The sequence below is a fragment of the Microtus oregoni genome, unplaced genomic scaffold (genome assembly GCF_018167655.1).
Source record: "Microtus oregoni isolate MIOR12 unplaced genomic scaffold, Mior012 000000F_ref0000247, whole genome shotgun sequence".
Lineage (NCBI taxonomy): Eukaryota > Metazoa > Chordata > Mammalia > Rodentia > Cricetidae > Microtus > Microtus oregoni.
Window position 1 is genome coordinate 93,162,272 of NW_024543059.1, and position 71,304 is coordinate 93,233,575.

Sequence of the window (71,304 nt, forward strand, 5' to 3'; positions counted from 1 at the left end):
AAGAGGTCTTCTAGATATGGTCAAAGGAAATTTTCTCTCTAAGAGGCACCTGGAGGGCCATTCCGGCTCACACTGGAATGCTCACAGACTATGGCCTTGACCTCACCATCCCTATCCAGCTGGGTTTGTCTAAAGGTTGGACCAGGAGCCACTGGAAGTAGTTTCCTTCCCACAAACTGTAAAGGCCGGCATGTGTGACAGCTGCCCTATTTCTCACCAGCATTGTATTCCAGGTGTGCTAGAGCCAGCTGTTAGTTGTTAGAAAGAAGCTACACAAAGACTTGACCCAGAGGCTCAGGCATAGTCAGGAATCCTGGACTTGAACTTGTTACCAAATTCCCCTCTATGCTCGAGCTTCAAGCACCACTTCCATACCCACCGCAACTCACTCTTTTCTTCCATTGCCTAATTTCATTCACTCAGTCAGCACTCTTCCCCAACACAGACATAACCAGGAGGTGTTTGGATGACACTGAGGCTCAAAGAGATGAAGAAAACGGCCAAGAGACAGACACAACGCTGCACACCTGTAATCTCAGTATGCAAGAAGCTAAGACCGGCAGGACAATATCAAGTTCAAGGTCAGTCAGAGGGAGAGGTACTTAGTGAATTAAAGATCAGCCTGGCCTAAACAGTGAGACTCTGCCAAACACACACACACACACACACACACACACACACAAACACACACACACACACACAAACTGCATCTATTTAGTCAGACATCACATAGCCAAAATTTGCGCACTGGGGTGTTGGAGCTGCAACCATCACTCCAGGCTGCTTCGCTGATGAAAGAGAAAAGAATCACACTGCCACATTTCTCTTCAAAAGAAACAAACATCTCCGTGGAAAAGAAACAGGAAGACGTGAAGCTTGCCAACAAAAGCAGCAAGAGAGCTCCCTCCAGATGCAAGGAAAGTTGTAGAGCAACTTGAAAATGGTTACAAAACAACCCAGGGCAAAGCAAAGGAACTGGGCCAATAGGAGAACAGCAAGAGAAACATAAAGAAGCCCTGGAAGTGAGAGCTGCAGGGTCTGGACAGAGGGGAAAGCTAAGAACAGGACACTGTTGAACAAACAATTAGAGCTTTGGAAAATGCAACTGAGGGATTTTCCCAGAACTTAACACAAGAGGTTAAAAATAATTATGAAAGTCCAATTACATGAGCCACATACAGACTCCATTCTCCGAAATCCTGTCCCCAGAGCCTTTATATTAATCTGGCAAAAAAAAAAAAAGCCACCCTTGACTGACCCACAGTGAACAATCTCCACAGCCCACTCTCAGGCAACAGCTGATTGACTGAGGTCAATCACAGCCCTTCCCTGAGATTTCTGACCTGGAGTTCATAAATAGGTCTTGGTAGCTGTGCTGGCTAGTTTTATATCAATTTGACACAAGCTAGAGCCATTTTAGAAGGAGAATCTCAATTAGGAAAATGCCCCCACCAGACTGGCCTGTGGGAAAGCCTGTGGTACATTTTCTTAATCAATGATTAGTGTGAGAGGGCCTAGCTCTTGGTGGGTGATGACACTCCTGGGCTAGTGGTCCTGATGCTGTAAGAAAGCAAGTTGAGCAAGCCCTGGGGAGCAAGCCAGTAAGCAGCGCTCTTCTGTGGCTTGTGCTCCAGTTCCTGCCTCTGGGTTCCTTCCTGACTTCCTTCAATGATGGATTGTGATGTGGAACCAGAAGCTGAAATAAACCCTTTTCTCCCCAAGTTTCTCTGGGTCAAGATGTCTTATCACAGCAGTAGAAACCCTGACTAAGACACTAGCCCTCTGGTGAGTGAGTCATGAGCTATCCAACCCCCATTTCCTACCATATGACAATGTCACTGAATGGCATGACTTCTAGAGAAAAGGAGATGAGAGTGTAGCCAGCCTGTGAGGCTCTCTTTCTCCACCTCTCTTCTTCCAGGCTGTATGTGACTCACTCCCAACTTCCCCCTTTAAAATTATAACAATTCTGAATTCTATTATTTTTCTTCCAATAGAATGAATGAAATGCCAAAACTGACATTTTCTTTAACTATTTGCGGGTTTTCTTTGGAGAAATGTTTTTTGGATATTTATCCATTGGGTTTATGTGCTTTGAATGTGCGATATTTCCAGACCCAGTTTCTAGCCTCCTAATCCTAATTCTCTTCCCCCACTTTAACAACTAAAAGCTTCCCCATCTTAACATACAGTTAAGCAAAGGACCTCAATATCACTAGCTATGCCTTCTCAAGACAGTCTCCTACTCTATAGTGGCCACCTAACTCCATCACTGCCTGCTAGCTAGATCTCAAAACCATTCACTGGGTTTAACAGAGAAGAAATTCTCCACAGCCCTGAGAGGGTGGCAGGCCACACACTCTTTTTAGCTGTAGAGTATACATTGGAACAAATTCTCTGGAGGAGAATTTTGAAATACATTTCAATAATATCAAAAAATATTCTGCTTTGGGGGCAACAATTATACTACACGGATAAAGGAGAGGAAAAATCAAGGATAAGTACAACTGCTTCTTTAAACACCGATGTGAAATGGGGCTTGGTGATGCACTCTTGGAATCTCAGCACATGGGAGGCTGGAGAAAGAGGATGAGAGCTTTAGGCCAGCTTAGCTATACAGTGAAACCCTGACTCAAATAAGCAGATAGGTAGAGATAGATAGATGGATAGATAGATAGATAGATAGATAGATAGACAGACAGACAGACAGATGGGCCTAGAGATGGAGCACCAAGAGGTCAAGCACTTTCAGATCACAGCAAAGGTCTGATTCTTTCTGTACACTGAAGATCTGCACCCGTGAAGACAGTATAAAACCCAGAACCTGGACCAGTGATATCTGGGAAGGACGCAGTCAGCCAAGCATCCCATAATGTTGTTCCTTCCTTTTCTGTCAAGGAATTCTCTCCCTCCCCACCAGAATTCCCACCACCACCACCCAACCAACCAAAAACACAGAAATGTCTGCAATAATGACATACTTTAAAATAATATTTAGAACTGAAGAAACTCAAAGGATAAAGAAAGTCCTTGCCATATAGATATGAGGACCTCACTTTAAATCCTCAAACCCATGTAAAAGCGAGGCATGGTGGTAAATGCCCTATAACCCTAGAACAAGTGGGGAGAGACAGGAGAAACTTGGGGTTCCCTGGCCAGTCAGACTAGCCAAAATAATGAGCCTCAGTTTCCTTGAGAGACTCTGTCTCAAAATAACAACAACAACAACAATAATAATATGGAAAAGCAATTATGGAAGATACCCTCTGCCTCCTAACCGATCTGTCTGCATAGATGAGCCCACATGCATGGCCCACACGCAAACACAAAGAAAAAAGGAAATGATTAATAAGATGGAGAATTAAGGTAATACTAAAGAAGAAAAGACATAAGACATATACACAATATCTAAGTTCATCAAAAGCATGTGTAAAGTATGCTGAGTGTGTAAAGGTAGATATACTCATCCCCTGCCTTCATCCTCAAAGCAGTCAGGGCTCTCCCCTTCTGAGAACCAGGAGGGTGAGGTTGGGAAGCGGCAGCTTGTCAGTCATTAGGGAACTTCTCTCCACTTAGTACGGAGTTCTAAGGGTGTGCATCAGACTCTCCATAACTACATCGACCCCTCCAACATCAACAACTTAAGAGGAGAGACTTTCGTAGCTCATGGTTTCATAGTCTTCAGTCCAGGGTCTTTGGTCCTGTTGGTTCTGAGCTTGTGGTGAGACCCACAGGTGTAGTGGAGCAGTAGGCTACAACCACGGCAAACAGAGCAGAGCCGCAAGAACAGAGTAGGGACCAGGTTAGCATGTCTCCTTATTTTTTTCCAGAAGCCACTTTTCCCAATTAGATCCCTCCTCCTAAAGTGCGTGGGACCTCCCAAATACAACAGACCCAGCCATCACCAGATGAGCCTCTGGAAACCTCTCGCTTTCACCCACAACCCTCTAGTGATATCTCAGGTTCTTTGTATTATTCTTTTTCTGATACTACAGCCTCATACCTATATTCTAATGGCTGTTTTCTCTTCCACAATGATATCACCTCCACACTTATTACAGTTTAATATTTATCACCATATAGATCACATAGTGGAGGACCTCACTATATTTCAAATCTACACAAAAAATAAGTAGACACTAAATATGAATAGCCTTTAGTATGAATTTGTTAATTGGAACATTGCCCACCTTTTTGTAGTTTTGAAAATGGAATTGCCAGCAGTTACTTAGCATCACGAGGATGCACTCCAACTTATTTAATACGTAACTGAATCTTGTTCTTCACCATTTAGATAATTTGCCAATGTTTTGGGCAATGCTGCAGTGAACATGTTGGTATTCAGGTCTCTTGCCAACTGGACCTTGCACGATTCTATAGACATGGACCAAAAAGGGTCCTGCTTCCCCTTCTGATAGAAGGGAGACATTTCCAGAAACAGTTACAGTATGAGTCATAATGTAAGTGTCCAGAGGTGCTGAGAGATGCATCTCAACCCAGGAAGGGAGCAGGCTTCCTGGAGAAGGAGGCATGTCAGTATCTGCCAGTATCAAGCAGAGCTTGAGAGAGGGAGTTTATCTGCTTGGCAACCACAGAAAGCTACACAGGAGTGAGCTACTCCCATGGCTCCTGAGAGCTATGAAAACAGGGCTTTGCATAGAGTCAGAGAGTCTGGGTTCCCAGTCTTTGACTGACTGGCTTGGAACAAGGCAGCTCCCCCATCGGGAGGGCAAGAACTTCAAATCCCTGCCCTCTCCCTCATCCTCCCCCCCCACCCGCCAGGAGAAGGGCAGAGGGGCTATTTCCCCAACTGTCCTGGCCAGGACAGCAAGGCACACACCCACAGGCTCCCAGCCCTTCAGGCTTTCAATGGCTGCTGCCAAACTCTGCTGCTGCTCCTGGAGTCAAAGGAATGTTGAGCAATCTTTGGAATTTTTTCTGCAGAGAAACAAGTACTTTTGAATTCCAAATTCCATTCAGGCCTCCTGAGCCGGCACATTGTCTGCAGGAGTCTGCAAAGTCCCAATCTTCCTTAGCGAGAGCGTGGAGAGTACTGGGGGACTTTTCCCTGTTTATATTCTTCTCCCGCTGGCAGGGCTGTAAGACACCATTGCGATGAGGTCATGGGGCCCTGCCCCTCTGCATCTACGGGTGGCTGAGCTGCCAGAACCTTGCTGTCCTGTCCCAATGGCTCAGTGTATTCAAGGATATGCTGGGGGATGGACAGGGTCAGGAGGGCTGAAGAGCGGTCCTCAAATTGCTGCAGCCCCAACCTAGGCTGCACTCTCAGGACATCCCTTCCTCATACCTGACCCTTACTTGTGGCCCTGAGTGACCTAAGGGCTCCAGGTCACACTGTCCAGTTTCCTGGGTACGAATGTGGGGACCCGACTTGGCATCTGGGAAGTTTTAGAATTAATCAATGCCTTGCAAGTAGTTTTCAGTTCAAATGCACCTCCTCAGAGAAGCCCTTTCTGATGTCCCTCCACTAAGACAAGTTCTCCTGGTGCGTGCCCTTGTCCTCCTAAGCATTTCTTTGTTACTAACAACTGTCTGTGAATTTGCCTAATGTGTTTTCCTCTTCGAGTCTTACTTCCAGACAGTGTTAGCTTCCGTAGTTCCTATCCACTTACAGCCAGGTAAGTAGACGATCAGTCTCCGGAGAGGTGGCTCAGTAGTTATGAGCCTTTGCTGCTCTTCCAAAGGATCCCAAATCATTCTAAGTATCTACATCAGGTGGTTCACAAATGCCTGTAACCCCAGTTCCAGAGGATCTGACACTTTCCTCTAGAGTGCTCATGCACATGCGTGTGTACACACACAGCAAACACACAGATATATACGCATAAGTAAACGCGAATCTTAAAAACTATCATAGTGCTGTCTGGTATATAAAGTGTAGGCTTCCCATCCACTCTGGTCATATTGCAAGCCCTAGCCAAAGTGAGCTAACTCAAGGAAAGTGAGCTTTGCACTCACTGGTCCTGTTAACTGCCCCTGTTATGCTGGTTCTGGATGAGTCCTGATCCCAAATGTACAGCCTTCCATTTGTCCTAGGTTTGAGCAACTCCTGAACGTTTCAAAGCCCACTATACCCATTCTTCTGTCCATACCTCAAGGCTAAAAGAAGTGTTTCCACAGAAGAAACTCCTGTCCCAAAGGCATGGGCCTTGGGTGCATGGTTTTGAGTACCAGGGCAGGAGGAGAAGATGGGAGATGGATACCAGGTGGAAGGTGAAGTCTTGGGGAAAGGGGGACAGTAGGGCAGCATAGAGAGCCTGGCCAGGCCTCTGATACAAGGACACAACCTCTTTAGAAGGCACTGGAAACAAGGCAGAGTGTGTATGCTCTGAGGACTGGATCAGAAACTTGCACTTCATAAACCAGATGTCTTTATGTTTGTATTGTCTAGGCTACTTTTCCTTTTTTTTTTCCTTCAGGGAAGTGGCGGAGGGGGAGGGGAGTTGGAATAGTGCAATTGGCCTCAACCGTGCAAAGGGGACCTAGGAAATGGGTTTGTAACTAAGTGTGTATCTGGCCTCCAGGTGGGAAGACCTTAAAGAGGAAGACACTGAGGGACAGAAGAGCCATTGTTCATTGCCTCCGAACCCTGCCAAGTACCTGTTGAGATCACAACTTTCAGTAGAAAACCTGGGGCTTTTGCCATTGGGAGAAGTAGGTTGCCTAGCCATTGGGAGAAGTAGGTTGCCTAAGCCACTTCCCAGACTACTTGTGAGACTGCTACATTCACACAGGGATCTAGGAGATGCATCAGACAATACAGAGATTAAATCAGGAAGTCCCAAATGTGCTAAGTACTGTGAGAAAATCAGGGAATGAGGGTTTCTCCGTTGAGGCAGACAGTAATAGTGACTGCAGTGGCAAAGGCCCAATTTCAGGGAACAGGAAACTGAATCAAATTGGCACTGGGGAACATGTACCCCATACCAAGGAGACCTGTCATAAGTGTTGAGGAAGAGAAAATAGCAGCAAAGTGTTTGGTTGAAAGGGTCACCCAGCCCCTGGCATCCATATACCTAAAGAGTCTGAAGGTTCTGGTGGAAGTTCCATCCTAAGTCACCTCCCCTGGAAGGAGCCTCAGTCCAGACCCCACACCGAGAAAGCCCACCAAATGATGACCCCTCCCCAGAGATGCTCCAGACCAGTCCCATAGGGTCTTTAAATTATACCCCAGAGAACAAACATATGGTTTTTGTGTCTTCCATCCCTTTCTCCTCTTTGGGGGGTTGGAAGGCCACTCATGAACGTTGGTATCCATTAAACCTGGGCTTTTTCTAATTCGGTTTTGATTTGGTCTGATTTGGATTTTTGCGTCGGCAGAGAGGCTTATTGGGGTGCAGAAACTTTTCACAAATGTGGGATGGCGGGGTTGGGAGATGTCCTGGAGATGAGCAGTGGGCATGTGGGCAGTCTTCCCAAATGCTGAAAAGACTTTCCAGAAGGAAGTCGGGAGCCCCAGAGGGTTGCATCCCCCTGGGTTCTATATTCAGAAAGGACAGACAGGCAATGGGGAATGCGGAAAGCTTCTATGACAGCTTCAGTGAGGGATCACAGGTTAGGTCTGCCTGGGAGGAGGAACAGCAAGCACTGAGGTGGGGGGGTCCTAGATAGAGGAAAATAAGCAGGATTTGTTGTTTTTTAAGACGCAGTTTTTCTATGTAACCCTGGCTGTCCTGGAATGAGCTCTGTAGAGGAGGATGGCTTTGAACTAGGAGATCTACCTGCCTCTGCCAGTGTTGGAATTAAAGGCATGCGCCACCACACTTGGAAGGCAAGATTTGCTGATGGCTTTGATGTGGGATGTGAGACAAAGAGGACTCCATGGCTTTGGGTTTTACTGCTAGAAGGATGGAGATGACTTAGATCATGAGTGTCGTTAGTTACTGACCACCAACCTTAGGACGATTCCCCGGCCAACACCTCTGCCCGCTTATCTCATTCACTCCTCATAACCCCAAGAGACTGGAGTTGGACCCCTCGATCCACGAAAGACACTGATCTGAACTATGGCCGCTAACATATGAGTGTGGTGCTCAGATGCTCTGGGTGGGTTTGACCCACGAAGCAGAGGTACACATCTGACTTCAAGGGTCCAGACGCTGGTTCCTTTGTCTCCCATGACTGTGCCTGGCTCGTGCCCCAACACTGCACACTGGGCCCTCCCCAACAATCAATCTCTCTCAAGTTACAAAGTTTTCCCAAGGCCCCTCGTCTCCCTGTGTGTGTACTGGGACTTCTCTCAGCTTATTCTCGGGCTATTTGAAAAGGAATAGCGGAGTAATCAGGACCAAAATATTTGGAGATTGCCTCAAAGGCCTTGGGCAGATGGATGAGCCATGACTCAAGGATGACAGGTGGGAGGTAATGCAGGGAGGCGCAGCAGCTGTCCGGTTTTTACTGGCCTTTGTATAAGCACAGCCGGCTCTGAGACAGGTTTCTCCAAAGGCAGCAAGCTGAAGCTGCTGCTGCCCAGTCCTCAGGACTGCTTTCCCTTTGACGTCACCAAGTCCTACCTGCAGGCAAAGCACACAACTTGGAAACTGATCTAATTAGATAGGGGTACAATGCTTGTTTTGTGTGTGTGTGTGTGTGTGTGTGTGTGTGTGTGTGTGTGTATAAAAGGCATACAGGAAAATGGAAAACGTAGACATCCATTCTGTGACTTCAGAAACTGAGTACTGTCACTCCAACCCAAAGATGTAATGCACATCCTTTGAAGAGTGAAAAAGAAGACTGTGACCTGTGGAAGCAGATCTCTGCCCAGCCAGAGCCTGTCCCTGGGCTCCATGTTTAGCAGCAGGCTGCTAAGAATTGGTGTAGCAATGAGCCCAGATTAGTGACCTGTGCCTAGCCGAATGTGCAACAGAGTTGGGGATATAGTCCTGTTCCCTACCTAAGTCCAGGGCTTTGAGCATTTATGAGCACCACCCTGTGCTAGGTGCTCTCAACCACTACTTGCTTCGATTTACATAACTGTCAGGTCCAGGCAAAGCTGAGGTTCAGAGAGGTGGGGCCTGTCTGGACTTCCCAGTGCTAACAGGCCTCAGATTTGCGATGCAGGTGGAGCTGTGGAGCCTGCCAGAGCAGGTGTCTGGGTTTTGACAGGCACATACTCTCCCTGCCTGACATACTGCTAAGTATCCCCAAGACTGCAGTGCACCCCCTCTATATTCCCTCTTAAGTCATGTTGCCTTCTCTACCTGTCTGAGTGCTGCGTTTGCTCAGATGGCAAGGATGGGGAGCCAGTGTGGAGATCAGGGGACGTGGGCATGTATCGAGTCCCGTGGAGGCCAGAGATGGAGCTGTGACAGGGAGGGTCTGTGGTACAGACAGCCTCTGTTGCTCTGGAAAACACAGGAACAGTGTCCTACGAAAACACTGCTGTTTGCAAATCAACACCACAAGCTGGGGAAACAGCACATCTTTGTCTGTCCTGGCCGCTGCTCATGTGGCTTCTTTGCCTCCATCCCATCCCCCTATCCTAGCTAGGGTCCTTTTCTTCTTTGTCATTGTAGCCTTGGAACAGAATAAAAGGGTGGCTGGGAGAGCTGAAGCCCCAGCTTATGGCACTGGTATAGGTCATGGGAAGAAGATATGCTTCAGACGGCAGGGACCCTCCTCAGCCTACTGGCCTAGGCCTCTGCTGCTAGGCCAGCAAATGCTCAGAGCTCTCCAGCAACAAAGTCACACCTCCGTGTCATGTCTGCCCAGAATCCCGGTTCTCAGAAAACCTCTCTAATAGAGAACCTAAATCCAGAAAGATTAGATGACTTGACCAAAGTCACACAGCTGGTGATTAGCTAAACTAGTTTCCCGTGTTCTTGGAAAAGACGTTTTTCTAGTCAGTCTCTCAGTTTCTGTCTCTGTTTCTCTGTCTCTGTCTGTCTGTCTTTTTCTCCGTGTGTGTGTGTGTGTGTGTGTGTGTGTGTGTGTGTTTGTGTGTGTGTGTGAAGGAGAGAGAGATAGAGGCTGAGGCTGAAGCTAGAACTTGTGCATACTAGGTAAGCACTCTACCACCAAAGCCGCATGCGCAGCCCTTTCTTCTGTATGTGGGTCCCTCCCAGACCCCAGCCCACCCAGGCAAAGCCAGACAGGGCTGGGCTGAGCTTTCTCCACACATGTGGTGCTTATCACGCAAGCATTGCCTTGGAGGGTTTCGCAATAAGCCTTGTGTTTTGGTCACCGCAGTGGGCTTAGAGCTAAAAGAGAGCAGGGGACCTTTTCATGCTTTTCTCAAATTGCTGCCCAGGTCACCTCGCCCATGCTCAAAGTTGAGGTTCACCAAGTGCCCTGCTCAGTGCAGGAGGAAATGCATGAAGGACTTGAGGATGGCCCAGATGTTTTGTCTCTGAAGATGGAAAGGCAAGGAGATGTTTGTAGGACCCAGCTCCAGGAAAAGGACTTATAAAACAGGGAGGTGGCCAAATCATTCACATTGGTCTTGGAACAGGCCCTGAAACACACAGAACTGAAGGCTAACCATGCTCCCCAGAGGCTCCGGAGCATGGTCCAGCCTAGAGCTGGCAGTGGAAGGGCCAGGCCAAAGAGGTAATGGGTGCCCCTGATTGGCTGCTGGCTTTGAGAAAGGCGACTGGGGATTTCCTGGGATGCCCTTCTAGAATTAACTTACCCCTCCTCCTCTCCATTCAGCCACTTAGTCAGCCCAGTCTCCCCATTATATCCAGCCTCCCATACGCCCAGTGAGGTTTGAGGAGCCTGGTGTGGAGCAAGGGAGGCAGACCCTGAAAACAAAAGTCAGGGTCTGTCTTCAAAATGCCCATAAAAAGGAGAGGGAAAAGAAGCACATACAGATCAGACTGTAGCTGAGGGGAGGGGAACAGTCATTCACTGGGTTAAGCATCAGATTCTGAGTTTTTATTTCCTGTCTTTCCTGCACCATCCCCCACCCCACATGAAGTCCAGTGGAGACAGGGATCACAGCCAGCAGCAGCGACCAGGGAATAACCGCCTAGTAAATCAGGAGTCTGAAGCTTCTGCAGCATCGCAAGGACAGTCCTGGATTTATAGCTCTTACAGGACACATCACTTTCAGGGAATTCACTCTGCTCTGGGGGCACTCACACTGCTGACATTGGCTCCAGGACACCAACGACATTAGGCTGTAAGAGACTTGACAGGCTAATAATTCTCAGTGGCTACTAGCACTCACGGTTTCAGGCAAGATGGCACACGGGCAGGAAAAGACAGTGTGAGCTGGCTACGTGAGACAGTGTCGTGCTGGAGGTGCAGAAAGGACTGGGGCTGCTGCCCACTGACATTTTCCAAAGCAGATTCCTTGGTTCTCACTTCTGAACCTTCACATTTTCCTAACAGCTGGAACTTCCCCACCTCCTCTCACCAGAAGCTCCACCCTTATTTTGAAACCAGATTCTAAAGAACCAGTTGCAGGTTTGACTAAGTCTAGTGGGCCCTGCCTGAAGATGTGCAGTGTGGGCGGTCCAACGGTCGGTCTGCACTAACAGCATAACTCTCTGGTCAATTCTTATGTTCAAAAATGCTCTTACACCCAGCAAACCCTTCTGAGTACCTGTATTGGACTCATTTCTGGGATACATCATCAGGAGATGGGGTGCCAGAGTGGTTAGTTCTATCGCCACCTTGCTCTCCCCACCACAGTGGACTGCCTCCCTACAGAGCCAAAATAAAACCTTCCTCCCTGAAGTTGATCCCTTCAGGAATTTTATCACTGCCACAAGAAGAGTAACTACTCTCAGCCTGGAATCCCCCGGGAAGAGTCTCAGTGAGAGCTTGCTGCCCCGTGGGCAGTCTGTGGGAGATTGTCCTGACTGCTTTAGTTGATGTGGAAGACACAGTGTATTAGGGTTTCTATTGCTGTGAGAAAAACACTATGCCCAAAAGTGAATGGGGGGAAGAAAGGGTTTATTTCCTCTTATAACACTCAGATCACACTCCATCAGGCAGGAACCTGGAGACAGGAACTGAAGCAGAAGCCATAAGTGTGTGCTGATTACTGGCTTGCTCCCCATGACTTGTTCAGGCTGTTTTCTAAAAAAAAAAAAAACCCGGCCCACTAACCCAGGGGTGGCAACACTCATGGTGATCTGGGCCCTTCTATATTGACCCATAAGTCAGGAAAATGCCCCCTAGACTTGCCTATAGACAATCTGAGGCGTTTTCTCAGCTGGAAAATATCAAACTAGAGGTTCTTCTAGTTTATGTCAAATAACAAACAAACAAAACCCAAAACAAACAACCAGGGCACACAGGGTCCCTGAAAGTAGGGACCTCATTGCCTGATTTGGGGTCCTAGACTATGTGAGAGCAGAGAAAGCCAGCTGAGCACAAAGCATGCGTGCACCCACCTTTCTCTGCTCTTAGACGTGGATGTAGTGTGACGAGCTGCTTGGAGCTCATGCCTTGACTTGCCCTGGACAATATACTGCAATCTGGAATCGTGCACTCTAAACTCCTCCCTTACACTGATTTTTGTCAGGGTATTTTATCACAGCCACAGAATGGAAGTCTCAGCCTCTGGCCTTACAGCTCCACACCCGCCGGGGTGAACTGAAGACAGCCTCCAGTGGGTGTTCCAGGAGCACAGGAGGAGTCTTTACTTTCCACACTGAGCTGGGGTTAATTTTGTTGTTGCTGCTGTTGTTGATAGAAGCTGTAGTCATAATTTCTGAAAATGGAAACAAGGAATGTAGCTAATACATGGATCATCTCATATAGTTACTGCCCCACTCTCTGCCCTGTAACAAGAATTGTTTTAGTAATGCTCCTTAACAAATTCCTGACTACAGTATAAAGTTAAGAATGGGGAGCTTTTATGTATGGGGAAAAGTACTCCAATTTCTCCAAGAATCCAGACTTCCTAAGGATTGGGACAAGCGAAGAAAATAAAATAAAAGAGGGAATTTCAGAAAGAGGAAATGGCTTCAGTTAGATGTGGAAGGCTGAGAAAGTGAAAGTCAATGTAAGGACACATGGCATGACTCTTGTCACATGCTGTCCTTATGTCTTCCCCACAGCGGACCTCGCACCTTTCCCACTCACTCAGATGCAGGCTCCTCAGTGCAGCCATTCCAAATCAATTAAAGCTATGTGGGAGGGGGTGGTCTGCCCCTCTGTCTAGGCTTGAGAAGGATAAGAATGGGTCAGGCTGGAGCAAATTTGTGCTTTGGAGAATGGGTCACAGGACCTATTTCCATCATTTTCACTTAGAGAGTATTAAGTCTAATGGAAAAAAGTCCTTGCCCAAGGTCCATGAGGCTAATGACAGTGGTGTTGGACTCAGGCCTCTTGTCCCTGGGGCAATAGGTTTACAGTTTACAAATGGTTTGTGTGATGTGGGGCTGGCCACACAGGGCTACATCTTTACAGGACATCTTTTGAGTGCTCTGAGTTCACTCTATACCCTAAGACTCTCTCATTCTTGCCTATATTCCCTTGCTTCATGGATTGGAAGCCTGTGGGGGTGGTGAGTGGGGATACTAGAGAGGGAGGCACACCTAAGTTCATAGGGACTTTGGAGCAGATATAACTGACTTCTTTCTACTTTCTTCAGGATCTAAACCAAGGGAATAAACCCAATGACAGATCCTTTCTCCTCTAGCATCCAGGTACAGGAAGCCATCATAAGTTTTTGAGGATGACCGTGTTATAATATAAAAAGTGATATTTATAAAACATAATTATGAAAGATTGGTATATCCCAAGTCCTGTCATTAGAAAATATCTCCTGGTAGAACATCTTTGAATAAGTACGGAGCTGTGTGGAATGGGCACCCTCTTAGCCTGATAGTCAAGGGATAGACTGCCTACAAATGACAAGCAGGGCACTTGGAGGGGATCTTCCCCACGGCTGGATTGAGATGAAGAAAAGAAGGAGGTTTTACTAAAGATCCAAAAGGTCAAAGGCCAGGAGGGCCCTGGGGAGGGGGGCAGGAACACAGACAGGGAACTAGACGCAGCTGCAAGCACCCCTTGTCAGGCTTCTCAGGTCCCTGCTGGGGTGGACTTATTGCTTCTTTTGGTCTCTGTTTTCCTAAAAGAGAGGTTAATAAAGCAAGGTAGAGAAGAAGGGAAGCTGGGACCTTTTGAAGACAGGCTCTGGGGCTCACAGGAGGGAGAAGTGGGGGGCAAACTCTGTACAGACGAGCAGATGGCAGTAAGAGGGTTCAGAGGGACAGTGAGATGGCTCAGTGGGTAAAGACACATGCTGCCAACCAAGCCCGACGAACGAGAGTTTAATCTCCAGAACCCATATGGTGGAAGGATACAGTGAACTCCTACGAGCGGGCCTCTGACCCTCTGCACACTGAATTAATATAATATTTTGAAAAGAGAGTACAAAGAATAATTCAGTTTCCAAGAGCCATCTCAGGGTATGGGATCATCCCTTAGCTGACAAGGGACAGAATTGAGTGTAGACATGCTGGACACTCCCACTGAATCTCTACACCACCAAAATGGGAGCCTCACCCATCCCTTCCTCAGCTCACAGTTCTACGTTCTGCAGACTAGACAGAGAAGCTGTGGCCTAGCCCACATGGAATGGAATTTCCCCAGAGGGGCTATGGACCATCCCCCCCAAGTCAGAAACCAGTCTTGTAGAACATGGTGGGGGTGGGGCAGAAAAAGAGGACCTGATCACAGAGGGTCCACAGAGTGAGAAAAGAGAGGGTGAACCCAAGAAATGAGCTACTGTTCCTCTTTGGGCTACTGCTGACATCCTTTTTTCCAACCCCAGTAGTCACTTCTCAGAGCTCCCCATTTCTGCGGCAGCTGATGGTTGCTCAACCTTTGCCCCCTGGTTTCCGGCCTAGATACCTACATGGTTCTCCTTCTACCTCCAAGACACCAGTTCCTCTTCAGGTCTTGTTTATTCACTTCTCTTTGTACAGCAGACCATGTGCCATGCCTAACATGTGTTCTCTCTCTCTCTCTCTCTCTCTCTCTCTCTCTCTCTCTCTCCTTTTTTCTCCCAGTTTTTTGAGACAGAGTTTCTTTGTGTAGCCTTGGCTGTCCTGGAACCAGCTCTATAGACCAGGCTTTCCACAAACTCACAGAGACCTGCCTGGCTGTCTAACATGCTCTCATGGGCTCCTTCTCCGTGGGCATCCCCATGCTCTCCAAAAGCACTCTCACTCCTCACAGACGTGGATCACTTGCTTATGATAGTTTCCAACCTTAACTCCTTTGGCCCTAATCAATCCTTAATTCTAGGACACCCCCACCCCTTAAAATAGCCTGCCAAGTGGGTCTCCTAGACACCTTACTTAAACCCCAAATGTAACAAACTCTTCATGGAGGGAAAGAGAACCATGTTGGGAGGCCATACTACAATAGCTGGCCCTGCAGACCAAGCTGTTCTAGGTGCTGGTTTCTTGCTGGTTTCTCACGTCCACTCTTCAGCATCAGGCTGCCAGAGGCTATCAGGCCCTCTGTCTGACTGCTCTACCTCTCTCCTGGGGTTATGCATGATTCAGAGAGCATCAGAAAGGGACTGAGTTATTGACATTGGACCTGGAAGACTGAGATACATAGGTATGAAATCAATTGGTCATTTTCTTTCTTTTTTTTTCTATTTTCTTTTCTAGGCAAGAATGTAAATGAACTGGACACGGCTACTGGCAGAATCAAAAAACTGGGGGAATGTACACAAAACTATCACTCTATGTCAAGGAAAATTTTCTCGTGTTGACAACAGTATGCATTCCCAGGCAGAATTTCCAGTGGCTGACAGAGTACAGTCACTATATGAGTACCCACTGGGGATTTGGTGGAACATGTTTATATCAGTACAGGGCCTCTTCCCTGAGAATCCTCAGAAAGAAAGATGATATAGGAAAAGCAAAGGGATAAGGCTGGGGACTCTGTTCAGGAAGCACTCCCTGAGTCCCTGCCCAAGGTTCAAACTTCAGCGAAACAACAGTCCAGTACTTAGGCTGCTTTCTGTCATGGTATTTGTCAATATTCAGCTGCGTGGCAGCTTCCACAGCAAGGATCTTGGGGATACGGTCCTTGTGGACACTTCATCTCGGCCTGGTGACTTACAGGGCCTCCCTGTTAGGGATTCCACTGACAAGTGGAGGCACTAGTACAAGTACTGGTCTGTGTCCACGCAGTCTTTCATGTACTCTGTGTCCAGCTAATATGGCCCCCACCACTCTTGTCTGTGCCTCTTCATCTTTGCAAAGTACTGACAAAGCCCGCTGGTAATTCCATATCGCTCAGGTCCCATTTTCCCTCATTTAGCTTGAACTCCATCTATTCCTCTTCAGACTATTTGATCTTCACTTATGAATGCCTAGGTCCTACTGCTGTCATGAAAAGGCTGCCCAGATCTTTTGAGATATGAAGACTGTGGTGAGAATTCTTTCAAGACATATAATGACCCAAGAATTCCCATTCTTGTAATCAGAGCACTGGGGAAGAACTTCCTGAAAGAAGTACCATGGGAAAACAAAATGGACTCTCATGGCCTTTCTGTAGATGTTCTGGCAGTTTCACATCCAAGCTTTTGCAGTATCATAATGTTGCCTGGAACATGCAATCACTGAATGAAAATACCAAAACGTGCTAGCTCTCCATCTTGACATTCCTGCTACGATCTCTGACAGAGAAAGTCCAAGTGGGCAAGCAGTGGTCTGTTTTTTAAACCATCCATTTCTTGGGGTTACTTTGTGCTGGAACTCACAAGAAGACAAGAAGAGCCTCTGAGGATGGATGGGGAGAAGGATCAGGCTCTCATTCATTCCTGCAATATGAATTTCAGTACTTGTCTCTGTCAGGAACTATTTTAGGGGTTCAGGATGCAAAGGAGAAGGCAGACAAGGTCCTGTTTCAAGAGCACTAGGCACTGACCAGGTCATTAGAAGTAGACAAGTTCTCTAAGAAGGAAATACAATATTGAAGAGTAACAAAGGACTAAGGCCTAAAGGCCTAATCTGAGCTAAGAACAGAAGAGAGTAAAAGGTTGCTCCAGGCAAAGAAATTGTGTATGGAGAGACCCAAGGCCAGAACAAACTGGCAACTCTCATTGACCTGCAAGAAACTTGGAATGGCTGTAGAGAGAGGAATGGCAGTTCATAAACAGGAGAGAAGGGGAGAAAAGGTTGGGCTATGCAGGGCAATCAAGGACCCCATAAGAGTTTGGGATTTGGGAATCCAAACCAATGAGAGTCATGAGAAAATACAAATTAAAAAAACAAACATTTAGCCATTATGTGATAATCAGACAAGAAGCATCAGAAGGAACACTGACAGGTAGAAGCTCTGGGTGACCTTGGTGGGATGGTTCCAAGGCTGGATCTTCTGAGGCCTTCTGTGGACATCAAATGACCTGGAGGATTTGCACTACAGCTCTTTGCATTGCATGTTAGTCCTACGTAGGAGGGTGCAGGAGCAAAGGAGACCAGCGGAGTCAAGAACTATTCACTTGTATAACCCAGTGGGTGGTGGAAAATGGTTTGTAGGAAGTTCACCTATGGCTCTAATTGTGTGGAGATACCTGTAAGGCCTCAGACAAAGATTTCAAATCCCAGGAGGTTGCCAGGTCAAACAAGGATGCTCAAATAAATATGAATTTTAGACAAACAACAAGCGGTGTTTAGTATAAATCATTCTTTAAAAGTACATGGGGGTATGCCTGTGTTCTTAAAACCACTCACTGCTAATTGGAAACTCAGATTTAGCCAGACATCCTAAGTGTTTGTCTTCCAAGACTGACAGCCCAACAGGTAACTGACTATGCAGCTCTGAAGCTCAGGAAAGAGGAGCACAGGAGACAAGGTCAGCACGGAGGGCATGTGACATTTCAGACATATGGGGGCAGCTGTCAGTTAATGTTAGGAAGATACACAATATCTGCCACAGTAAGCATCACATTGACTCCAGTGTTCAGTGTTTGAGAGAGGAGGAAAACATCACAAAAGCTAAGGTAGAAGAAAGGAATGACTCACCATTGAAAAAAAATCATACATCCAAGAACCAGAGTATTCCCCAGATGGAGAAGGTCATTAGTGGTACTGGGGACTACAGTTCACTTGTATTGTGCTGGAGAGGAAAACATCACAGCTAGTTGTAGGGCCAGTGGTGGGTGTTCGTGATGTCTTCCTAAGAAAGAGCAGGTGGTAACAAGGAGAAGAGGTTGGATAGAAGAATGGCTTGATTTGATATTAGAGCTGTAAACTAGTAAATGTCACTGGGAGAGAGGAAGTTGTTAGAAAGTAAGGGAAATGGGGGGGGGGAAGAAGAGTTAGATATAGAAGGAAAATGATAAGGTCAGACAGGGCACGCAGCTTCCTTTAAGCCAGGAGGTCAAATGCAGAGGAAGGGTCCAGCAGGTTGGTTTATGGGACAATTGGAGGAGTTTCTATTTATTCTTCTATTTATTATTTGTTTTGTGATAGTGGGGATTGAATACAGGGCTTTACACATTCTAAGCTAGTGCTCTGCCACTAAGCTGCACCCACCTTTTATTTTTTTTTAGGAACTGGTCTCTATGCAAAGGCCAAGCTGTCCTGCTAGTGGCATGAACCACCACGGCTGGCCCACTTTATTGTTGGAAGGAGAGACTTTATCATCTGCTGAGAATCCAGATGCTGAAGGCTTAAGAACAAGAAATGGGATTTGCAAAGGCAATTGCTCAAGGAGTGGAACAGATGTCCCGAAGAAGGCAGAGCGGCTCTCCTGAGGCCCGGATCAAAGAGACCATGATGGCAACAACTGTCTCCAGGAGAAAGCCACGTGGTCATGTGGCCACCATTCCAAGGAAGAAGACCTTGCATATCCATGATTGGAATTGAGCCAGAGGGTGTAACAAAGAACTTGTGCTGTAGAGGAGGCTCTGAGCTACGAGAGAGGAAAGTGAACAAGGGTGGGATTCAGACGGCGAGGAAGAAGGCAATGACATTGAGCCAGGAAGTTGAGGGTGAGAAGGATGTCAGGGTGAGTGACTTCAGAGCTGAGCTAGTTCTGGGTAGTGAGGAGGTCTAGAAAGTGTCATGGGAAAGAGTAGACAAGATGCAGTGGGCAGAGATGGAGGCACCAAGTACCTAAAAGGCTAGACTGTGGGCTGGGCCACTGAGGTCATGCATGATGACAGCAGAGCCTCCCTGTGTCCTCTGTGCAATCCCACCTCTCCTGACATCACCTCTCTGTTGTTCGCTGTTAGAGTTGCCATGGTGGTGGGTGGGGGAAAAAAGAGGAGGTGGTGGCTAAAGCTGGGTGTGGTCTGTGAAACATTTTCACGGGAAAAAGATGTCATTTGTGTAAGTTTCTAATTCTTTTGAACACTCAGAGGCAAGGAGGTATCCATAGCTTATTATCAAGAAGCACTAAAACTAAGAATTGCTTCTAAAACTCATTTCTCTCCTTGCTGTGTTGTCAAAGTCTAAGAACTACTACTCTAGTAGCAACTCAGAATGCCGTGTCTCTCTTCCCATGCCTTGGCATCTGCCCTTTCATCCCTTCAGCCACTCAGATTGGACAGCGCAGTCTCACTTCCCACATCTAGTTACTACGAATTCTGCTTCTGTCTTTCTATTTCCTAACTTCTCTGCTAATCCCCCACTGGCCTCTTTGTCACTCTCAGAGGCATAGGCAAAGGAGGTACCCCCACTAATGATTCACCCCCAGATGACCTCCCACACCACTGCCAGTTTAGCTTTCCTCAAATCCTTGTCTGCTCCAACAAATCCATTCTTACAATTCCTCAGAGGAGCTAACAAAGAGCAGACCCCTTGATGTGGTATAAAGACTTCCGCTGACCTGAGGAGGGGTATTCCCTGCCTCCACCTTCCATTCCCTCTTCTAGGCACTATGCACCAGGTACTGTAGTAGGTCATATTCCCACTGCCTCTGGGCCTTTGCCCCTGCTGTCCCCTCACTCTGGGGTGCCCTCTTCCTGTTGTTCTTTGGGATCTGGGTAGCTGTGAGGTCCTTATTCTGTTGCTCTTCCCCACTCAGTAACTTGTCCTGAGGCCTGGCAGAGATGACATTTGCTGATCTAAATTAAAAGACTGCTCCTGATAAGTGGCAGGTGCTCTGAGACCCATGAGTCAACACAGCTAGTCTGGGACATGTCTCAGACCAGACACATACTCAAGCGTCATGTCCAGACCCCCAGATACCAGCCAGCTGATGTTAACTCCACTAGGGTTCCCAAGCCACTGCTTAACCAAGTCTTCTTAGCCTGCCTTGGCGTCGCTCCCTCTGTGCAGGGCCAGCAGGAGGAAAAGAACACTTAAAGCAAGCAGGGGCAGGGTGAAGAACTGCCGGTCTGCTGGAGTGACTCACGTGACAGACAGCAGGAGGTCCCCTGAGATGCACTGCAGAGTCTGAGCAAAGGCAGGCTCCCTATCTGGAAACAGAGACCCTTGGGACTTAGGGGTTTTAGGTTCAACAGTATGGGTTTGTCAGCAGTTGAGTGATCACCTTAAGAATTGCCACTGGGCAATTCTCTAAGCGTGATCTCCAAGACAGCAGCTTCTGAGGCAATGTAAGGAGAAAAATCTGCACACACACACACACACACACACACACACACACACCCCTTCTCCACCCCATTTGTGTGTGTGTTTGGGGATGGGGGGGGGTGAGTATGTGAAAGGTAAAGGCATTAAAATAAAAAGCTAGAATGTATCCTAAATTCCGAGACTGAGGAAAATCCCACTAAGACTTCATTCTTCCTATCAGGAAATGGGGAATTCCCAGAAGCTCAAGGAGCAAACTAATTGAGAAGATTCCAAGGGGAGGGTTTCATTAGCAAGGGCCCTCCCCTCCTGAGGCAAGTCCCTGCTATTCCCCTGGAAGTTGAACTGACTGACTGCTGGGACACAGAATGCCCTTTGAAGGCCGGTAGGTCATTCAGTGCTTCTCAGTTCTTAGTGGGGAGTCCCCGCAGCCTTGCTCAGCTCCCTACACACCAGCCTCCTCTTCCTGGCTCACTCGGGGCCTTCCATCTCCGTTTTCAGCCCATCTTCCCTGGCTATTTTCCTTTCATTTCCCTCACCTAAACTAGGAAAAAGTTTGAAGGGAGGGCCAGGGCCCTATTTTGCTTTCTCTGGACTGGTTGTGTCCCCAGAGTGACAGGGAGAGTCAGGAACACCTGGCCCACACTCTCTGCGACCACCATGGGCTCTGCCTTGGGACTAGTCCCTGAACTGTTCAAGCCCACGCATGCTCCTCTGTACTCCGGGGCTGACCCTGCACAGCTCTGCTGGCTTGGCAGATATTACTTATACACTCAAATATCTATAAAGCACTTTGCCAGGGCTGAAGATGTACTCGTGGGAAACACGCATGCCCGGAGAGATGCCCACCTTGGTGGGGAACACAAGAAGCAAACAAGGAATTAAAGGAATATGTAATAGATAAAGAACATAGCTTTTCTGCCATACAAAGAGAGTATAACAAGGTGAGAAGCCAGGAATGAAACAGCCCTATCTTAGCAGGTTCAGGAAAAATTTATAGGAGGTGACTTGAACAGAGACCTAAAAATGGCCATGGAGTGAAGGTGACAACTTGGGGAAAGCTTTCCCAACAGAGGATGCTCTCAGACAAGGGAGGCTGTGAGGGTGAAAGGAGGGGCTACAGGAGGCTGGGGAGATGAGGTCAGAGAACCCCTGAGGCCTTTTTATCTATCCAGGGAGCTTGTGTTTTAGTCTAAGGATCAGTCTTGAGCAGGGAAGTAACCATCTGTTTTACACTTTTGAGAGATTTCTCCGTGTGGAGATTGCCTGCGGAAGTGGAGTCAGAACAGCTAGGAAGCTGTGGTCATTACCCATCACCACCAATGGCCATCACTCCAAACTCTGACATCCAAGAGCCTGGCACAAACCCTGGGCCTACATCCTCACCTCTCTTCTTCCAATCCCATCACAGACTATGGCTCTTATCCTCAAGGAAGCTGTCCTGGGGCCTACCCTAAGGAGGGATTTCACACTGGAGCTCTCAGTCATGGTCCATGTTCCACTTGTCAAGAACTGTGACACTATTCTGTATTAGCCAGGGCTCCTGTGAAGGCACAGCATGCAAACTCCTGTGAAGGGAGGGGCCCAAGGACCGTGCTCTGAATGGCCCTCCTCTCCCATTCTATCCCCTCTCTGAACTCTGCACAGGTACCCTCTCCTCTCTCACATGGCAATGCTTCCTCCCACCTCCAGCGCAGGCACACACCCCCCTATCAGTTAAGTCGCTTTGTTCAACAGTTGAGTGGGGATCCACTCAGGGCACTCCTCTGACATCTGCTCAGTGAAGGTGAAGAGACCACAGACTTCCAGGGGGAAGACAGAAAAACGTCTCAGAAAACTTTATGATCTGGTGTTTTGAAGTTGTAGATGAATACAGGACAAGGGAGAAAGGGCCAACTCTGGCCAGGACCCTGAATTATTATAACCCCAGATGCTCCTCAGCCTGGACCCCAGGGTCCACTGACCCCCTGCTCTTCCCAGCTACCAGTCCCTCAGATGTCACTAGGAATTTAGTGGGTCTCCAACTTAACTCTTCTTGCTCTCTTTCTTTATCTTTTCTAGTACTGTTTGTTTTCGGGGGTGGGGTGGGAGGAGTACTAGAGAGTCAACATAGGACCTTATCCATGCTAAGTAAATTCTCTACCACTGAGCTGTATTCTCACCTCATTAACTAATCTCTTAATTCCCAAGCCTGCTCCTCTAATCCTTAGTCTACACTATTGCCCATGATGGTAAACTCTATGTGGCCCTGGCTGTTCTCACGTTCCTGGGCACCCCTGGTAATCAGTGTTGCTCATAAACATCCCCTTAAAGTGGTATTAAACCTCTACCTTTCTGGGCCAGGCCCTTAGCCCTATCATAATGACCACAGACAGCCAGCATCTCTTCACCAATGTGTCTCTGATAGCTCTCCAGTCACAAACACGATCATTCAGAGAAAGTTGAGTTACAAAAAGCAGGATGCTTGGAAGAGCTGGGCACAGTGAAATGGGGAGGTTCTCACCTCAGAGACCTGGACCCTTGTCCTGGACTGGCCCTTGGATACTTCCAAGTTTGTGCTCACCATGTCCTGCCCCAGGACATGCTTTCTCCATAAACGGCCTGCTTGATCAAAAACCAAGAAGCCATGACAGTGCCTCCTCACCACCCACCCCAACAAGCACCAGTCCTCTTCACTGGAAAGTGCCCGGGTCTTTCCTCTCTGCCTCGGCTCCCCCACATCGCTGGATTAAAGCACATTGCCTCCACATCCACCATGTCCCTTCTGAGGCACTTCCAGTCCTCTACCTGTCTGTGCTCTATGCTCCAGTTACTCCAGAATTTTCAAGGTGCAAACCTACTCATTTCAAGTCGCTGCTACCAGTTCTTCACTGGCTTCTTGTGACTCTTAGGAGAGATTACTAACCACAAAGGCCCACTAGGTAACCCAATTTCTCACCACCCAGTTTACACCTTCTCCTCCAGACTGTAACAGTCCTTCAGTTCCTAGAATGCATTGTGCTTCCTACTTTCTGTTTCCTCCAGTCAACACCCTTGTCGCCTCCTCCCCACCCCAGCTCCCTTGCCTCCCCAAGCTCTACCCATGCCCCAAGAGCTCAGCTGAGGTATTCCTCCTCCAGTCATCCTTCTTGATCTCTCTGGGCTAGGGAAGGTATTCCTCCCATGACAGCACCCCAAGTCACCCTGAGATACTTGCTCCCTTGCAGTGTGTGCGTGTCAGCTCCTCAGGCTGACAGCTCTAAGAGTGTTTGCCTAGCGTGAATTAAGCAGGAACTTCAGAGTAAGGCGTAGGGCTGGCACACACAAGCTCAATGGCTTCCCCCTTCCCCAGAAATAAAGCCTCAAATTTATGATCCTCCTGTCTCAACCTCCTCAGTACAGAGATGGCAGGCATATTTCATCACGTCTGACCAATAAATATTTTTCCAGTAGATGGATGGGTGAACCCTGTGAGCATCTGGAAAGGAAGAGGCATTCCAGAGTAGGAAGCAATGCAGAAAGGGGGTCCGATAAAGGCTAGAGCGTGGGGATGGCCATGTGTCACATTCAGAGTGCAAGAGGCCAGTCTATTGGGGCAAACGTCACAAGGAGAGTAGAGAGTAATGAGAGTAATGAGAGTAAAACATGAGAGCTTTATCACAGAGGCATTACAGAGCATCAAAGCCAGGATGGGGCACAAGCATAGCCATGTGTAAGGACATCAGGCTACAGCAGCTTACAGTCTGACTTGTGTGAGGAGAGAGGAGAAACTTGGAGGGTATCCCCACTCTAAGGGTCAGCAGAGGGCCTGTTCCGAACTCCTTCAACCAGACCTTTCGCCAGCTGGAAACTCCTGGCCCTTGTAGGGGTGGAAGGAAGGCAAGCTCCTCTTGCCAGCACTTGCTCCTCAACTGGACAGAGACAGATTGCCCTTCCTGATGACTCACCCTGGAAGGCTCAGCTCCCAGCAGAATGGCATTGTTGACAGGAAGAGGGGCCAGACTTTCCCTCCTCCAGCCTACTTGCTGGACCCCAAAACAGCAACACAAGACGACATAGTGTGTAGAGTAGGGAACACACCTACACCATGCCAGCTGTCTACATGCTTGGACCCACCGTGCCACGCGTCAGCTGGCTTAACAGTTGTCAGTGACTCAGGCAGCCGTAGAAACTCTCAAGAAGTATGATGCAAGGACATGAAGGCGAGAGGTAGTGCCACTTCTCCTCTATTCTCAGGCGAGGGAACAAGGCAGACACACCGGGCAACAGGGGTTGTGAGAGCCATGTTTGGAAGGGTGCGAGAGCCAGTATGTGGCTCTTAACTGGGGACAGCATCTGGAGAGGCTTCTTTAGAACTGAGACATGAAAAAAAAGGAAAAGGGAGATAGACTGCCAGAAGAGTTTGGGCCAGGCCCAGGTCAAAAAAGCTGCCACTCTGATGTGGGAACTGCAAGAATTACCTCGACAGGCTGGCTACAGCTCCAACAGTCGTTAAAATCCAGAATGTGTTCTCTATAGAAGAGCTATGTCACATGGGTGGCCTTCCTGGGCTAGGCCAGCCTGGAAGTCTGCTGGAGCAGGAAATGTAAAATGAAAAGAGAAGGCTATAGACCTGAGAGACAAGGAAGAAGGGGGCTTGGAGCATTTGCAGGGCTCAGCATCCGCATGCATCTTCTCAATCTAGGAGAGATTAGCAAATGCTGAGACAAAGGACAACAACAATAAATGGCAGGAAGGTGGCAGTTAGCTGGCTTTGGCAAGCCTAGGACTTAAAGACAGAGGTGAGACGTGGAAATGAATCCTTATCTAGGTTGATGGCTGAGACACTGGGAAAAGAAAGATCCTAGGAGAAGGGCTTAGCGTCAAGAGGAAGGAAAAAGCACTTCCTCCCACAGTCACCTCCGTGTACCCTCATGCACAAGATCCCAAGGAGCTGGGCTTCCTTCCTGTCCACGGTCTTCCTCCTTGCTCCCTTCTCCCAAGTGTTCCTCCGGGCTCTGTTGCACCACGGCCGCTGGTGCAGAGCTGAGCTGAGGGCACAAATGAGAAGCAGACTAGTTTGTCCTCTGCCTGGAATCCTCTTTTGGCAATAGCCTCAGAGCTGGCTTCATCTGGTCTTAGCTTACATGTTACACCCTCCAAGAGGCCGTCTCTGACTTCTTTGATTTAGCTGGTCCTGGCGTCACTATTGTTTTATTTCCACATAGCACTTACTGCTACCTGGTATTTTTCTCTCTCTGTTTTGTCAAACTTGAGAATTGTGAGGAGAAAGACCAAAGATTGTTCAACGGAAGCAAGCTCAGTTTAGGGGTGTACCCGGGACTGATCAGTACAGAAAAAAAAAGTCCCTGCTTGTCCTGTACAGGTTAGGATTTCAGTTTGTAGTTGAAGAATAAGTTCCTGTTTGCTCTGTGTTAAGTTCTTGCAAGTTATGATTTCTATTTGTAATTAAGAATAAATTCCTGTCTCTTAGATTTGATATAAACTGCAAAACATGTTTTTAAACCTACACTAAATTAGTGATCCATTCACACGGTGCAAACCTTACCCTCGTTCCTTCCCTTTCATTGTATTTTTCTAACAATGTTGGCCAGCCAGCTCTTTCATCCCTGCGAACACTTAATCTCTCTTATAAAAGGGACCTCGAGAAGCTGTCAGGGGCTGCTCTATCCCGGCTTAGAGAGAGGCAGTCAGACTGGCCAGTCCTGGGTACACCCCAAAATGTAGCTTGCTTCACTTGGACAACCGTGCTTTGGTCTTTCTCCTCATGATTCTCAGGTTTAACAGTTTTCACATTTGGTTTTGTGTGTGTCTTCATGCATCATGGACACTGCTCGAGAACAGGGGCCTTGCCCGTGTCATACACAGTTGTAGCGGCTGTATTCCCAGCACACAGAACAACGCCTGGTTCCAAGCAGGCGCTCAGATGTTGAGCTTATTTGTGAGTAATAACTGCTAGCATTTTTGAGTACTCCTCGCATGTCAAGCACTTTGTTCATGTGTGACCTCAAGAGTCAGCAAACTGGGGGTTTCAAGGCAAATATGTTTCTCTGAAAGTTTTTACAAATAAACCTTAATGGAGCAAACCCCTTTGTGCCTGTGCTGTCTGCAGTTGCTTCTGCGATATGATGATAAAACTGAGTAGTTGTTACAAGGGCAGCATGGCCAAAAAGCTAAAAACGTTTACAGCAGCCTGGCACTTTGCAGAAAAGGCCTGCTGGCCCTGTGTAAACTCACTCAATCCCCTTCAGCACCCCTGAGGGCTGGCTGTTATTGATGCCATTTTACAAATAAGGTGACCGAGGCACAGAGAGCATGGAACAGAACACAGAGCTAGTAAGTGTGCAGGTGGGAACTGAACCAGGCAGTTTTGACTATGCTCCTTGCTAGCTACAGTGCTTCATAAGTTTTCTAGGAATGGAGAGAGGAGAAGGGAATTAAGCTTATCCTAGAATTCTGGAAGTAGATATAAAAAGAAGGAAATGGAGGGGAAAAAACTATGGCAACAGAGTTCTTAGGACTACACGCGATCAGAATATTATTTATTGTTCTGGGCTTTTGTTGTTATTTGGGTTTTGTTGGTTTGTTTGTTCACAGGACTTTGTTATCTAACCAAGGCTGGCCTCAAACTCCCATCTCCCCTGCCTCAGACTCTCTAGAGACAGGATGGCTGGTGGCTCCCTCCACACCTGAGTTTGGGCCACTGCTTTGCTTCATTAGGGTTTTAGCTAGTGTGTCTGTTTTAACAAGTACTAGGGATCGAACCCAGGGATTTACGCAGGCTATTCAAAAGTGCTCTACCACTGAGCTGCATCCCCCAGCTACTGGAGCATTTTTGTGAGGCTTGACCCTACTCTGAGACCTAAACCTCTCAGAGTCTGTCGACTGGAGCAGAAGTCCCTAAACATAAATAGAAGTACCCTCTTCCTCTCACTGGGAAGATGAAGTGCCAAGTATCCTCCACTTAGGACTTGGGATGCCAACGTTTTTCTTAAACCCTCAACGCCTGGTCTGGCCTGCCTACATAACAAACAAGGCTCTAGTGGTCTCTGGTGTGCAGTTGATGTACTATTTTTAAAAATTGTTTTGGTAGCTACACACACACACACACACACACACACACACACACAGGCTTCTAGAAGCCTCACTGTTTGAACATGTTTGAGAACTTTTCATTCCTCTGATGTTGAAATGTGGATGCAGTTCAACTCTGTGGTTAAAGAAACCCAGAATTAGAGAATCGGTGGATAAATTGCAGTCTTAGAAACACAGCCCCACACAGAAAGTCTCTCAGAACTGCTGAAGGTTTCTCATGATCTTAAAAAATGCAAGGAAAAAGGCTAGGAGAGGATGAGGAGGGAGCCGAGCCTGGGATGGCCATTGAGGTGGAGAGTTCTGGAAGGTTTAGGAGAACAGGAAGCAGGGGGAAGCACCTTCCCCGGTTTCTGGCTTTAAAGGCTGCTTTAAGATTTACCAAGCACTTACACAGTCCATGAAACATTTCCTCATGACAAGGTCCTGAAGGAGAATTATTCCTATCCTCTTCAACAATGTTACACAATTGGGTGAAAGTCACAGTTAGGGGCAGCAGATAGACTCCTTGGTCCGTTGGAGCAATCTCTGAGGACTCTCTCAGGGGCCTGACCCAGGGACATCAGGTGGGAGCTTAGCTCCCTTTCATTCTCTGCTGTGTCTTAGTGCCCCAAACCTGGCCCAGAGTAGGTCCTCAGTAGGCACATATGCAGGAAAACGAAATGCTATCTTCTGCTCGAGAAATGTCCCTAGCCTGGTGGAGGAGTGGAACAAACACAGACACAAGACTAAAATCAGCTAAGCCAGAAGAAGCTACAAATGCCTCAGGACCCCGACAAAGGCGCTGCCATGGCAGCTGAGAGCCTTCCATTGGGTTGTCTCCACATATGGGGAAGGAGGCACGGGAGCACATGCGTGGCCAGCCTCGGCCACCTCCATGTTTCTTCTAGCCATCTGTCTTATGCTCAGTCACACAGAACCCTGTTCCTGATGCCCCTTGTCTCTGTTGCTCACTCTCCCAGCCTTTTTCTTTTTCCTTGGTTTACTCAGTACTAGAAACTTCCATTGTAGGGCAGTGATGGTGCACACCTTAGATCCCAGCACTCGGGAGGCAGAGGCAGGTGGCTCTCTCCTGGTCTACATAGTGAGTTCCAGGACAGCAGGGCTGTTTCACAGGGAAACCATAGCTCAGAAAAAAAAAAAAAAAGATGAGACACTTCCATTGCAAGCTGTCCCTTATCCACACCCCCTTAACGATGGAGTGCAGTAATTAACTGCTTGCTTGCCTAAATGCCTGTAGTCACACAGGACTGTAACTTTCTTGACAGTAGACTGGCTATCTTTATATTTGTGAGATTCCAACAATTAACCTTAAGTAAATTTCAGCCAAGACATAGTAAACATTTAGTGAGGTTATGGCCAATGGGCAAATATCCAACTTAATGAGGTCCAAGGGTATTGCAATAGAAGAAAGGGCTGCAGCTGAGGGTTGGGAGCACCCTAAAAGTGCCATCCCTGGAGGGTTGGGAGCACCCTAAAAGTGCCATCCCTGGAGGGTTGGGAGCACCCTAAAAGTGCCATCCCTGGAGGGTTGGGAGCACCCTAAAAGTGCCATCCCTGGAGGGTTGGGAGCACCCTAAAAGTGCCATCCCTGGAGGGTTGGGAGCACCCTAAAAATGCAAGCCCTGGCGAGAGTGTGAAGCCACCAGCAGCACTAGCAAGGTGTGCTTGGAAGTGCTGACTAATAGGGTGACTGTCACCTGAGGGCTCTCAGGGAGCAGGGGCACATAAGAGAGAGAGGGGAGGATGGCTCCCCAGGTCTCTAGCGCCTTTGGAGGAGGTTGGCCATGCTACCCAGGTTCAGCTTAAAAACTGGGTCACAGACAGTGTGAGCTTCTGGCACATAGGTTTGGTATTCTGCCATAATTTACGACTTCACCCAAGTGGTAGCGGGCCTGTGACAAGCACGTGGCCCTACAGGCCGCAGTGAGATGGCCAGAGCTCTACGCTGAAGCCAGGGAAGAGGAAAGGTCATCTCCAGCATTTGGAAATGACTTGAGTTCTTGGGCTCCATCCACTCGTCTACTTGACAAAACCTCACTAAGCATCAGATACCTAAATTTTATGGGAGCTAAGAGCTGCCTGGGGGGATAGAGAGATTGCTCAGTCAGTGAAGCACCAAGTGTCATTCCTCAGTCACACCTCCCCATAGTTTCTGAGCCAGAATCTAAGGACAGTGTCCTATTCTCAAAAATATTTACTAAATGAATGGCTGGATCTGATCCTGCCCATGACTTCCTGGCAGTCTGCATGTACAGTCAGATTTCACATGGATGGTCTGTGGGTGCAATGAATAGTGCTGATATGGCCTCTTACCCACTTTCTCTAGCTCACCCACTAGCACCAATTATTCCAGGGTGCTGGCATTACTTAGAGCCCACCACACGGCCACTGCCATCTCTGACTTCTGTGCGCACACTACTGTCTCTCTAGGAAATCTTACTTCCTACTTCCATGCCTGGATCACATTTGCCTTCCAGGGACCTCCTCCTCAAAAAGCATTTCTCTCCCTCTCTCCACTCAAGCACCTCTCACTGTGTGAGAACAATGTAGTACAAGGTGGCCTCCTCGACTGGGAGCTCTCTGGAAGTTAGGATGGCTCTGGATTTTTCTCCTAGTGTGTAGGGCCTTGCAATGCTTACTCAAGAAATACTTGCTAAGTGAATGCTGTGGATGACACAGGGAGACCGACCACCAAGGGGTTCCAAAAGTTCACTCTGGCAGTCACAGTTCTCTCTTGCAAAAAGGAGTGCTGCCCTTTGGACCACAAAGTACCCAAGCTGACATGAGTCTATAATAGAGAAGCTCCCCAAACTCAGCTCTGGGAGGGTCTCCTCTTTGAAACTGGAGTTTTATGTTTAATCTATAATTTTATTTTTAAAACTCTAGGAAGAACAGGAATATGATTTCTATTGTTGTGTTCTAAAAATACATTCTCTAATCTCTCATTTGCTTCATAATAAGCTAGTTTTGGCATGATACTCTCCTTACAAAAGTGAACTCACAATTTAATGAAATAGCACTTTATGAGCTTTAAGGGAAGCAGATATCTAACCTCAGCTGGGGCGAAGGGAAGCGAACAGGTCCTCAAGAGGCCGTCCCAGCTCTAGAGAAGGCCCAGAGCCAGGCAGGGCTTGGGGCCTCAGAACTCCTAGAGTTTTGGTATTTCAAGAAAGTTGGCACCAGAGGCCAGGTGTCAAGCATCCTCAGCCAATCAAGAAATACTGAGTGACTCCATCGTGGAGAGTAATACATGTGCACCCCTCGTTTGCTTCCGCGGTGCCCACTTTTAGACTACAACATCGCCATGATTTCAAGGAAAACCTGTAGCTAGCAATCACTGGGACCCAAGTCTTCAACAGGAGCTCTGTTGTACATTGTTTTGACTTTCTATCACACTCTGAGACAAGCTATGCAGGTTCTACCTAATGAATGAGGAACCTGAAGGTCGAAAGGGTTTCCCACATTATCCCTGGCCTCACATCTAGGAAACAGCAGATCTGGGATCTTCGAGTAGATAGCTCTGGTTTCAGAGAACACTAGGACATGGCTTCTAAGGTTACAGAACATTTTTGGGTAAATTTCCAATTTTACCTAATCATTAATCATATGAGATTCAGATTATGATGATCCTCATTTCACACATTAAAAAACCAAACCAACACAAAACAAAACCTCTGAGGCTTGGAAGGTTTAACTCATCAACTGTCCCTAAGAGTAAGTAGATAAAGTTAAGATTTAAGCTGAAGCCAAATCCTCAGTTCCTGCTGCTACAGTTTAGAAGGGACTAGATTATCTACCCTGGGACCCCCAGCTACTTCTAAATCAGAGTGCTATGATGAATTCCAGAAGAAATTTAATTCCAAGAGTATAGTTCTCACCTAGCAGTCCCAAAGGCCTGCAGACTATGCAGAGGGTTCTGCCTGGACTTTGCCTCAGGCCTCTGTCCTGGGAGAAGAAGAGACTGCTCTAGGGTGAACGGCCTGCTGCTCTAGTGGCCAGTGGCCCAGAGCTGAATGCCAGCATGGAAGGGAGGAGTGAGAACTGTTTGGGACTCCAGCAATCAGGAAGGAGGCTTTCTGATGAATGGACAAAATGGTGGTTTCGGGACTTGTGGGTCCAGTGTGGTTAGGAGAAATGAGAAGGTTCTCAAGAAACGCAGCGTTCTGCTCCTGTCAGCAACTCTCCACCAAGGAGTGGGACAGAAACCTTTCCACTGATCTTGATTGCAGGAGTAAGGCCCTGGGTCCCCACATGAGAGCCGGAGGTGGCACTGTTGACTATGCCCTGCCCATATGTCAGTCCCCAGTACTCCCTGGTGCTGCCACTCTAGAGTCCTCCTTTAAGGGGAGCCCGGGGTGACCCTGTTTGGACAGCAGCTGTTGTACCCTTTTAGCCTTTTCAACCTGTGAGTAATGACAGCTCTGCCTTACTGGACTTACTACAGCCCCAGGGATACTGGGCATTGTGCAGATAGCTCAGCTGCTCCTCACAGCAGCTCCCTAAGGAAGGTGCTATTGGTTGTCCTCACTGTATAAATGGGGGTACTGGGCCAGAGAAAGGACATGCACAGTCAGGATCGTGCACAGAGCTAACACAGGGTGAGATTTTAACCCAGGCACACTGACGGCATAGCTAATGGTCTCCCCTGTCATATCCACATCTGAGCAATGCCATGGCATTTCCTTTCCTCCCCAGGGAGAGATGCCCAGGACCAGTAAACAGAAAGGAGTTTTTTGATTTTTGTTTGTTTGTTTGTTTGTTTTGTTTTCAGCTGGCTGAAGGCCCAAGGGCTGGCTGGCCAGGGAAACCACAGAGATGAGCAGGTTAGAATGGGGATCTCCTAGCCCTCATATGGGCCAATCCTAGGAAGGTGTCTTCTGTCTCTCATTTCCCCAGCTAATCTCAGCCCAGCTTCACATTGGGGAATCCTCTTCTTGATTCTCCTACTTAACAAACCATCCTAGGAGAGCCAAGGCAAGGAAATCATATAAACAGATAAAACAGATGTGTGTCTCTGGCTATATCTAGACTTCAACTCTTCCAATTCTCAATCTCTGCTCTGTTACGGGTTTCTGGTTATACTGGGTAACTCTGGACACTGGGACATTTTTCCACCGCCTTTTGTGAAACTGCCCCCTTGACAGTCTGTCCTGAGTAGCCTGTAAGCAGGAAGGGCATACAATTCACCTGGCCATGAACAAGCACAGACCAGCTCTCAGCCGGCACTCAGAAATGTTTACTGCATTAGCAGACAACAAGTTCCTTATGTCCTCATTCCAGGTAGTTCTCCGCTTCATTTGCTCCGAAGCCACACAAGGCCAAAGGTATGAAGCAAGCTCGGTGAATGACACCAGAAAACAGGCCTTCCTCTTGATGATCCTCTTTTTCCAAAGAAGGTTAGAAACTTTCGAGAAGGTTCCTCTGTTGGAGTTTTTGACTTTAAGTTATGAGGAGGGCACTGGATAAGCCAAAATTGAATGGTGGTTAAACGGTGTCTTAATTTTTGGGTTAGAGTCACCAGCTCTAAGGAGTTCTGGAGACAAAGCCAGGGGTAGGAACCTGGAGCCTGGAGAACAGCTGGGCTGCTGAGAAGACAGGCCTTATAGCAGAGGCTGGCAAGTCTCCTGAAGCATGAGCCTGGACGCCAGCATGACTCTCACCGTTCCAGTAATGATAGGGACAAAGGACAGTTGGTTTCTTTCCAGTGGGGAGAGGTGGGCTAGGCAAATATTGGTAGCCTCCCCAGATATTAACTACTGGCTCTTGGCAATTTTCAAATCCAAAGTCTACACTGTAGCTCTAAACAACAGAAAGTTGGAAGCTACCATTCCCATTTAAGTGACGAGAAACTTGGTCCCAAGGGTCCCTCCATTATGACTGCTCTGCCACCCTTCCTGCTAACCTCTCCTATGAAAATAGGAGATGCCATTTAAAGGGCAGCTGGTAGCACAATAGTCCATGTGGGAACCACCACTTTCCTAACCTGGTTAACCTGGTGTGTGTGTGTGTGTGTGTGTGTGTGTGTGTGTGTGTGTGTGTAGGGGGGTGCCTAGCACACTCCGACCTTCATGTAGTACTTTGCCAAGAACACTGAGACACAGAACAGCATTGCATAACCCTAGGCTCTAATACCTACTCTGGTCCACTTCCATGGGCACATTTTTGTAGAAAAGAGGAGAGAGAAGAGAGATGCAGAGATTGGGGGTGGGTGGGGGTGAGTGGGAAATACCCTCTATGACAGAGTCAATTCGCTAGGAAGATTTCCAGAGGAAACTGCCTGACAAATAGTTTAGAACCATCTACAAACGAGGTTTCCTCCCATTTCCTCCCATCCATCTCCATCTCTCTTTTCATTCACCCTCCCTTCCCTTGACTCATTTCTCTAGCAAGGAGGGTCTCTCCCAAATTCCCTCTGCCCTACCCCAGAGTCATCTGAGTGCTGCCTCCCTGGTGATGCTGCATTTTGGAAATCATAGAACCCCAAATTTCAGATAGTGCCAAATTCCTCTGTCCCTCCCCGAGGACCTGGCTCCGGACATGACTGCCCCAGGAGTCAGCAAGGAAGAGTGCAGATGATCAGATCATCCCAGACTCTACCCCCAGCGGCCCCATCCCAGACTACAGTAATTCTTGTGTGACTCTGGAAGAGGCAGCTTCGCTTGTCTGGGTCTCCACTTCCTCATCTAAAAAGGATTTCAATTCTGCGATTCCATCACTTCCCTTGCATGCGTGGGCTTCCGCTGGCCCATCTGGACCCACAGGACAGACTCCTAAGGGTTCGATCCTGAAACTTGGGCAAGACTCCCAGCAGTCAGGCAGAGGAAAAGGTACTAGAACCAGTCCCTTTGGGTGGTCAGAGAAGACCACTTGGAGCAGCCACTTCAAACACATTGTTAGCTCTTTCTTGACTACACTTGACTTGCTTGTGCACGGAGGCAAAGCTTGTCTGGCCACCAGAAGCACAACATCTTATTTTAAAGCAAGACAAATAAGGTAGCCGCAAATCCTCCTGTGGAAGTACAGTCCATCCCTCGACAAGTCCACAGGAACAGAGATCTTAGCATTGTCTTTGAGCAAACGAGCGAAGAAGAACAGAAAGGAGATGAGATTTGCCTAAAGTTACAGAGAAGGTGAGTGTAGAGGTGGGAGACAATTCTGCACTGAGATTTCCAAGTCCACAACACCACTGCTGTGTCATTGTTAGAGAATAAAAAATAATACAATGGAAGCTGGTGAGATGGTCGGTGGTTAAAGATATCTGCTGCCAGGCTTAATGACCACAGTTCAATCCCTGGGACCTGCATGGTGGAAAGAGAGACCCAACTTCCACTAGCTGTCCTCCGGCTCTCACACAAATGTACACATGCATGCACACGCGCGCACACCACATAATCTCTTTCAGTTCACACCTCGATGAATGGGAAATCAATGGCTCCATTTTACAGATATTGAGGCCAAAAAAAAAAATGTGTATCTATAGCCACATGGCCAAGAACTGGGCAGAGATGTCAAGGGCAAATAGCTTTTAAGTGTTGGGGTCAGGTTCAAACCCTACTATGTGAAGGGTTTCGGTAGAGTAGGGAGGGGGATTCCACACCTTGTACTAACATGGTGGATAACTGAGCTTGACCTTATGCTGATGAAGAAGAGGCACACACTCTTCCAGAGTCAGCTTAGCTCTAACTCCAAGCTTCATGAGCCTGAGCAGAACCTAGTTCATAAGGGAGGATGTGACCAGTAAAAACCGACCCGACCCTCAACAACTCTGCAGGCTTATCATGCTTATACGACTTCCTCTAGCTTCTTGTCAATCTTAAGAACTGAGGTTAAATCTTTATTATTCCTTAATTATTATTATTATTAAGACCTCTTAAAAGAACGTTCCCTCAATCCTTGACCATATCTCCTATGGCTGAATGCTGCCGCTGCATTCCTCCATGAGGTCCTGAGTACCAGTCCCTACCTCAGCCCTTCAGCTTCCAATGGCTCACAAACCCATGAGAAGGAGTAGGGACCACATCATCATGTTCATTGTTACACCTCCAGGGTCCAGCATGTGGCCTGGTTTGCAGTAGCAGTGAACATTTGTCAAATGACTTGCTCCTTCATTCCATCTGCCCAGTTAACTGAATTCCTATTATGTGCTAGGACTGTCAGTTCAGAGGTAAGTGAAATGGAGTGCCACCTAGAGGAAGTCTCCATCTCAGGGTGCAGGATAAATGTAACCATGAGTATCACCTGAAATACCGTAGTGCTTCTCAACCTTCTTTAAAACAGTTGTGGTGACCCCAATCTATAAAACTATTCCATTGCTACTTCATAATATAATTTTGCTATTGTTATGAATCATAATGTAGATATCTGATATGCAAGATATCCTATGTGACCTGAGCCCCCCCCCCAGGGACTAGCGACCCACAGGTTGAGAACCACTGGTTTAAAGTAATATAGAGAATGAATGGATGAATGCCAACTTATGGGGAATGAATGGGTTGAGTCCAGTGAACACAGGAAAAATAATTATCCATCAGCCAGGGGCATCCCAGAAAGCTTTGCTGGAGAGGATGAGATGTTATTATAACCTTAAAAGATGAGGCATTCACCTTAAGATTGATGGGGCAAAGAAGCCTTCATGTCAGTGGAACCAGCCTGAGCAAAGGCATATGAGAATAAAATCATTGCTCGAAGCTAGAGGAATATGTAGGCCAAGTGACAAAAGATGCCTCTTTGAGACCAGGCCACTCATCAGAGATAGGGGTAGATAGGGAGGGATTGAAACACACTGAGTCATAATGAATAGAAGGAAAAAGATCCTGATGTTGGCAGTATAATTTATAGACTCTTCTTGATTCATTTAGATTTATTATCATGTACAGACAAAATGTGAATGTCTCCATAATGCATGTCCAAAAGCTTTGAGGGAAATCTGGAGCCCAGGTACACTAGCCTTTCCACCTCAGCTGGGTTTGGCAGCCCAGGAGCAGGGTACCAGCCAGTCTTTGCATCATTCATGGGTCAAGCATCTGAAGAGCCTCCTGGCACAGAGTATAGCACCACCCAGGTGTCACAGGACTAGGGCCCTCCTCCCTGGCCAGGTAGCTGGATTGCCAGGCTGTTCCCTGCTTCCCACTTCTCCCCACAACCAGGGGGCAGGAGGTTTAGCAGATTTCTTGAAGGGTGCATAGGGAGGAGCAAGCCAACCTGCCAACCTGCTGCCTTGAAGGTGTTGAATCAAACTGCAGCAGAGAGGCCCCGGCTTTGGTTGGTCCATGCCCGTTCAGGTCCTTCTCAATGCACCCTGTCCATTTCCTGCTCAGATTTGAGGATTTTCGGGTCTGGAGGGAAAGTCCCTAGGGGCCAACATTAGAAAGAAGGCAATCACATGAGATTGACAAGAGTGGTGAGCACAGAAGGAAAGGCTGGGTTTTATCCAGAGAAGGGAGGGGGAGGGCGAGGGCGGTGGAGCCCTGGTTACTTTGCTGAAGGCTGCGGAGCTAGCACAGCCACAGAGACTGGGAAGAGAGCTAGCTAGCGGGGACGACCAGGCGGCACGCTTGGGGGAAGGGAGGCGGCAGCCCAGTGGGCCTCCGGGGTGTATGTGTCAGTGCCTGTGAGTGTGAGCGTGTGTGATTGTGTGTGTTTGTGTGTGTGTGTGTCTGGCAGAGGGCCAGGGTGATTTCCCATAAACCACATGCCCCGTCAGTCCTCCCGCTTAAAAGGCTGTGCCGAGAGCTGGCCAGCGAAGCTCGGCCAGAGGAAAGTGAAAGTTTGCCTCGGTGCTCTCCGTGTCGCTGCCGATTTCTGCATCCCGGGACAGCGGCGTGGCCCTCGGCCGGGGCGCAGGCTCTCTAGCCGGCAGCAAGCGACGGAGTGAGCGAACTAGGGCGGCCAAGACGCCGGGCCGGAACCCATCTGCCCGTATGACCGCGTGGGGCGCCGCGGGGCGCTGCCCTTCATCGGTAAGCTGCAACCACGGCGCGGGGCCCGGGCAGGGCTAGGGAGGGAGCTCTGCAGCAGCGGGCGGCGCGGTGCGGCCCCACGAGCGTACAGCCCCCTCAGCTCAGGCATCTCGGCCCTGGGCTCCGGCTTCCTAACCGCTTCTGCGCTAGGGCTGAGGCCCGCTGTAGTTCAGCAGCTGCTCCTGGGGCTACAGCGCTTTGAGGGGTAAAGGAAAGGCTGTTCACCCCATTGAACGGAGGAGAAAATTGAGCCACCCACAGGCAGGAGAGAGAGGTTCGCAGCAATCGGCACAGGCCCAGGATCTGCCAGGATGATCAACCGGTCTCCAGGTACCGAGTGACAGACCCGTGTGTGGCATCATCCCCAGTCGGCATCTTCCTTTGACTGTTGCACATGTTTCTAGGCCCTAGTTGGGAGTGGGCCTTCTGGGTAGGGAAAATTTAGGGCCACTCAGCTTTAGAATGTCAGGACCTATGTTGAGCAACCTGTTGTCCGAAGAAAAGAGATGGGCATGCTGCTACTTGCTCCAGCCTATGGGCAGGAGCTGTTAGGAACTTAGGTGGCTTTTTGAGGAAAAATGGGACTCCAGGGATGGCCTGAAGCTAACCCTAAACCTTCTTTACTTGGAGAATTTGGTTCAATGGGATGGGGCTATTCTGGGCTCAGCTGCTGACTGAGGAGAGTGGGATGAGAGTTCCCAGCTGCAGAGCTGCTGGTGGGCTGCTAGAAATTCCGCCCCAAAGTGGCAACAGATGATGCTCTGGCTCCTAGGGAGTGCAGGGTGGCACTTTCAGTGGACAGCAAGTGGGCTCGCTTCTGAAGAGAATGAGAGGAAAAGCCTCGAGGGCAGGAGAGAGTTGCAGGTGTTTGAGAGAGAAGAGGAGATCCACTAGGAGAGAGGACCCAGCTGAGAGGTAGGAGATGGGGTGAGGAGGAGGAGGAGAGAAGGAACAGAAACAACAAGCAAAAAGAAGGGCCACCAAGTGGAAACAAGGGGAAAGAAGGCCACTTAGACCAGATCAGTCAGAGGGGCCTTTTTTGCCAGGTTTCTCCGGGACCTTACTGATTGGGAAATGAACGAGTGTGATGTCTTGAAGCATTCTGAGACTGCAGCAGTTTCTTTCCAGGGCTGCTCCCATAGTCAGAGGCTGAAGCAGTGGGTGGGAGGAAGAAGCAAGCCAGGAAGAGCCTGTCCAGCCAGATGTAAGCTAGAGTATTAACCCCTGGGTGCCCATCTGTAACCTTGCCTATGGTAGCACAGCAGTTGCAGATCTAGGATGGGGCCCCCTTTGGTCATCTTTGAAGTTAGCTTCTCAAATGGTAGCTGTGCGTCACTCCTGTGCATTCTTGAAACGTCACCAAAACCCAGGCATCCCCGGGGTAATATCTTCACCTTGCTATCTTCAAACACCAATGACCTGAAGTGCCAGGAATGAGGTTTTCTTAAACATCTCCATGCCCAGGTCCTGTCCTTCACACCACATACACCATGAGCTGGTAGGCTGAGTGGCAACTAGCTTGGGTCAGTTACCTTCTGTACAGTCATTTCCTTTACCCGGTCCTAAGTGTGAAGTTCTGAAGATCTGGGATGCCACTCAGAGCTAACTTTCGATTGCCCAACAGTGCCCAGCACAGCATCACCCCATGGCTGTCTGAACCTTCTTCTACACTCTGCCTCTGAGGACAGGCCAGGACCCTAACAGACCCTGTGCTTAATGGCATTGGGCAACCCTGTGCCTCTTCTCTTGAGCCCCACCTCTGTCTGCCACCCTTTAAAACCTCACTGAAGTCCCTCTTCCCTCATCAGTACTCAGCCAATGCTCCTCCCCCCCCCACCCCGTACACACTGGTAAGGCTGCAGACTTTTAGATGTAAATATTGTTGTTATGGACCGTTTCACAGCCTCCCAGGGTTTTTTTTTCAATGTGCTCCTATTTGCAGCATTTGTCTCATCATCTGGACTATTGGGGCAGAGCCCAGATCTAGGAGGGTGCCAGCCATCACTCCACCCTGCCAGCATTTCCCTGAATTCAGGGACATCAGCTGCCAGGATGCTCAGGAGCTCCTAGGAGGCAGTCTCAGACCAGGGAAAGGAAGCCCAAAAGCCCCTCTGCCTCAGGCTGGAATCTCCTGGGATGCCCTATTGAGCCGTAGTCATGAAAGGATCTTGGGGAGGAGGAAGAAAGGAGAAAGTAAGGACCAAGTCAGGTATCAGGAGCCAGACCCATTTCTCTAGGAATGAGCAGCTGCTGGGCCAGGTGGGTATTGATAAAAAGGGGAGAATTTCCTTGCTGTGGCAAGAGTCTGCTGACTAGATGAACTGTCTGATGGGTCTCAGATAGGCAGATGTCAGCTGTGAAACACACCATTGTCTTTGATTAGTCAGTTGGACTCTTCTCGAAATGCAAGTCCAAAGCTCCAGGAGGTCTCCCACTTGGGTTGAGTTCCCAGTGAAATGGAATTTGGTCCCGGAGTCCCCGCCCCCCCCCCCCCCCCCCCCCCGTGTAGGGCCAGACCTGTGGAACCAGGTAGGAAGAAAGGCAGGATGCTTGTAGTCTGAAAGCTGCTGTCTGACCACAAACTTGAACCCAGCTTACAAAGGATTTGCCTCAGCGTTAAAGTTGAAAGGACAGGAAACTCTACCCTTGAGGAGTTTCCCGTCCACGAGAGCTTACACAGATTGGCACAACCCTAATATTATCATTAGAAGTTCTCTGTGGGCTAGAGAGATGGCTCAACATCTAAGAATACTTGTTGATCTTTCAGTGGACCCAAGTTAACTCCCAGCACATACATGGTTCTGGCTCACAATCTTCTATACCTTCAGGTCCAGGGAATTCCAAGAAGCATGCATAAGGTAGGCATACATGCATGCGGGTAAAATATTCATAAACACAGAACAGGACTAAATAAGTCTTTTTAACTTTTTTTAAGTTCTGTGAGCTGGATGGTGGCATATGCCTTCATCCCAGCACTTGGGATGCAGAGGCAGGGGGATCTCTGTGAGTTCGAGGCCAGCCTGGTCTACCGACTTGTACGTCTCCATGCCCAGGTCCTGTCCTCCACACCATATACACCATGAGCTGGTAGCCTGAGAGACAACTAGCTTGAGTCAGTTACCTGGACAGCCAAGGTTACACAGACAAACCCTGTCTCTACACCCCACAAAGCTCTGTGTTGTTGGGTTGGCCTGGGTTAACCTGGAAAGACTTCTCGGAGAAGATGGCATTTGGTTTATTATCAAGGGAAGAGCAAGGTGGCACCCTGACTGATGAGAAATCTAATTTGGAGAGTGCTACATCCTGGGGTGTGAGGCTTTATGGGAATAGGGCTTTGTTTTCTGTCCTTAGTGGGCCATGGGGATAGCTGGGGAGAGGAAGCACTGGAGAGACATGATTCCCTTCTGTCATAGACATGGCTGGGCCCCAGGCTGCTGCTGGTCTGTCTCCTGGTCGGCAGGAGCATTGCCAAGGAGGTGTCGGAACACTGTAGCCACATGATTGGGAATGGGCACCTGCAGGTCCTGCAGCAACTGGTGAGTATGAGGCCACCCCTTCTCCTCACAGAGGAAACTGAGGTAGCAGCCCAAAGGCACAGTCAGAAAGAGGGCTTGCAGGAAACAGAGCTGCCTGGATCATGGCTGTCCTGATACTTTTCTCACTGATCTTCTCAAGCGTGGTGGGGGGACCTTAGGTTTCCCCCTTGACTCTGAAGCCTTGTCTGGGTTCCCTATAGGTAATGGGTAGGGCGGGCTTCTAATTGGTTGCCTGAGTTAATGGTAGCCCAGGAGTGTCCACTATGGATTCTAAAAGACTTCGTGACCCTGCTCTGACTCAGAGAATGCCTCCTTTGGGAAGCCAGCCCGGTCTGCCTGCTGGGTCCAGATGGTTTATCCAGCTCCTGGATAGCCAGATCCTCTGACAGCCTGGCACTAGGGCCCCACCCAAATTTAGATGGGAGGCCCCAGCCAAACTCCCAGCCTTCTACCTTCACTTCCCTGACCCTTACCCTGAGGTTGGGGTGCTCTGTTCATCTGGGCCATGAAGGGACTCAGATCTATCTCTAATAGGGTCAACAGAATCATCAACAATTCTAAATGCCATCCCCAGTCAGGGTCCAGTTGCTGCCATGGCTTATGTCCCTCTCAGTAAAGAATTCATCAACAGGATGGGGCACCAATGGGTAAGGCCAACTCAGAGCTCTGAATTTGGGTCCTGGAGCTGAGCCTTCCAAACTCCCTCCTCAACACCACTTTTTTTTTTTTAATGCAGCTTCCATAGCAAGCCAAGGTACATGAGTGGCATGGTGTTCTCCCAGGTTAAGAACTTGCTCCACAGAAAGGCTGGGGCTAGAGACCCAGACTCCCCAGAGCTTGGCTACCCTCTGCTTGAATTCTTTTCATGATAGGGTGCTAACTGCCTCCCAGAAAGATTACATCTTATGTTTTCCTAAAGATAATTCCTCCTTATAACAGACTGGATGTTATTTTATAGATAAAAGCATAAGGGCTTTTGTTCATTTTTTTTTTTGTTTTAATCCCCCTGGACATTTGGAAGCTACAGCTTTCCTCCTAGCTGTGGCTCTGTCATTCCAGCATTGTTTTAGGGAAGTAGATGAAATTAAAACCTCATTCACCCAAAAATCAGGGTCCCATTCTGAAGCTAAGTTGACTTATAGGTTCCATGTAATCACTGATCTATTCTGTCTCACAGATCGACAGCCAAATGGAAACCTCATGCCAGATTACCTTTGACTTTGTAGACCAGGAACAGTTCGAGGTGAGTAGCAAGTGTTGCAGGGCCCAGGTGTTTAGTGAGTGCTCACCCTTTGCCCCCAGGGTGGTCGCATGAAACAGCATGAATGCAGCAGAAAGCCTAGAGCAGGACGGGATGAGAATGTGAGGCGTCCTGGGCACTCAGGTGTCAACTACCAGTGGGCAGGGTCCAGAGTTAAGTCCTTTGCTGTTTCCTCCCTTTGACCTGGCATCTATTAGGCGCTCGCTAAATGTTAGGCACATTCTCTAGCTAACCCTAACAGGTCCACAAATATTTATCACCCACACAGAGATTTAGGAGCATAGCTAGTTAAGTGATAGAGGCCTAATTTGAACCCAGGAATGTTATAGCATGTTTGCTTGTTTGTTTTTTTTTTTTAAAGGAAGATCCTTCATCCACTATCCAGAGTGAGGAAGGCAGTCTAACCTGGCTTTCTACTCCACACCTAACCAATCAGTCATCTAGTGCCTCTCTGCACCTTAGGATACAGTCTCTCCATCCTTGCCATCCATCCTTTGGAGGCTTCCTAACCAACTTCCCTGATTCTAGGGCACTCTTCATCTTACCACTAGGGGGAGCTCTCTGAAACCCCAAAGCCTTCATTTTCTCCTTGCCTGTCAGGAACCCCACCCCATGGCTCCAAGAGAAAACATAGACAGTCTAGTTCCAAGTCTCCAGTACCTACCCCACCATATTCTCATTTCCCTTCTCTGCTTCCTTCTACTTCCCAGCGTTTGCACCAGTTCTTTGTGGTGTCTGTCTTACCTTTCCATGTCTCCCACTGTCCCCTGAGCCACACCTTTCTGGAGATCTGTGTGCCTCAAGAAGAACAACCAGTCTGTCCAGAATTGCTTCCATCTCTGAGCTCTCACGCGCTAGACCCATGCACCTCTGTGACAATGCCATGGCCTGCATAGCCCCAGGATTTCACTCGTCCATTCTCTTACTCCTTCACTTGAACCATGACACATATTTACTGGTGGGCACTAGAGAACCAAATACTGTATCCTTGGAGGAAAAAGGTAGTCCCCAGTATCTCTCTATTCTGGAGGGTCTGAAGGGGCTCTATGGCGGAGGACTTCCGTGAAAGTAAGATGAAAGGAGAAGACAGGAAAAGTTGAGGGACAGAAGCTGAAACTCAGCCTTCCTGTGTGTGTCCATCCTGAAAAAAGTCTCATTTTGGAAATCCAAAGCTCTCTAATCAGACTCCACCTACCCTTCACTCTAGCTCAATTCTTAGTTATGGTTGATTCAAAGAAAAAGAATAAAAGACAAGCCACGGGGAGCATGCTCAGCACCAGGGTGGTGTGCGCCCCCCTGACAGGCACAAGATGGCGGGCTGCAGCCCTCCATGTGCCTAGGGTGGCGGTCCTCCCATAGGAAGCCTGGATTCCCAGGCCACCTGAGCCAGGTCCTAAGTCCTGTCTCCTGTACTCCAGAATGATACCGTTTGCTACCTTAAGAAGGCATTTTTTCTGGTGGAAGACATAATTGAGGAGAACATGCGCTTTAAAGACAACACTCCCAATGCCAATGCCACCGAGAGGCTCCAGGAACTCTCTCTGAGACTGAGGAACTGCTTCACCACGGATTATGGAGAGGATAACAAGGTAGGGTGGTTCAGGGGCTAGAGCACCTGGGAAGGAGCTGAGGGAGGCTGTGGCGGTCTCTCCCTGCCCCATATGCTTGCCTTGCCTGAGCCTCACTCACCCATCCATTTCTTTGCTCCATCCACCTTCACCAAGTAGTCACTGGATAGGAGGCACAGTGCTGGACCTTGATGATATCCGTGGAGCAGGAAATCCCCAGTCCCCACCCTTACAGAGCTTAGGGTCAAGTGAGGCAGGCAGCTCTTCAACGATGGCATCTGTGAATATAACCAGAAGGACTGTTCATCCATGTAGCAAAATGGTCACTTACTGAGTGACCATTGTGTCTAAAGTGCTGTTCTGGACTACAGGAAATAGCCATGATCAAAGAAGGCTAAGATCCCCCACAATCATGAAGACAGAGGGGAGGGAATGGGTGCGGAGACAGCTAAGATACACGTATGTGAATGGATGAGAGTAACAGCAGCCCTGGAGAGGAGTAGAGCAGGGGAGCGGAGGCCTCTGATGGCTGAGAGGATGCGGAGTGCAACAGGGAATGCTAACTTACTGAGGATGCAGAGAGAAAGAGAGAGTAGACAGCTTTAACTGGAGCTCCAGCACAAGTAAGAGTAGTAAGGGCACAGATGGAGAAACAGTCCCGAGCGAGGAGTGCTATACTGAAGCCCAAGAGTGACCAGAAAGGTTTGCGTTCAGGGACCCAAAGGACTCAGTAGGGCCCAGGCAGGGGATACAGAGGGGAGGGAGGGAAGTCGGGTGTCAAAGACAGTGGACTTTTTTGTCTTAAATCTGAAAGAAGCCACCATAAACTAGTGAATGACACAATGTCACTTATGATGTGAGACTGTTCTGGTGATGGTCTGGAGAGTAGGCTACAGAGAACAAAAATGGAGATCTGGAGACCAGCGGGAAGCTCAACCAGGCTAGTGTTGGTGGTGGCTTGAACCAGGGTGGTGCAGGAAAATTGAAGGTGAGTAGATGTGCTTCCTCCCAGGCAGATAGGGCTTGGTGCTTCCTGGGGATAGAAGGGAAAGAGTTAGTCAGGATGCATTCATCTTGAGCCCCTGGAGATTTCACTGATGTCAAAATAAGGATGACCACAGGCTGCGTGGCTCGGTTTAGTATGGGGCGCATCAGACAGCTGCAGGAGGCGGTCAGGATTGTGATTGCTGAATACACAGAAGCTGTTTGTGGGGCCACAGAACAGGACCCCAAATGAAGTGTAGCCTCAAGTAGGAGGAAAACAGGAGGGCAGCACCTCAGGGCTTCCAGATGGAAGGAGCCAGCACTTTATCAAACGAGCTGAGCGTCCACTGGTCCACCAGTTGTGACAACATGGAAACTGCTGTTGGAAGCAGATCAGGGAGAAAAGAGAGAGGAAACAGAGACCACCTGGTGGAAGAATTTGCCCCCAAAGGGAACTAAAAACCAGATTATCTGGACTGGCTGTTGGGTTGAGGAAGGGATGGCTCTTTCCTACAGCATTAAACCTATGCTTCCCCAACATTAGAGTGCCAGCAGATCACCTGGAGAGCGTGTTTACAAGGCAGAGTCCCAGCATACACCCTTAGAGACTCCACTTCCTTGGGCCCATGGGCCTGGGAAACTACATCTTTGAAGCTGCCTCACCATTGGTTGAGCTAGAAGGTCTTCAGACTCCCTTGGCTCAGTGACTATTCGCGCAGTGCATGCTGAGGGAGGAGGCAAAATGTAAGCTCAAGGAGCTAAGGTCCAGTCTCGCCACTCAAAAAAGGATTCTGAGCTCCCGACCCAGCAGGCACCTCCATTGTGAGAAACCTTGGGTGTCAGGGTTCTAGGTGAAGATGCCTGGTTTCTTTTACAACACATAAGGTCAGGTTTGAGGCAAAGAGCTTTATAAAGACACATGCCAGAAAGAGCCAGCTGGCCTGCCTTAACAGCTCCTCGGAGAGGCTTGGGTATTGTCATCCTGACATCACAGACAAGAAGATGAATCCAAGCAAAGAAGTTCCTAGCCGCTGAGTGATGAAGCTGAGCCCAGGTCTTTTCATTCATTTGTCTAGTAACTGTTTGTTATAAGCCTGCTATGGGCATGCTGGGGAGATACAGTGATGGAATCAAGGGCTTTATAGTAGCCTTGGAAAACGTAGTGTTCTTCGCTGAATAGCTCAGAAAGTTTAAGGGAAAAGTTGTCATTCTGGAAATAAGCTGTAGACAACACTGTAACTGCACATAGCACAACTTGCTGTGGAAGAGGAGGTAAGCCCAGAGCAGAACCCTGAGGCACGGCAGTATTTAGAAGGCACAGTCTGGCACAGAGCCTGAAGGAGCAGCTGGTAAGGTGGGATGATCCCAGGAGGGTGTGGCTTCTCAGAACTGCAGTGGGTGTGAGCAGCTGGGCCCACTCAGCAGGCAGAGCAGGGCATCCTTGGCACTTTCTCCAGAACATGGCCCCAGCCAAGGAGCTTCATTTCCTCTGGCCTCCTCAGATCTGTTCTCTATACCATACCAAGATGATTTTTCTAAAATTCAGGTCTTACACCACGCTCCACCTCCTGAGCAGTTTTTCAGTTTCCTATTGGCTCTGTGGATAAAAATTACAAGTTCCTGGCAGGGTCAACAAGTCCCTGGCCTTGGCAGAACTCTCTGCAGCTGCATCTCTTGCCAATTTCCTCCTAGATGACAGCACCAAAACCACTCCAGCCTCCTCTCAATCATTTGACATTCCATGCTTTCCTGCATCAGGACCCCTGCATCTTCTATCATCCCTAACCCCATCTCCTTCTCTTCCCTTGCTCATCTTTTAACTTTTGGCAATCTTCCCCCTGGGGCCTCGTTTAGCTCTCTTTAGTTATACACATTCAGATGGCTCAGGACACTCTCTTGTAACAATGTGTTTAGTGCTAGCATCTGCTGGACTCAGTGCCCAGCTTGGCCAGGAAAACCACTTCTCTTTTGTCCCTTGCATGATGCCCAGGTAAATTACCATACACTTGGCATTTAAATATGTGTTAGATGGATCTATGAGTGAATGACATATTTCTCAACCTCAGGACAGATATTCCAAAGCAGAGGAGATGAGAGGTAGGAAGCAAAAGTGGAAAAGAAAATCCATGTGAGAAAGCCCAAGAGAATTTAACAGAAGTAATAGTGAGAGGAGGCCCATGTTCAAGCTCACTGAAGGGGTCTCTGCTCTTCTTTCAGAGCTGTGTCCGAACTTTCCATGAAACTCCGCTTCAGTTACTGGAGAAAATCAAGGATGTCTTTAATAAAACAAAGAATCTCCTTGAAACAGACTGGAATATATTTAGCAAGAACTGCAAAAAAAGCTTTGATAAGTGCTCCAGTCCAGGTAAGCACAGGAGGGCCAGCTACAGGGAGGGTGTGTGTGGGGTGAAATAAGGGGAGAGGGGGATCCCAGAGTAGCCCGGCTGCAGAGTCTGTTTCTGTGTGTTTTATGTACTCATGTGGCTTCATGTACCGCAGGGACCTGGGCACATGTCTTTGCTGACATGTGTGTGCATGTACACTGACTTATGCCTGCATGTACTGTCTCACTGCCTTACTTGATGTGGCAGTGTCAAGAAGGCTCATGCTGGTGGCTGTTATGGTAGTGAGAGGGAAAGAAGACCTTTCTCAGAAAGCCATGTAGGCATGGTGGCTTCTCCCCTTGGCTCTGCAGACTGGCTGAATAAATGGGGATTCCATGGAAAGAGCAGGTGCTTCATCTGGCAGTCAGGGTCCTTGTTCCAGGAGCCCTGCTGCAAAACACCATGATACCCTGGCTCCAGAAGTCCCCAGGATGCCTTGGATGTCCCCTCAAGGGACAAGGCTGAATTTGAAGTCTGAACATCATTCAAACTCTCCCTACCTGTGCACCCTGCGTGTCCTCATCTCTGCGTTCTGTGCCACGCGTGTCCAAAGCAGGGGATGAGGCCTGCAACAGGACAATACTCAAGTCCAGCGTTAGTGCTTCAATCCCAAAGTCCCAAACTTTGGCTGCTTCCCAGAGCCAGCCTTCTCCTGCTGTGGCTGTGGCTGTGGTGGTCTGGCTCCTGGCTGTGCATGAAACCAGTGTCTTGGGGGCTTCCGAGTGTCTTGTGTTAATCCAGGAGCTATTGCTCAGTCCCCTAGCCTGACTGCTTGCTTACCCCTGGCTTGGTATCCAGTCAGCTAGAGCCCCAGTTCACTGTCCTGTGGTCTTCTTCAAGTCTTCCTGTTTGTCTGTACCTTGCTCTTGGTTCCTTGTCCATGATACTCTGCTACCTCCTTGTCCAATATTGCTACCTGCTGCCTGAGTTCTGTGTCATGATCATGTATTGCTGCCCTGCCCTCTCCCCAGCCCCAGGGCTGGGTTAGAAGAAGAGGGTCCCCTTCCCATGCCCCAGGTCCTTACCCCCTCTTACCTCTCTGGGGGAGCTGTGCTAGAGGCTGGTGACTCTATCTCCTCCCCATATTTCTCTCTCCCCTTCTCTGTGGTTCTTTCAGATGTGGTGACCAAGCCTGATTGCAACTGCCTGTACCCTAAAGCCACCCCTAGCAGTGACCTGGCCTCTACCTCCCCTCACCAGTCCCCTGCCCCCTCCATGGCCCCTCTGGCTGGCTTGGCTTGGGATGATTCTCAGAGGACAGAGGGCAACTCCCTCTTGCCCAGTGAGCAGCCCCTTCGCACAGAGGACCCAGGTAGTTCCAAGCAGCGACTACCCAGAAGTACCTGCCAGAGCCTTGAGTCACCAGAGACCCCAAACCATGAGGACAGACTCACTGAGGGTTCAGAGCCTCATCCTTCTGTGGAGGCCCCTATCCCTGCTGTGGAAGCCATCCTTAAATCTTCACTGGGCACTAACTGGGTCCTAGAAGAAGCTTCTGGAGAGGCTAGTGAGGGTTTTTTGACCCAGGAAGCAAAGCTTTCCCCCTCCAATCCTGTAGAGGACAGCATCCAGGCAGAGATGGACAGATCCAGAGACCTCTCAGCATCTTCTCCACTCCATAAATCAACAGAGGACCAGCAGCCAGCAGAAACAGACACCCCATTGCCAGAGGTGAACGCTACGAGACCCACTGGCCAGACACAGAATCACACTCCTGGGAAGACAGATGGTTCATCTGCGCTGCCTGGAGACCACCAGGAGCCAGGCTCTCCCCACATTTCGACACTGGGTCCACAGGGCCTCAGAAACCCAGCCACCCCCTTTGCTCAGTCACTGCTTCACAGAAGCCACTCTTGGGGCATTGTGCTGCCCCTCAGGGAGCTTGAGGGCAAGAGAAGTACCAGGGATCGAAGGAGCCCCACAGAGCTGGAAGGAGGACCAGCAAGTGAGGGGGCATCCAGGCCTGTGGCCCATTTTAACTCCATTCCTTTGACTGACACAGGCATTGAGATGAAGCAAAAGAACGACCTTAACCCCAACAAGTTTGTCTTCCACCTGTTGGTGCCAGGCATCATCCTGGTCTTGCTGACTGTTGGGGGCCTCCTGTTCTACAGGTGGAAGCGGAGGGTAAGGAGAACCCCAGGAGAGGGGGACATCCTATACGGCAGGTCAGAGGACAGTCAGGTTCCAACAGGCTCTGCAGTTGCTGGGAGGTGGGGATGACAACCCAAAGGGTAGAAGGTGGTGATGGAGTGTTGCTTCAAGAATCCAAAGGGTACCAGGTGTGGTGATGACATGTGCCTTTAACCCCAATAATCCAGAGGCAGAGGCAGGCACATCTCTATGAGTTTAAGGCCAGCCTGATCAACATAGCAAGTTCTAGATCAGCCAGAGATCCTGTCTCAAAAATAAACAAGCAAACAAATAAATAACAAAATCAAGAGGTCTCCAGCCTCAATATCCTTGAGAGGGAATGAGAAAAGAAATATACAGAAAAGAGAATTCTTGAGTAACCAGGTGGAAGAGGGAAGGGGGAGGAGGGGAAGGCTGTTCTGGGAGCCTGAGGACCCATAGGTGGTATTCTGCCTTAGAGGGGACAGGAGAAGGAGCACCCATCCTCAAGAGGCCCTGGAGTCTTCCTTAACTGTGTATGCTTTGGGGTAGCTAAAGGAATTCTCTCTCAGTAATGCTTGGGGGAATGCCAGCACCTCTGTGAGACAACTCTTTCTTGTTACCAGATCCATCGAGAGCCTCTGACATTGAATTCCTATGTGGGGCGACCAGAGGGCAGGTGAGAAGTTGGAGAGGGAATGTGGGAGGGGCTGTTTTCCCTCTAGATTGGAGGAGGGGCTTCTCTCCCTTGCCCTAATAAACCAGAGCTGCAGAGCAGGGTGGGTACCAAGAAAGAAGGGTCTCTCTCCTTCCCACGGCTGCTGGGTTTTCTCCTGATCATCAGAGATATGGGCAGTTGATGGAACCCAGGTGCAGGGTTTGGGATAAGATAGAGGTTCTCTCAGTCCTATGCTCCTCACAAAGTCTTATGTCAGCCCTGTTTTCTGCCTGCAGCCCCTTGACCCAGGATGAGGACAGAGGGGTGGAATTGCCAGTATAGAAAGGATACCAAGGTAAGGCTCTGATTTTGATACCCTCTATCCCTTAAAAAGAACTATATCCAGTAACCCTCCCCTACTGCAGAAGCCACCAACTCCCACACATTTAACTTCCTCTCCTCTACCCCACTCCCATTTCATTCATTCTAGCAAGGTCCCTCCTTTCCAGGCCTCAGGTCTCCCCTGTACTCCTGTGCCCCTCCCCCACAGATACTTAGTTACCGCTACTTCTGCTTTATGCTTCTATTCTTGCTGTTGACACATTCAATCCCAAAGCAACCACATTCCTCCTCCTCTAATGAGGCTTTTACAAGGTCTTTACCACCCTGGGGAATTTTCATTAGCCTCCGCATGGCCGCCAGCCCCTTCAAACAAGAGCACTCCCAGCTTGGTGCTGAGCCCTGAACTTCTCAGCATCCACTTCTTGCCAGACTGTGCCTCATCTGGTCCTGCTCCCCAGCCAAGGTCATGGCTGCCTCCCTGTTTTAGAATCATGGTGCCATAGAGATTTAGCCTTGACAGAGCTGTTAAGAGGTCATTTGGCCCAGTGTTCCATCCTAAAAGGACCCACTCTGCATCCCCAACAGGGAGTCAGCCAGCTTCCAGTCACACACTCCCAGTTCCAGGCAAGTTCCCTGCATGCCAGTCTGTTCCACCTGCACCCAACATAGGAGTTCCTCCCTTATGCCGGCAAAGCTGCCTTCCCTTCTCCCCGTCCCCAACTAATCATCTCATCTTCTAACAAGGCCTGATATTTAAAGCCAGCCATTCATGTCCCCTTTAAGAATCCCCTGTGTTAAGTGTGGCCAAGCCCCTCAAACATTCCTTATATGATATGGTTTTCAGACCCCTCACCATCCTGGACACAGTCGTTTGTATGCCCCTCTGAAAATGTGGCGCCCAGCCCTGGACACAGTACTCCAGATGTTGTCTGACCGCTCAGAGTACAGTGGGACTCTTGCCTTCCTTGATCTGGACAGTACTCTTCTACTTGTGCAGATTAAGATCACGTTAGTTTTAACAGCTGCATCATATATTGTCATATGTAGAGCTTGTGGACTATTAAAAACCCCAGTTTGCTTTCCCATGAGCCTCTGTCCAGCAGACCTTCGCCATTCCATACTTGGACAGCTTAACCTTTTTGGCCAAAATGTAGTTTATGTTCACCTTTGTTAAAACTACTTGTTGCTTTCTGCTCATGCCCTGAGCCTACTGAAAGTGTTTTAACTCCTAATCTGGTCACTTCGTAACTCTTGGTTGTGTCTCCTGCATACTGATGAGTGTCATTTATTGTCCTTGCCCACAATGTTAATGAAGATGTGACCTATATTCTTCCTCTCTGAACCCAGCCCACAGCAGCCTATCGGGAAGCTTTCCCTCCTGAAGTCTCCACATCCCTCCAGTTGCTCTTTTAACTCTTACCCCTTCTGCTCTTTTGTATATGGCTAATACTATATCAATTTGCACACATTTGGATGTTGTTTTATGCATTTTAAAATCATATTTAATGTATGTATGTACATTTTTGCACTACTAAGAAGATTGTAAGCCTCTAGAGGGCAGGAACTACCTTCTACGTTTTCTGCACTTCACTTTCTATCCTTGATTCTAGGACAGACAGGGCCCCTCCATCCTTGTCAAAAATTCAGTAAATGCTGCCTGACTGGTTCCAGGTCTAAATCATCAACTAACCCTGGCCAGATTTTTCTAACTGACCAGCCATCTGGCTGACCAATTAACTAGTCAACTCATCTTGCCAGCTGTTTGGCTGATTGACTATTCGGTCAACTAGCTGGTAACTGTTAACTGACTAGTTCTTGATTGGTGAACTGACTGGCTAACTAGGTGGCAAAATGCTCAGCTGATTTGCTGATTGACTAGATGTCAAACTAGTTGTATGACCCATTCAAATTTCCAGTTATACCCCTTGCCACATGTAAGCAAACAGTCCTGTGTGTAGGATGAGGAATCTGGACCCCCTTCTCCAGACAGAGGAAATCTGACAGATGCTCAGAACCAAGGAAATTTATTTGGATAAAAGCAAACAGTAATCCATATCTAGAATCCTGGGCCCCCCCTTGGCAGTATGGAGCATGGAGATGGGTGCAATGAATTAGCTGGCTCACTGGAACACCTGAGAGAAGGATCCAGAGGACCTCAGAACTGAATCAGACAGTCAAAGTTTCTGGAGACTTTGGGGTTCAGTGCTGTGTCACCCTTACCAAGGGCCATCAGTTTTCCTCCTCCTTGCCACCTGTACGGACTTGCCCTCTGCCCTGAGCTCTCTATACTCCAATCATTCTTTTCCTGACTCCTAACTCTCAACCCTGCCCAAGATTTCAAGTTTCTCACTGTGGGATTTCAAGATTCTGCTCAGTGGGTCCAGATCTAAACTGGTCCCCATGCAGGCTCCAGGAGCCTATGGGAACCGAGTGTCTATGTCCAGATTGACCAGTACTCCGAGGAGATGAGTGGAACACACAGAAGTGGAGATTGAGGGAGCTGCAGAAAACTTGGGCCCTCAACCCCAGGGAGCTGGGAGCTGGGTCACAGGCTAGGGCATGCCCTCTGAGGCCTTCTTCCCTAATGGCCCTGGCAGAGCTTGTGGCCTGGCTGTACCAGCATGGCTCATGTCCAGTTTATAGTTCCCCCTTGTTTCCTCTCCAGCATGGGAATGGGCTGGGAGCCAGAGGCTGTAGGTCTCATCTTCCCTCCTTACCCATCATAGACTTGACCAGTGGGGGTATGGACATTAGGGGGGAGGCGCCACACAGGGTCCAAAGTCAAGCTGTTGGATGGAATCCAGGGGATTTCTGCTGTGGAACAAAGCGTTCTGAGGATGCTGGGCAAGGGGACAAGATGGGGGTGGGGTGGGGAGAGGGCAGGGCCTTGGCTTCCATGAATGATAAGAGGCAAGTCCCTCACCCCATCTGGGAGGATGCAGGACTGCTAAGGGTTGACAGGCTGAGCCCTCCCTCTTCATAGCATTGCCCCTAGTCTCTGTCCCTCAAGCCCAAACTCTTTCTATTCATTTGCCTTTGCCCAAGTATCTTCTGTGCAGACCCCTCTGAGGAATGGTATGGAGGTGAATATGAAAAATTCTTTGCTAGAACTGACAGAAATCACCCTTAGTTCATTGGTCTAAGATGAGTGGGAGCACCTTGCTTGAAGAGGGGTCCAGCAAAGAATTCAAGAACATGTTCCCAGTTCCCATCTGCATGAGCAATAGCCCCTCTACCTTGTGACCTAGACTTCCTCCGGCCCCACTCCCTCATTTTGTGGTCACTGGTCCCCCAGGAGGAGAGGTAGGAGGTGAGGCCAGTCAGGCCAGAGGCTTGGACTGCTGCCAGGCAAAGCTGCCTGGTTTCTCTGTGGTGTCTGGGGTGGCCTGGAAGGCCAGGGAAAGGACCAGAGGAAGTCTTGCCTGAAGCCGGCCAACAGCCCACAGGAATGCCACACCTCCCCCAACCATGTCCTCAGCGACCCTCCCCACACTCCCAAATTGCTGACCAGCCTTCTTTTCTTCTGTTCCCTACAGCTGGGCACATAGGACTATCTCTTTATGGAAGGAGACATTTTGGGACTGTCCATCACCACCCTCTCCTGCCATCTTCCTGGGAATGTGGCCTGCCACTACCAGAGCTCCTGCAGACCAAGACTGGATGAAAGCAGCCTTGATGGGGGTCTTTTCATCTTAACCCTTAGACTCTCAACTAACTGAGAGAGGGCTGGAGGATGCCCCCCACACTGTCAATATTTATTGTGGGCCCTGGAGGCTCCCTGCACTCAAGGAAGGCCAGCGAGCTAGCTCAGGATCCTTTCCCTCAGGAGCTGTACCCTCCTCTCAAAGCCAGAACCTGGCAAGGGACCCGCCTGCCTGTATGGCCCATGGGAGACCAGGGCACACAAGAAGGAGCAGAAGAGCCTGTGCGCAGAAGACCCAACTGCTGCCAAGGAATCCAGCATGGACAGGCAGGGACCTGTTTCCCAAGAGGAAAGCCTGAGATTCGCAGGGCGGGACAGCATCTGCCCGATTTCCCGTAAAGGCATAAAGGCATGCAGCCCAGAAGACGGGAAGAGGAGGCCTTTGGCTGCTTGTGTTGACAGCTTAAAGGGGTCTACACCCTCAACTTGCCTACGTGCCCTCAGCTGATAGCCAGGAAGGAGGGGAGACTAGCCCTGCCTCAGGACCTGTCTGACCTGGCTCATGATGCCAAGAGGAGGATCAAGCTCTCCGCTCCTCCTACCCACAGCCCCTGCCAGAGTTCTTTTGCCCAGCAGAGGCACCCCTCATGAAGGAAGCCATTGCACTGTGAATACTGAACCTGCCTGCTGAACAGCCTGTCCCATCCATCCCCATGAGCGACCATCCGTCCGAATGTTCTCCCACCCCCTCGGCCTCTCCTCAGCTTCCTGCACTGAGCTGGCCTCATCTGCTGGCTGAGGGAGCCCCTAAGCCCTGACCTTCCCCTGCCTTGGCCTTTGACTGCCCAGGGTGGCGCTGTGAGAGAACTGCCTGGGCTACCAGCCAGAGCTGGTCTCTAGGCTGTGTTCTTGCCCAGGTTTCTGCATCTTGCACTTTGACATTCCCAGGAGGGAAGTGACTAGTGGAAGGGAGAAAGGAAGGGGTGGCAGAGGCAGAAAGGACACAGGCAGAGCTCTGAATGAAAATGGGTCTTGAGAATATGTGAGAACCCCTATGGTTAAAGTTGATTTCTAGACTCTAACCGGCAGCCAGCCTCCTTCCCCTGTTGCCTCCAGCCTGGAGCTGAGAATGTTGTCCTGCCATGAGCTCCTGGGACTGAGCTACATGCTCCAGCCCCACCCTCTTCTGGCCTTTTTTCTCCAGACCTGACCCAGGTAGGCAGTGACACCCTCCTGGTCTCACCCACCCTACCCTGCCATCTCTAGCCAAGCAAGAGAGCAATCAAGAAATGGGTTGTCTACTTACAACTCTATTCTGTTGCCCTCTGTTTCCTAGGCCAGGCCTTGCCTGTGGTTCTGAGACCTGGGCATAGGTGACAGGGCTCTCACTTGCCCCTGGTCTCTTTATGCTGCTGTGTCCCCCTTTCCTGCCCTCCCTGGCTACTGGGTCCGTAATCTTTCAGGCAAGGGGGAGAAGGTGGTCTGTAGGCCCCACCACCCCATCCTGAGACAGCAGAGGGGAAGGACACTGGAGACTTTCTTGTGGGGCTTACTTAGCCTTCTACTTATAGACTATTTCCATGCAAGAAAATACATATTTTAAAATAGAAGGAAAAAACACAGAAAAAAAAAGGCATTTTCCTACCCCTCTACCTTAAACATATATTATTAAAAACAGAAGAGCAAATCCAACCCATTGCAAGAAGCTCTTTGTGGGCGCCTGGCTACATCAGAGCAGAGGAGCCCCAAACTCTTTGGAACCTCCACTGCATACGAACCCCTTCCCTCCTCTGAGAAAGCCCGGAGGGAACATTGGCTCACAAACTGTGAGACTGCAGTTTTTTTATACTTGGAAGTGAATTATTTTATATAAGGTCATTTAAATATCTATTTAAAAAATAGGAAGCTGCTTTTATATTTAATAATAAAAGAAGTGCACATGCTGCCACGTGTGAGTCATGGGGAAAGTTGCTTTTGGGGTGTGGGTGGCAAAAGAAAGGGGGAGAGGAGCAACTGCTGGGTGAACTTCCACTCTGAGATTTTTCCAAGGTGCAGGGAGAAGGTTTTTCTCAGGATTTAAGTCTTGTTACTAAAACCTTCTGTATTATTGGTGTCTAAAGGCATTCATCTGCATATCTGTTTAATAGGCAAAAAGCAGCCAAACCTCAGGCCTGGCCACTACCCCCAACCCGCCACCTCAAGTCCAGCCCAGCCTGGGAAAATGACTGGTTGGGCTCTTTCCAAGGGCCCCAGGGGTCTGCAAGGAGGAATCTCCTGGATCCTGATCCCTGCTGTCCAAGGGAGAAAGAATTGGCAGGTCCAGTGAGGGTACTGAGGTATGTAGATGCTGTCCTAGGCTGGAAAGTGGACAAACCTAGCAGCGGGGGAGCCTGCAGTTTATGTGCAAAGCCTTAAACCTGTTCTTATTAGAAGTGGAGGGAAAGCCAAAGACGGAGACTTCCATGAAGAGGTCTGTCAGGATAGACCACAGCAAGTGAAGGTCCTGGTGGGCACAAATATCCACCCGCTTAGCAAACCTGAGACAACAGGGGCCTCCCTGTCACTGGCAGTACAGTGGATGAAGGTTTAGAAGAGAGCTGCTCAATCCTGCCGTAATGCAGAATCATCTGGGCTGTTCCCAAAATCCTGATCCCCAAGCCATGCCCTATATCAACACAACCAGAATCTCAGGGTGAGGCTCAGGCACCTCTGATTTAAGTGTGAACCTCTGGGCACACACTGGTGCACTGGGGCCTGGCTGCTCACCCAGCTAGGTGACAGAGCTGGGTCCTACTGATGGGGATGACTAGGTTTATGTTGTGTAACTGAAGATGTAGGGCTGGAGAACAGGACCAAGTAGAACACTAGAGAGTAAGATGTCCTTCGTTGTGGCTATTGCTGTTTCACAGGCAGGGTCAGGAACTCTGGCTTAGAGAACTGAGTAGAAGGGCCCAGCCAAACCTCGAAACCTCTATCCGGCCAGAGACAGGAAAGTGAATCAGATGCAACCAGGAAGAAACCTGAGGTTAACCTCTTGCAGACTATGGGCCTCAGCAAGGGGGTAGAGGGGACACTGGTGGGTGTCCCATGACCCCTTCTACAGATTCTGAAGTCAGTGGTGGTGGGCAGTAACCACGCAGCTCTAGAGGAAAGTCCCAATTTCCAAAGGGTCGGCCCCTGTGCCAGTGTAGGACATTTGTTCCTTGGCTTTCCTTTTCAGTTTCTTGGGGGTAGGGGGTGAGCAGACTCTGCTGTCCTGGATGCTGGAATTGCTGAGGGGAGCAGAGTAGCTCATGCCATCTACTGAACATAGAGTGACTGGCTCTTCCCCCCACCCCCAGATGCCACAGACCACAGAAAATCCCACAGCCCGACCCCCATGGTTCTGTCTAGAGCACAGACTCCCAGCTCCATGACTGGTAGCTGGAAGTCAGAAGAGGTTATAGATGACAGTCACTGCAGTACACTAGTCAAGAGGATCACAAGTTCAAGGCCAGCCTAGGCTACATTAGTGAGTTCAAAACATTGAAGCGAGAATTGGAGAAGAGAAATAGGAAAGGAGGGAAAGAAGGAAGGAAGAAAGGAAGAAAGGAAAGAAGGAAGAGGGGGAGAAAAGGGAGTGAAGGAGAGAGGGATGGAGGAAGGAAGGGAGGGAGGGAGAGAGATGGGTAATCTATGTCCCTCCTAAATGGGAAGGCTAAAGTTGTAGGTCAGTGGTAAAGCGCCTGCCTAGTGTGCACAAGGCCCTGGGTTTGGTCTCCAGCATTACAAAAAGAAAAAGTTTAAGGATCCCAATATATTCAAGGAACCTCCTCCTTTAGCAGCCTTTTTCTATTCTGCTTCCAACTCTGAAATCAACGAACACCCCAGGCCATCTGTTGGTGTTGCTGCTGCAAAGAGATAGATGTGGAAAAACTCTGCCTCAGGTGACAAGCAGCCTCCTGAACAGCAGGCTGCTGAGCCGAAGGCAAAAGCACAGAGCATAATGCTGCAGACTAAGCTAAAGGAAAACCTAACACTGCAGAAAAGAGCATCCTCAAGCATCCTTGCTGGAAACAGCAAGAAGAGGGAAAGGTGGAGGGGAGATGAAGCAGATAGTGACGAACAAGTTGCTTTTACCAGTTTTTCTTACCTGCAAAGCATTTAATCCGCCTATACACAATTTGCTCCTTTTAAGGGAAAAAGAAAGCTAAGATGTGGGGTGGGTTAGTGAGATGGTTTGGCAGGTAAAGGCACTTTCTGCCAAAGCTGACAGTTTGCATTGTATCCCTGAAAACTAACTCCTGCCTATTGTCCTCGGACCTCCACATGTGTTCTCTTTCTCTCCTGCTCTCACTCTCTTACACACACACACACATACACACACACACACACACACTCACTCACACACACTCACACACTCACACACACTCACACACTAAAATGTAATTTAAAAATTTAAGTATATAAAAGGAGAGTTTTGAAAAGGCATGTTTTTTTGAAAGTCACTCCAAGAGACAGATTAATCAAGCAATCATAAGGCTAAGTCTCTAGTCATAAAATATATATGGAGGTAGGAAGATATAGGCGCTACAAAAACCTATAAAAAGGAGCCAAGCCAGGCTCTCAGGAAGATGAAGATGGAGAAGGCTGTAGAGAAAGGTTACATGCAATGAGGAAGTGGTTTATTCTTCCTCCTTTTCCAAGGCGATGAACCAGAAAAGTACTCACTAATTACTAGGTATGTATGATACACCCCATAAAAATGCAACCCCATTCCCTACTACAGTCCTGCAAGCCAAATGCTAATACTCTCCTCGACAAATATAGAAACCAAGGCTCAGAGAATCTTAATAACTCAGCCAACTCACCATAGTGGTTAAGAGGCAAAACCAACACTCTTCTCGCAACACTGTACCTAAGTGGCCATTTCATGGGTGCTTCTTGCACAAATGGATAGCTTGAAGCAGCTTAGTGAGGTTGGAGGGTCCCCAGGGCCTTAGCATTGTTTTCTGCTCCCCTCAAAGGAATTGTACAGTCTGGAAATGACAGGAGAAACCTATGACAGACCCCTGCTCTCTTCCCCTTACTGCCAACCCTAAATTCATCAGGAAAGGAAGAGAAGCCTTCTAGGTTGTGTGCCACTTCCTGAGAGAGATCTCACTTGACCATCAGTCCCTCCTCCTGGCTTCATTTGGAGCTTTTTGTGGACCATATAGTCTCTCCTCACCTACCCCAGCATCTCTCACACCCCTGGTCCCAAGTAACATCTAGTCACTCCAGCTTACTAGTTTTCAATAACAACAACAACAACAACAAAAAAGAGGCAAGCCATGTAAAACTGTAATAAAGTATGTCTACACAAAGAAGCAAAAGCAAACAGTTGGAACTGGCCCCAAGGAAGTCTGGGCATGGTCTTACTAAACAAAACTTTAAATCAGCACTTCCAATGTGTTCAAAGACTAAAGGAAAACATGTCTAAAGGACTAAAGGAAAACATGAGTACTGTGTCTTGCCGAATAAAGACTATCAATAAGGACAAGATATATATTAAAAAAAACTCAAGCCAACTAGAAATTATAGGATTGAAAATGAGCACACAACAATTAAAATAAAAATTTTATAGTAGGGTCTCAACAGCAGATGGACAGCCAGAAGAAAGAATCAGTGAACCTGAAGGTAAGTCAGCTGAACTCAGTCAAACATGAGCAAAGATACAGAGACCAATGGGCCCAGCATCCCAATTCCTTCATGATGGGACTTGAAGGACATGAGAGAAAAGACCAAAAACAACATTTTTAAAAAAATATTTGAAAACTTTTCCAATGTGTATAAAGATTTTAGTCTACGCATATAAGCTCAGAATACCCCAAGGAGGATAAACTCAAAGAGATCCAGACCTAGAAACACTGTAACTTTAGAAAGACAGATTCTCAACAAAAGAAAAAGACTCATGCAGTACCAAGACCCTCGGTAAGATTAACAGCTGTTTTTCTTAAACCACAGAGGCTGGAAGATAGCAAGATGGCACATCTGGAATTCTGAAAGGAAAAAACTGTCAACCAAGAATTCTATGCCCAGAAAAATTAGCCTCCAAACTGAACAAATTAAGACATTCTCAAAAATTGAAAGTTTATAGCTAAGTCAATCTGATCTATAAGAAATACCAAGGGAAGCTTCCAGGATCAAAATACATTAAATAGTAAATTAAAACCATATGAAAAGATGAAGAAGTCAGTAAGGGTTACAACAGGGCTAAATATAAAATACATTATACAATTTTTTAATTTAACTTAAAAAGAAAATTCCCAGGCTCTGTGTCACCACCAAAACAGTGAGGGGTAGCCCCATGGAAACAAAATTTTCATATACCAGCAAAATGCAATGGGTATGAATTTGAACTGAACTAGATTGGTGTAAAGTGCTAATAGTAATTGCCAGAAATTCAGCTTGAGCTAATTTCTGGGTATATGGACTCCCTAAGACCTAACAGAAACCACTAGGGAAAACAATCCCTAAATATAAAATGACAGAAATGCGTGTGGCAGAGTAGGTTTTCTGTGAAAACCCCACTCTCTAGCAATCCATAAAAGCTGAGAGGCCAGCTAGGTGTGGTGGTGCACACTTTTAATCCCAGCCCTCATGAGGCAGAGGCAGGTGGAGCTCAGAGTTTGAAGTCACCCTGGTCTACAAAGCCAGTTCGGGACAGCTAGGGGAGGTGAAGTACATAATCTTTGACTCACCTCACACCATCCTCCATGCATACCTCAAGACATCAAGTTCCCTCAGTTTCCCTAGTCGTCCTATTTCCTCCTCACAGCAACGGTGTGGGGCTTTATAACCACGTGAGGACATTGGGGCAGCAGGGAGATGGCTTAGTGGGTACGAATGCTTACTGTACAAACATGGGGACCTGGGTTTGGATCCCCAGCACTCATGTAAAAAGCCTGGCATGTCTGTCCTTTTGTCTGAAACCCCAGCACTGTGGGAAGCAAAGACAGAAGAACAGATAGCTGGGACTTGCTGACCAGACAGTGTAGCTAATACAGCAAAGTCCAGTTTCTGTGAGAACTCCTGGATTAAGAGAGTAAGACAAGAATGACAGAGAAGGACATTTAATACCCTCCTCTGGTTACTCTACACACATGCATGCATACGCGCATGCACGCATGTGCGTGCATGTGCGTACACACACACACACACACACACACACACACACACACCAGAAAATAAAAAGAGAAGTGAATGAAGACCCTGAGGCTTAGAGGTTGAGCAGCCCAGGGATATTAGTAACAGTGAGAGCTGAGGCTGTGTTCTGTCTCATTCAGGGATCTTTTCCCACAGAACAGATCAACACCTGGTCCTAGAGATGCTGACTTCCTTTTTGTTTCATCCTTTTTCTAACTTTCAATTATAGAAAACATCAAACCTATAGCGAAAAAAAAAAAGAGAGAAATAACCCTCATGTACCCATTACTTGTCTTCAGTTTGTGGCCAGTCATGACGGAGCCCTTTCCCATGAAAAGGCTCTTGTGTCTCACCAATTGTATTTTGAATCTGATCCTGAATACATCCACTCAAATGAAACTTTTTGGTATTTGTCTTTAAAAGATATTCATCCAGAAAAGCATACCCATGATGCTGTTACCACTTTTAAAGAGATTAGCGATGCATTAATATAATAACCAAAATTCTAAGTATTTCAATTTCTTGAAAACATTTTTTAAAGCGTTTAAGTGTGAACCCAAATATTGTTGATATGTCACAAATGTCTGGAGCCTCTCAAACTTCTTTTACCTCAAAAGTTTTATCCATTTCTTTGTCCCTTATAGTGTATTTGCTAAACTAAGTAATACAAAAATATATTCTACTTGTTTTGTAGGGTCTTCAAGAGTCTGCAGCTCTCTAGTGCCATTAATGTGTTTTTCTGCTACCTGCCTTTCCTATTATCTAACTGGAAGGTAGATTAAAAGACACAAGCATATTCATCCTCATTTCTGCTACCTGCCTTTCCTATTATCTAACTGGAAGGTAGACTAAAAGACTCAAGCATATTCATCCTCATTTTCTTACCAGAGCATTTCACAGAAGTTCTTCGTCCTTTGTTCTGGGGTACACACAGACTGAGTTTCTCCCCACACAGTCTATGATGTTGAAGCCTTTGTATTTTTTTGTATTTGAACAATTATTTTAGTCTTTCTTTTAAATCACTGTCTATACTACTTTTAAACAATCTTTTCTCATTTTACATACCAGTCTCAGTCCCCACTCCATCCCCTCCTCCCGCTCCCTGTACCTGTCCCCCACTCCACCCCCATCCACTCCTCAGAGAGGGTAAGCCTTCCCATAGAGAGTCAACAAAGTCCAGCACATCATTTTGAGGCAGGACCAAGACCCTCCCGCCTATATCTAGGCTGAGCAAGGTATCTCGCCAAAGAGAGCAGGCTCCAAAAAGCCAGTTCAAGCACTAAGTCCTGGTCCCACTGCTAGTGGCCCCACAGACTGCCTTAGTCACACAACGGCCACCACATTCAGAGGGCCTAGTTTGGTCCTATGTAGGTTCCCCCCTGTTAGTTCAGAGTCGGTGAGCTCCTACTAGCTCAGGTCAGCTGTTTCTGTGGGTATCCCCATCATGGTCTTGACCCCTTTGCCCATATTACCACTTGCTTAAATCTTTCTAACTAGGAAATAGCTTAAATGTTTGATACTAGAACTGTTATAGAAGATTGGTTCATCATTATACAGGAATTTTATGCAATCATTACTGATCAGAGTTTTCAAAGAACACTGAAAGACATGAGGGACAGAATGCTTACAATATTAAGAGTGGGAATCAACAGTGCATAAGGGGCTGGTGAGAAGGCTCAGCTGTTAAAGGCACTTTGCTGCAGCTGGTAACATGAGTTCGATCCCAGGAAACCATGTAAAAATGGAAGGAGAGAGCAAATGCCACAAAGTTGCCTGGGACTTCCACATGTATACCACACACACACACACCACATACACACACATACACCACATACACTAATAAAATACATAAGTATACTCTGTATTTACACATAAAAGTTGGGTATGATGGTTCACACCTATAATCCCAGCACTTGGGGATGTAAGGCAGGAGGATTGACATTTGTTCAAAATCCATCCTGATAAGTTCTAGCTCAAGCAGGATGACAGAGTGAGACCCTGTCTTAGTTTTTAAAAGATGCACATAGAAAAAAGATTAGAAGGAACTACAAAATTTCAAGGAAAGAAAAAGTTGTGTTAGTAGAGACAATTACCAAGATTTAGAATTACGGGTGATTTTTTTCTTTATTCTTTCCATGTTTTCCAACTTGTAATCATATATTCATATTACTTTCATCATCAACAAAGGTATTTTGTAAATCTTCTATCTGAAGTCATCTAGAGAACCACAAAAAGAAACCTTGAGGTAAGATTCAAGCATACTAAGTAGTGTGACAATAGAACAAATTGCTAGTCAGTTTCTGGTTAGACACTGGTTGTTTTGTTCTTCTGAATGGTCATTTGGGTCACAGAAAAGTGCTGGTCAGAAGGGGCTAGCAGGAGTAGAGACAATTTGTCAGAAAAACTGGAAGAGGGTTGGGGAGATGGCTCAGTGACTAAAGTGTTTACCTCCCAAGTATGAGGGCTGGAGTTCGAATCACTAGAACCCACATAAAAGGTAGATCAGTGTGGAGACCCACCTAAGATCTCAGTTTGGAAGGCAGAGATGGGAGATGCCCAGAGGAAGTGACATAGTTACACAAGCCATATTGTCAGTCTCTGGGCTCAGCCGAGAAATCCTTTGTCAATAAGTAAGATAAAAGGCAATCAAGAAAGATTCTCAACGTCAGCCTGGGGCCTCCATATACATGCATGCACACCTCATGCTCACATGCCTGCACATATGCGAACATGCGCATGTGCATACACCACACACACACACACACACACACACACGCGAAAAACATAAAATAAGAAAGGACAGGAGAGCAGACCCAATGGCACAAGAGCATGGCCTAAGGACTTGACTCCAAGAAAGCTCAGTCTTGCTGCCCCAGATCCTCTTTCAAATAACTTATCAAGAGGCATCACACACAGTCATAAAAACATCAGCATTCCAGCAGCAAGGCCTCTGGGGCAATTAGGTGCTGCTCCTTCAGAAGAGCCAGCCCAGTGCAGCAGCCTACTACAGGGGCATTCTGGAGGTCCCTTTACCACAGCGGTTCTCAACTTGTGGGTTGTGACCCCTTCAAAAGTCAAACGATCCTTTCGCAGGGGTCACCTAAGACCATTGGAAAACACAGATGTTTACACTGCAATTCATAACTGTTGTAGAATATTGTTTTAAGGTGTGTTGCTTTTGTTTCTGTTGCATTTGTTTAACTCTGTGAAGCTGTCTGTGATTCTTTGTCCATCTAAAACATCTGATGGTCTAATAAAGAGCTGAATGGCCAATAGTGCGGCAGGAGCAAGGATAGGCAGGGCTGGCAGGCAGAGTATAAATAGGAGAAATGCAGAAGGAGGGAGGGGCAAGGGAGAAAAGGAAAGGAGGACATCAGGGGTCAGCCACCCAACCACCCAGTCAGCCGCGGAGAAAGAGTGAAAATAAGATATATAGAAGTAAGAAAAGGAAAAGACCCAGAGGTAAAAGGTAGTCAGGATAATTTAAGTTAAGAAAAGCTTGCAAGAAATTAGCCAAGCTAAGGCCAGGCATTCATAACTAAGAATAAATGTCTGTGTGTAATTTATTTGGGAGCTGGGTGGCGGCCCCCCCCAAAAAGTCTAAAGATTTAAGAGTAAAACATCATAAAACACATAACAGCAGCAAACTTACAGTTATGAAGTAAAAATGAAAATAATTTTATAGTTGGGGTTACCACAACATGAGGAACTGTATTAAAGGGTCACAGCGTTAGAAAGGTTGAGAACCACTGCTCTATCAGGACAGCAGGCTCAGCCTTCTGGTTTGACTTGGGCAGAGAAAGTGTTGAGATTTCCAGTTCTGATTTTAACCTTTATCTCCTTCCTGGTCTAGGTTAACCTAAATCGATGCCCTACATACAGGGTGTACAAATTATTAACCAAGGAAAGATTTAGTTTTAATGTTGTAAATAATCTTTCCTGGGACCACTTTCCTCCAAAGTCCAAGAATCCCTGGAACTAAACTCAGGAAAGAAACTTTTGTTTCCCTACTCAAAAGCATCTTGAAATATATGCCACCACTTACACGCCATTCAAGAGCAGCAACAAAGTCTCATTCACAATTCTACTCAAGCAACTCAGCCCCTAATGGAACCTTAGATGCCTTAGGACTACCCTTTCATTAGCCAGTTTTCACCCTGGAAGAGTCTCTAAAGGGATGCTCTATTTTAAAATATTATGGTTTTGTCTCTAAGATTAACACAAACTGATTATAGGTGTATAGAATAGAAACATTTTAAAAAGTCTACTTAAAAATCTCTATCTCATCTGTTATGAGGTTAAAAACTGGGGCCTTGTATATGTTAGACAAGTCTTCTTCTATGAAGTTATATTCCTAGCCTAGTAAAAGAAAATATTAACTCCACCATTCAGAAGGAATTAATGTCAACTGTTGTATGTCCTTACTGTATCCGTATGTTAGTGTTTTTTACATAAGCAATACCATAATGTATGTAGTATTTTACTTAATGTTATTTATAATAACTATGAGAAGTTTTCCAAATCTTTCCAGTTTCTCATAGTTGTTTTTCTGTTCTTATCTGTTCACGCTTCTCTAAGCTAATAAGCTAATCGATGGTTACATACTAGGCTTCTGCACAGGAGACAGGCCAAAGGAGCATCCAATGGACATGTGACCATTAGTGTGAAACAGACATGGCAAAGTTTTCAGAAAAAAAATCATGTATATTTGAGGAATTAAAGAGAGATGAAGGATAATTTTGAGGACCATATCTTTTGAATCAAACCTAGGCTACAAAATCTGAGCAAAGCTACTTTGAGTCATTTAACCTCATGTTGTACCTGCCTCCTCACCCATGTTTAAATGGAAGGGTGTGTATGAATGATGTCATGTGAGTAGTTGCTGTTTATATTACCCAGAGAATACAAAAATATTTCAAGCTGTTGCTTGTTTATAAATTATTTGCATTTCTTGCACAATTTAATATGAAAATGGAAGGCAAAATATTTGAAATTTGAACTGTAATAGAAAATATAAAATAAAAGATTACCCTACCACAGATAAGGGCACAGAATGGGAAAGAAGGAATAATAACGGAAAAAGAAGGAAGCAGAGGAGGAGAAGGACTAAACAGGAGGAGGCAGTGGAGAGGAGGAAAGGGAGAAGAGGAAAGGGGAAAAGGGGAAGAGAAGTGGGGTTTAGAGTTTTCCCTAAAAATCATAACCTTTAATTTCCATGTTCAAATACTAAGGTGAAGGAACTTCTCCCGAACCCCAGCACTCCCAAGACTGCACTGTGTACAGGGGCTGCCCGTGACCCCGCACATGTGGTGCAGAGAAGACACTCGGTGACTGCCTAGGACCGTGGAAGAGGAGAATACAACCTTCAGATCAATTATTTCCCTCTTTATAGGTCTGAACCAGAAACCCAACTCTGAACAGAGCCTTTTGTTCCAGTAAAAACATTCTCCAGCAACTTCTCAACATAATGTAACATGATATGGCAGTATCAGCGGAGGTCAAATAGAACATAGTTTAAGTAGCATTTGACTTTTAGGCTCAAAATGATAGCCCTGTCTTCCTAACAACTATTCCCTTCATCTTTCACGTGGCCTGACTATGAACAATTTTCTCACGAAAACGACAAAAACTATTTTCTTAAGGAAAGCAGGATGTCTTAAAGGGAAGAGCAAGGAAGGGATAGAAGTAAAAAGTTCAGCTATTAATTCCAGCCTGGTGTTGAAATACGGCTGACTGGCGTCACACAGCTGGGGCTCTCCACAGGCATTGTGGTAAGCAGCCAGGGGACACTTTTGGGGGGACAAAACTAGGGAGCCAGGGAAAATTTGAGGGCTAAGAATGAAGACCCGCCCTTTATGCCACTTCACACCAGGAGATGTGACGCCTCATCTCAAGGCTCAAGGTCACCTATGAAAGTGGCGGGCAGTTTTCCAAGGGTCCTGCCTCCCATTGAATCACACTTCCATTTCTGCCCTTTCTCAGGCTTTCTCCGAGGCCTGCTAAATCATGATTTCAGGAAGCATTCTTGATGCCCTTAGCTGAAACTGGTCTCATCTATCACTTCTGTTACTCCCCAGGAATCTTATGTCATTAATCACTTTCTCATGTGCCTATTTTTTCTCATGCCAAATTTCTATAATACCTTCTTTCTTTCTTTCTTTTTTTTTTTTTTTTTTGGTTTTTCGAGACAGGATTTTCACTGTAGTTTTAGCCTGTCCTGGAACTAGCTCTTGTAGACCAGGCTGGCCTCGGACTCACAGAGATCTGCCTGCCTCTTCCTCCTGAGTGCTGGGATTAAAGGCGTACGCCACCACCGCCCAGCTCCTTTTAGTTTTATAATGATTTATAGTTATAAAAAATTTCCATGGGCTGGAGAGATGGCTCAGAGGTTAAGAGCATTGTCTGCTCTTCCGAAGGTCCTGAGTTCAATTCCCAGCAACCACATGGTGGCTCACAACCATCTGTAATGGGGTCTGGTGCCCTCTTCTGGCCTGCAGATATACACACAGACAGAATATTGTATACATAATAAATAAATATTTTAAAAAAAATTTCCATGTCTCTTGCTGCAGCAAGGCGAGTGGGAGCACCTGCAGCACGAACTCGGAACGAAACTCCATGGGTTGTAAGAAAATGGCAGACAAGCCGTGGACACAGGGGAAATCTCCAGCTTTGATGAGGCCAAGCTGAAGAAGACCGAGACGCAGAAGAACACTCTGCTGACCAGAGACCACTGAACAGGAAAAGAGGAATGAAATTTCCTAAAAGCCCAGACAGGAGGATTACCCCACCCCACCCGTCATCTCCCAGACCCCCTCGTGATGTGGAGGAAGAGCCACCTCCAGGATGGATGCGAGCCACAAGCTGCATTGTGAACCCGGGCACTCTGAGCCGATGCCACCGGTCTGCGGGTCTCTGAAGGGGGACCCCCCCCCCACACTAATCAGACTGCCAAATATCACTGGTTTGCCCTGGGATATTATAGAAAATTATTTGTATGATTAATGAAAATAAAACACACCTCGTGGCAAAAAAAAAATCCCCATGTATTTTATCAGTTAGTCTTCATAACATCCAGTAAACCACCTCTTTTTATGATTGACATAGAGGAACTTGAACTCAGAGAGTTAACTGAATTAGTATGCTAATAAGTTAGGGGTTTTAATGACAAGTCTCCGAACTCGACAGTCATCTCCTTGAAGACATGAACTCTGCTTTCGCTGTCTTCAAATCCTAGTAAACCTAATTCAGGACCTAATTTAGAACAGATGTTGAAAAATGTTGGCTCAGTGAATATGTGTGCGTGAGCACGCACAATGCCTCAGTTCCCTTTCGGCACACAGCCTCTTTTACTGGAAGAGTTAAAGGCATCACTTCTCTGAATTCCCTCTGACACCTGCCTACAGTGTATGATATTTCCCTACGTTAGAGATTGCTGGAACACCCATTCCATTCTATGCCCTTAATCATTATGGCTGCCGTATCAAAGTATCACAAAATCTGTGGCTTAACACTACTATATATAGTTTTGGGAGCCAGAAGTCTCACCAGGAAAAATCAAGATGTCTAGGGACAGTTATTTGAGGGAGGCTGTGGGGAGAATCTGTTTCCTTATCTGTTATCATTTCTAGAAGTCTACAGAATCCTTTATTGGGAGGCCTCTTCTACCATCTTCAATGTGCACCATTCCAATTGCTTTGTCTTTAATCACATCATTTTTTCCTCTATGGTCAAATCTCCCTCTTATAAAGTCCCTTGAGATCATATTTAGTGTCCTCAGGAATGATATCATTCCTAGGTTCCAGGGACTAGGACCTAGACTTTTTATGGCATTCAGTCTGCCACAGCGACCACTGTACATGGAATTTCCCTTTTTGTATGTATTTGCCTGTGTCTCCAGGACAGTGTGAACAACATGAGGACAGGGCTGTACCTCAGCTATCTCCATATCACAATCCTTATCATAGCTCCTCAGTAGGGGGGAGGGGCGGGGCATTTACCAAATTATTATTACATAAGAAGTAAGTGTGATGCTCAGCAGGTAAAATGCTTGTCATATAGGCCTAATGACCATCCCAGGAGCTTACATAAAGATGGAAGGAGAGAATCAACTCCACAAAGTTGTCCTCTGAAATTTACACATGAGCCATGGCCCTCATGCACCCCCCCACTCACACATCGTAGATACACACACACAAATAATAAAGTCCAGGGGATCTGGTGCCCTCTTCTGACTTCTTCAGGCACTAGGCACGCACAGAGTGTGCACATACACATGCAGTCAAAACACTCACACACACAAGATAAAAACATTAAGTTATTATTAAATAAACAACCCTACACCCATGGACTACCATTGTGTCTGTGTCAAGGCCCTAACATTCCACGTAGCACAGCATTCCAAACAAATCAGAATCTGACTTCCAAAAGAGATCTTAAAATAAATGGCAGTCCTTAATGAAGCTCTCTTGGGAACATGGAGGAGGAAATTAGATAGAACATTATACAGAAGAGATTCCTAAAACTGCCCAGGAGACGCTTCTCCCCTTCAGGCCCCTCACTCAGTCTGTATGTTTGCTAGTCCATCCACCATCCAGACAGCCAAGTTTCCAGCTGTTCCCAGGAGAAATGCAAGCACATCAGGGTTTAGTTGGACACCACCCACCTCAGTTAATGGGCAAGCCTGGGAAGGGGATAAAAGCACTAGCCACTTCCTAAATTCTACCTCCCACACAGTGGGGTACATGAGGCCCCAGTGTCCAGTACCCGGTGGCCTCATGACTCTATTTAAGAACAGCCCTGCTTCACTAGAGCCAATTCAAGAGGAAGTGTTCCTCAGGGCCTATTGTCAGACTTCTGGCAAAGGGAGACACTGGCCAGCAGCCCATGTGATACTTGTAGGATCAGGATGCACCCAGCATCTCCAGTAGGAATGCTTTAAAGGCCCTCCTTTTCCTCCTCCCAAGTTTAGAGTCTGAATAAAACCTCAACTGTTTCAGTATGCTCAGTTATAAATTCCTGGCAGATCTGATCTAACCCTTTCTGAATCTCCAAGATGGGTTCCTGGGAGCTCTGCTGGGTGTGTAATAATGACAAGAGTTCACAGGCAACGGGAGCTCCAGGCATCCGCTCCTCCCAGAAACATGACAAAATAGGCAATAGTGTTGACCCAAGTTGTTCCTGGAGGGAAACTGAGTCACAGCAAGGCTAACTGTCTTGCTTGAGGTTATGCAGTTAATAAGTGATAGAGTAAGAATACAAATCCAGGCATTCAGGCATTCATAGGGGATAAATCTTGTCCTCCCAAGCATCTGGAGTAGGAGTGGATGTGGTGGTTTGAAATGATAATGGCCCCATAAGCCCATATACTTGAATGCTTGATTCCCAGATGATGGAGCTTTTTGGGAAAGATTGGGAGGCTTGGCCTTGTGGAAGGAGGTGTGTCACTGGGCGTGGGCTTTGATGCTTAAAAAGTCTATCCTATTTCCAATTGGCTCTCTGCCTCCTGCTTGCGGATAAGGATGTAAGCTCTCAGTTACTGCTCCAACACCATGCCTGTCTGCCTGGTGCCATGCTCCCCAGCATATGCCCATGGACTAAGCCTCTGAAACCGAAGTATCAATAAACTCTTCTGCATGTTGCCCTGGTCATGGCATCTAAAACTAAGCACAGCAATAAAAGGGTAACTGAGAGAGTAGGACAAATAAATCACTGCTGCTCTTCAACTTCCCACGTTCTCACTAGGATCTGCAGCCGTCCTACCCCTGTGAAAGAGGACTCTGGATCACACCTACACAGAATTCCCCAGCACTGGACAACTATTCTGGGGCCCATCATTTCCACTGCTGCTACCTCCTGTTATTCTCGGGGCACTTCCTCAGCTGACTGTTCCCTAGCTCTGCCTCTAAGATGGCCTCTTGCTTCCTCTCCGTCGACACTCGTGTCTGATGAGGCTGGACACAGCCTCCAATGTTTTAGTCCTGTCCTCCTAGGCACTTCCCTTGCCTTCTTCTTCCCCAAGGACAAGGTAATCCACCAGTCATAGCTAGTTACATTTTTGAGGCTAAACTAAACCTTGGTTTCAAAGCTTCAAGTCTTACCAAGGGTTTTCTTAGGATATTCAGTCTAGAAAA

General features: G+C 47.7%; 1 protein-coding gene and 1 pseudogene across 3 annotated transcripts; both read left to right on the forward strand.

Annotated features, from left to right (window-relative positions):
* Positions 1-37,069: 37,069 nt before the first annotated feature.
* On the forward strand, positions 37,070-55,947 carry LOC121452722 (macrophage colony-stimulating factor 1-like). 3 transcript variants are annotated; one of them, XM_041658932.1, is made up of 9 exons: positions 37,070-37,516; positions 40,930-41,052; positions 42,230-42,295; positions 43,732-43,902; positions 47,083-47,230; positions 48,367-49,376; positions 49,988-50,040; positions 50,316-50,374; positions 53,898-55,947. In XM_041658932.1, the coding sequence occupies exons 1-8, from the start codon at positions 37,478-37,480 to the stop codon at positions 50,359-50,361; spliced, it is 1,656 nt and encodes a 551-aa protein (XP_041514866.1). In that variant the 5' UTR covers positions 37,070-37,477; the 3' UTR covers positions 50,362-50,374; positions 53,898-55,947. The 3 variants fall into 3 exon arrangements, with proteins under 3 accessions (XP_041514866.1, XP_041514886.1, XP_041514875.1); XM_041658952.1 differs by having other exon boundaries at positions 49,252-49,376; XM_041658941.1 differs by lacking the exon at positions 53,898-55,947 and adding an exon at positions 51,206-51,775.
* Positions 55,948-67,804: 11,857 nt separating this feature from the next.
* LOC121455497 lies at positions 67,805-67,936 on the forward strand (annotated as a pseudogene).
* Positions 67,937-71,304: the final 3,368 nt, after the last annotated feature.

Excerpts from the sequence above, each read along its gene's own strand:
- LOC121452722 (XM_041658932.1), top strand. The coding sequence starts at position 37,478 with ATGACCGCGTGGGGCGCCGCGGGGCGCTGCCCTTCATCG. Across the intron at positions 37,517-40,929 it reads CGGGGCGCTGCCCTTCATCG|ACATGGCTGGGCCCCAGGCT; the intron begins GTAAGCTGCAAC and ends CTTCTGTCATAG. Across the intron at positions 50,041-50,315 it reads GTGGGGCGACCAGAGGGCAG|CCCCTTGACCCAGGATGAGG; the intron begins GTGAGAAGTTGG and ends TTCTGCCTGCAG.